Below are 62,448 nucleotides of genomic sequence, written 5' to 3'. Positions count from 1 at the left end.
GGTGTAAGAGCAGACTGGAATGTGAAAAATGTTAATAGTATTCACCAGGGAAGCCTGAGTTGAGAAATACTTGTTGTTCTTCATCTACAAAACGAGGGATTTCCGTGTTGTTTTTTGCTCACCTGTTAAACCTTATGCATGTTAAGTGTAGTAACACAGTACCTTCTCAGCTGCACCATTTAAATTGATACTGTGGAGAGGGATGATCAGAAGTGCTCAAGTGATAATGTGATGTTTCTAGCATTGCCATTCAGGTTCCTTACAAAAGCTGGTGGGGGCATAGTCTGAGATGTTCAGGGTTTGGGATTATGAGATCCTGAACTCTACTGCTAAAGCACCTGATTTTATAAAGGGTGAAGAGCTTCCATCTCTGGACAGTTAAAAGAACAAAATAAGTCTCCTAATGTGTAATACTCTTTCTCTGATAGAAGATTTCTTTTTCCAAAGATTGTAATTCCCACAGGATGCGGAGGAACCTAATGCAGCCAGATTACTTGTGCCATGTCCCTCTAAAGGAAATAACCTCAGCCCTTTTTCTAGTGTTCAAAAAGCTTTGGTATTTGTCCTGTGCCAAGCCTTTCTGTTCTGGCCTTTCACAGCCAGCTCCCTGGACTAGAGTCACACATTAATTCATATAGGTTCTTTGCTCTTCCTCTTGACTGCTGCAGCTGCTGAGTCTTAATTCATGGTGTGATTTATTTTAACTTTTTCCTTCTCTAGTATTCATGGAACAGCTGCAGACTGAGTGGGTCTACATGCAAGGGAATGAGTGCTCCTGCAGGAATGTGCCAGGGAGCCAGCAGCTGTTAAAAAGGCAAGATAACTAACCCTCTTTTCCAAAGCATCCAGGATCTGGGAATACAAATTAGTCTGGCAGGGGCAGTATTCAGAACAAAACACTGAAATAGGCTTGTAGCATGGGGGAAGCCTGAGGTTGGCAGTTGCTGCAGAATACAGAATATTAGTATTCAGCTTCATGTAAGTCACTACCTGTTTGTTTCTTTTCTCTTGCCACCTTCTTTCCATTTGTGGTCTCATCCTTCTTCAAGCCAGTAAGAAAATTAAATTGCAGATGTTTCTCCTCCACTCAAATTTAAGTGGGTAGTAGTCAAATAAGCTCCCAGAATTATTAGTTGGAGGGCTTCCTTACTAAAACTTTATTGAATATTCTGTCACTTAGGCTGATGTTGGGAGTTTCAGGAAGCATGGATTTGTATTAGTTGATGTTTTCTCTGTCATCTAAGTGTAAACTTTTGGCTGTTTTAAACTTACTGGCATGGATGCAGGGATTTGCATGTAATATAGATTATGCTTCTATTTTCTGTTAACCACAGCACTGGAACTGTTAAATCAGATTAAATCAGTGGCTTTAGATAAGCATCTTGTCCATAGGTTTCAGAGGAGTGTCTTAAGAAATAGCCTGGTCAGACAGTGACCTGGATAGTAATTTTTTGAAGTTACTACATGGCTTCTGTCTGAAACATGATACCCAAAGGCTTCACTAGTCTAAGGTGGGAATCCCAGTCACTCCGCTTTTAATTCTCACTTACCTGTCTCCTTGGGAGGCACCTGAAATCCAAAACAAACTCCTGAGTTCTGAGGATAGAGCTCAAACTGGAATATTTTAGTTGTATTTAAATATATTAGAATCATATAATGGTTTGAGTTGGAAGGGACCTTAAAGATCATCCTCTTGCCCTGTAATTCTGTGAAGGTTTTTAATCTTTTTGTTGCTGTATAGACAGAGACTTGTCTGTGCCTTTTTAAGGATCCTTTTTATGCCTTTTTTGTGTCCTTTTAATGAGAAGCAAGAGGAACTAACCACAGGATTTCATAATTATGACTGTGCTATTGACTTGCTTCAAAGCATTTCAGAGTAACATGCTCTCTACGTTGGCTTTTTTTTCAACTATAACTTTAATCTAATAATAAAAAAACCCCCTACCCTAATAGTCTAAAGGACAAGTTTTTCTCCACGAAAAGAAATAAGGTGATAATACTTTCCTATATCTTTCAGTACGTTAAATTCACAGCTAAGTGTGACCCTGCTCTTTTTGGTTTCTCCAGCATAGGCTGTAATTCATCATGTTTGAGTGTTGCTTCAACCTGCCCCTGCCATTACCTCCAGCATCTACATCTTTGATGATGCTGTCATTGCAAAAAAAATGGAACTCTTCCAGTTTATTTCCCAAAGAATCGTAGAATGGTAGGTGTTGGAAGGACCTCTGGAGATCCTTTGGTCCAACCCCCCCTACCAGAGCAGGGCCACCTAGGGCAAGTCACACAAACACATCCAGATGGGTCTTGAAAGTCTCCAGAGAAGGAGACTCCACAACCTCTCTGGGCAGCCTGCTCCAGTGCTCTGTCACTCTTGTCACCCTCACAGTAAAGAAGTTTTTCCTCATGTTGAGGTCAAACTTCCTGTGCTCTAGTTTGCATCCATTGCCCCTTGTCCTGTCGCAGGGTACCACTGAAAAGAGATTGGCCCCTCTTGACATCCACCCTTCAGATATTTGTAAACATTAATAAGATCCCATCTCTGTCTACTCTAGAAGCCTTTCCTCATGGGGCAAGTGTTCCACTCCCTTAATCATCCTCGTAGCCCTCTGTTGGACTCCCTCAAGTAAATCCCTGTTCCCTCTAGGGAACCCAGAACTGGACACAATATTCCAAGTGGGTTCTCACTAGAGCAGAGTAAAGGGGGAGGAGAACCTCCCTCGACCTGCTGGACACACTCTTCTTAAAGCACCCCAGGATACCATTGGCCTTCTTGGCCACAAGGGCACATCGCTGCCCCGTGGCTAACTTATTGTCCACCAGGGCTCCAAGGTCCTCCTCCGTGGAGCTGCTTTCTAGCAGGTCAACCCCTAATGTGTACTGGTGAATGGTGATATTCCTCCCCAGGTGCAGGACTCTGCATTTACTCTTGTTGAACCTCATTAGGTTCCCCTTTGCCTAGCCCTCCAGTCTGTCCAAATCTTGCTGAATGGCTGTGCAGCCTTCAGGTGAATCAGCCAATCCTCCCAGTTTTGTATAATCGGTGAACTTGCTGAGGATACACTCTGTTCCCTCTGAACAAGAGTGGACTGAGAACTGACCCCTAGGGAACACCACTGGCTACAGGCCTCCCAACTTGACTCTGCTCCATTGATGACACCATCACAGAAGTCTATCAGATTAGTCAAGCATGGCTTCCCCTTGGTAAATCCATGCTGGCTACTCCTGATAACCTTATTTTCTTCCATGTGCTTAGAGATGATCTCCAGAATGAGCTGTTCCATCCTCTTTCCAGGGATGGAGGTGAGGCTGACTGGTCTGTAATTTCCTGGATCTTTCTTCTTGCCCTTTTTGAAGATTGCAGTGACATTGGCTTTCCTCCAGTCCTCAGGCACCTCTCCTGTTTGCCATGATATTTTGAAAATAATGGAGCATGGAAAAGCAACAACATCAGCCAGCTCTGTTAAATAAAGTTTGTTAATCTGTTTTCTGCACATTTTGAAACTTCTTTAAGAAATGGGAGTACTGGGGGGATGCAGGGACTACAGAAGCAAATCTTATGCTCTTAGACTGTCAGGAAGGGATACGTGGTAACTCCTGTCCTGAGACTGACAGCACAACCTCCATTTCTTACTGCTGTAGACTCAGCTTTCCAGGAGCTCTGCTTTATAGACCTTTCTGGAGAATGCCTAGCTAAGGATAAACCTCCTTTCATACTGAGGACAGAGCAAACCTTGATGTCATCAGTTCATCCACATTATCTGTGTGGGGTCAGCCTTTATGTTCCATGGGGACAGTTGCTTAATTCTTGTAGCATGCTGCCATCCCAACAGCCTTGGCAGAAGACCTACTCATAGCTGAGCAGTGTTTGAGAGGACCTAGTCTTTACACTTCTTCAGAAGCAGTCACTTTCCATGTGAACCTGCTCTTAGGTGATACTGCAAGCACATAGGCTGCTTCTGTCTTGCATTCCTCTTGAGGTGCTGATACTTCCTATTTCCCCAGTCAATGTGTGACTGCCTGTACTTTGTATTGGCCTGATTCCTATTAAAGATGACAATGAGCAGTGTTCCAAACAGTGTTACCTCTTCTGTGCCTGTTGTGGGTTGTGTATGTGGTTTGAGCTTAGGTCTGCCAGCTGGGAGGTTAGCTCCTGAGCCAGAGCAGGTGAGAGTCTGCCCTGACACATCAAAGCCCTGAGAACAAATTGCCCAGAGCTCCTAGTTTTGTTAGCGGCTCAGAAACTTGTCCACACTTGTCCTTGCAGTTTGATGAGGAGTCTATTTACCTTTTGCACAACACAGTGCCAGTAACCCTGAATCAGCTTTGTAGCTAGGGCTACAAAACACAGACACCAAGCTGATAACCACTGCATTTTGCTTTGTGTCCTTTCCAAGTACAGACCAACTTGCACTGGTGAGATCTGAGGAAATAGTGGGTGGAGAAGCTGACGCTGATCACCTGGGAGACACTGTTCTTAGCTGCTCTGTGAAGAGGGAGCTAACAAAAGGAGCAAGGGAAACACAGGCACACCTTTGGCTTCTGGCTGTGCCAGCAGCAAAGAACAACCACAGGTGTCTCAGCTGCTGGCCTGTAAAGCAGAAAAGCTTTCAGAGCAAAGCTGATAAGAGTTCTTATAGACAGGGGTCTGGTATTGATTGCTGTAAAGTGGGATGTTTTTCATGCTATTTAAGTAGCTTTGGGCTTGGTACAAGGTAGCTCTGTGCACCTGGCTTGCATATGATGAATGCATGAGGCTCAAGATCTTTTACTTCCCTGTTTTCTTGCCAGTTCTTCCTGGTTTACTTGTGAAGTGGTGGAATGGAGCAGTTGCCCCTGCAGTGTGCCCATGCTGCTTGCTTACCTTGGACATGGCAGTAATCCTCACAGCCACAGTTCTCATACAAGTCTGCACTTCGCAGAGGAATGTCACTGGGCTGGTTGTTGCATTGTGTGGAACCGAGGCTGTGTAAACAACCTGCCCATGCATGGGTTTTGCTTGCTGGGCTGCATGGGGCCGGGAGATACTAGTTTCTGTGAGGAATCTGATGAGAATGAGGAGGTGGCATCAGCGAAGGATAGGGCAGCTATTGCTGTAAAGACATTTTTTAACTACTTCTCTACAGATGTTTCACAACAGGTGTCTGCCTCTCTTCCCTCTCCTGGTGCTTTTCAGGGCCTGTGGTTCTGCCTATAAACAATAGAATACTTAATAAAGAGGCTGCAAAAATTGCTCTAAATGGTGTGTAGTCCTAAATTCCCTTTGTGCCAGGCACAGCTCAGCTGATGCAATCCAGGATTGCTCTTTTTATCTGAAATATAAAAGGCTGCTCTGGAGGAACAGGCAGGGTCTTGGGTGGGTCCTCTTCAGGACCAAGTACCTGCAGATCTGCTGTTGTCAGGTTTGTGCAGCATTTTAACAGATCAGGTCCCCTGATTTGTTCATCAAACCTGATCATCCAAAATGCTTCCTGGCACCCACTCATCAACTTACTTGTTCTGTCAAATGAAGCAGTAAAGTTACTATCTCAAAGTAGGAGGCATAGATTTTTTTTATTTTTTTATTTTTTTAATTATTAGTACCTCTATGTCTGCAGCTCTCACCTCCTCTCTCTCCCTGTGGTGGGACTGAGTTAGCAGGGAGGCAGCTCCCTTATGAGCCTGTCCTGAATAGCAGCAAAGGTGGGCCACTGCTTCCCAGGGCTAAGGGTCACTTGCTGCAAGATGAATGCCTGACACGCATCCTGGTGTGTTCATGTGGCACTGAAAGCCAGCCTGGGCAAGGAGAGCACTGTAATGAGGAGCGCTCAGCTTGGGATTGAGCTTTGGCAATGACTGGTCTTGGGGTGGAATTCACTGAAATGAAGACAATCTGACCTGGAGATCACCAGGCAAGTTGTGGACAATGATGTCAGCCTGCAAGGAGCAGTGCTTGGTAAGCATCCATCTGGGTGTGTACCTGGATGCTGTCTCTGAATTACTTTCTGCCTCCAATGTCCTCTGAGGCCTGGCAAGTTAATTGGATGTATTTTTTTTCCTTGGATGCCTGCAGTGTGATTCTCCACTGTACCAGACCAAGGCTGGCCTAGCTGCAATTTACACCAGGACCTCTTCTGCATTATGTTAATCCAAACTATGTAAAAGTGCTGCTATAAAGTGGGTTGGTGAAACTGCATTTAAGTCCCTTTGTGGGCACAATTCCAGACTGAAGGAAGTGAAGTCAAATACAGGTCTCTCAAGTTCTGAAAGGGCATATGTGAGTGGGGTGCAAAACCCATTGCAAATCCCAAAATTGAGTTTAACTTTCTTGAGTATCCCTGAATATCCTACTGCTGTTGTAACAAGCTAAATTTTCTCCCAGAAAAAGCCACAGAGCAAATCTGAGCAAGCCCCAGCTTAGTGCCCTTGGATATGTGTCAGAAGAACAATTTTAGCCTAGAAATGAAGTTGCTGTCTGTGTGCCGCTCTTGTAGCGGCCACATGGATCCTTGTGTTATCTACTCTCCATCTCTTCCCAACTGGGCACATACTGCATCTCCTCAGCCTCTGATGCTCAAGGAATTGCAAATAAAATGCCTCTTTGGCTCCTGCTACCTTTGTGCCAATCTCACCTTGGCTTGTGCTGCAGTGCACTGGGACTTGTACATACTTTCCCACTTGTCCTTGGGGCTTTCCATTGCACTAGTTGCACCCTAGTTTGCCTCCCTGGGATGTCTCTTGGCTTGTGCTCAAGCCCCTCTTGGGCTGCAGATGGAGGATGCACAAAACAACCTGTGGTTTCTCAGTGGGAGCAAACAGCCTTGTCTTGTGGCAGCTGGGAGTCACCAGGCTTCTTCCTGCCAGTAAGAAAATCAGGGACAACTCATTCAAGTGTACTTCTGGAGCAAGTGACCAGGAGAATTAGGACATGGAAGCCACTACTTTTGTTCCTCTGTTAGTGTCTCTGGGTGGACAAACCAGGCTTTGGGTCCCTTTAGTGTTTCACTGGGGATGGAGAGGCAACAGGTCCTTCTGTTTACTCCCCCAAGTCCAGACTGGGGCTTCCCTGCGGCAGTGCTGGCAGGGAGAGCTGAACAGGACCTGCCCTGCTGGCTGGGGACAGCAGGTGGCAGCAAGAAATTCAGGTCCCTTGGCTCTGAGTTTGGTGCCAGGGGCCCTGTGGATTGACTTCTCTCTGGCACTTTGCCTAGGGGCAGGAGTCTGCAGCCCAAGGCTGGCTGCTGAATCTTACACAGTAACATCTTACACAGTAAAATCTTACACAGACTCTCTTAAGTAGGTTTTACACTGCTTTGGGTTTGTGCTCATAGGCTATTTGGGTTCATGGGATGCAGCATCTGTGTTAAGGACATATGAAGCAACATGTGCAAAAGGACTCCCAGCTGCCTGAGTTTGGACTCTTTATCCACCAGGATGGCTGCTTCAGCTTGTGCAGGGCAATTTGCTGAGACATTTGTGAGTGAGGAGAGAGACTGTGTAGAGCATACCGAGAGCAACAATCTCATGTATAAGAGAACACAGCATTCAGAGAGGTCAGTGTGTAAGGTGGTTTCTGCAGAAACATCCTTGCCATGGGAATCCTCTCTGGATTACCCAGAGACATCCAAGTTAGAAAAACGGAATCTCTCCTGTAGTCTTCTTGCCAGTTCTGGGATGTGAGCTGAGACCTCCCTGCAACCCCTCTCCCGAAGAGCAGCATTACAAAAGAGCTCCATTGGATAACCCAGAAACCTGGATTTAATTCCACTAGTGTAAGCAATTTAATCGATCAGGCAATGGAGGATATTTCATCCCTCTTAATTGAGGGAGCCAATGTGCTTCCAAACATGCACAAATGCCCTTGATAGTGTAATAACAATCAATAAATGGCAGCCTAGCTTAGGAAGAAAAGACCTCACAAGACAAACCTGATTGCTTCCACTGAGGACAGAAGGGAAAAGGATCCAACAACCAAAAAGTGTGAGCTGTGCCTACAGTAGCCCGGGACCTCTGGGGAATATTTGTTAAATAAATACAAAGAGGAGCAGTGAGAGGCCTAAGAAAAGTGCCTGTCACAGTGGCACAAGTGGAGCCCAAAAGAGATCAGGGTCACCCATGGGTCCAGATAATCTGCCTCAAAGGGCTCATGAAAGGGACACAGCCTGCAGGTTTACCTGGAGGGGGTGGGACTGGGTCCTGTTCGCTGTCCTCTTGGTTTTCCTCCAGGCTCTGCCTGTCCCACTTGTCACTGTGGGGCACCTGGGAAACAATGAGAGAGGTGGAGTTATATCAGCCTCCCTTCCTCCTGTGCTGGCTTTCGGATTGTCCCGCTCCAGAGCCATGCCCACTGGACTCTGGAGCTCATACCCATGCAGGGACCATCAAGCCCTGCGTGCCTGCCTGATGAACTCTCTGGTGGCTTTTTTCAAGGAGGGAGGAAGTCTATACCATAATAATGGGCTGCAGAAGGAAGACTTGGCTGAGGGAAAAGCATTAACACTGGTGGAGACTGCCTTGGACCAGAGCAGGAGCCTTGGTTAAGGCTTGGTCCCATCAGCTGTGTGCTTTCAAGCTCTGGCTGTTCTCTGAATTCCCTAGCGTTATTTTCACTCCTGTCAAAGAATGTGGCCTGCTTCTAACTTGGAGCCAGAACACTTACACACAAAAAAACCCATTTGTTTTGATACCAGATAAACCATGTTTGTTATTTTGGGGAAATTGCCAAATTTCCGCCTTTTTGTTTTTCCATCCTCATTACACATAACAAAAATGGCTTTAAAGAGAGTTTCAGAACAGGAATGGTGCATCAGTCACACAACAGTTCTATAGTGCAGTGAATATTTGAGCTCTTTGGAAAGCTAATTGTTTTTGTCCTCCCTCCTTGGTTTCAGCTGGGGCTTGCTTCTGTTCTTCTTTCCTTCTGGATTTGCTCTCGTTTGGTTTTCTTTTCGTCTGTGCTCTCTTCTTTTCAGGCCAGGTCATGTGTTTTCTAAGGGTCAGCCCAGAAATAGAGGTCGTAGTCTTTTTGGTGTTTAACTTTGGCCATGGATTTTGTAACTCTCAGAGGAAAAGAACTGACCTCGGACTGACGTTTCTAGCAACTCTCTGCCTCTGGGCTGTGAGAGCCTCTTGCTCTGTGTCTCTTGCACAAGCTGCCCAAGTGCTCCAGGGACACTCACTCTACTGCCCTTGCTGTCAAGCTGGGGACAGGAGTGAACTGAAGTGCAACTCCTCAGGGAGTTGTACCAGACAGTGGTCACATTTGTCCTGCTGGCCAGGGTGAGATGTGGGGCCCAGGGTCTCAACCTTGTCTGTTCCAGGATGCCTCCAATACTTGTGTCTTGCTGAGCACCCCTGCCATGCAGTGTGGCAGGTTGTCCTTAAGGGTTAAAGTGTTGCTGGATCAGCGTGATCAAATGGCAAAAGCAACTGTGAGCTCCTGCCCTTTGAGCAGGGTAGAAACTCCTGCTCACAGCCAGCCAGAAAAACAGCCTGGTAAGCACAGCCACGTGAATATATGGTAAGGGAGCACTTGCACCCAGACACACTCCAGGGGCAAACCCTTTGCCCAGAGCTGTTGATTACCCTGCCAAATGGGGAGCATCCCAAACCCCCAGCCTCCTGTGCTTGCTGCATGACCCCAAGCTACCTCTCTGAGGGCTTTGCTGCCAACGCAGGTTTGCTGGGGAGGCAAAGTGCAAAGGCATCTCTTGCATCACACCAGAGGGGGTGTTGGCTGGGCAGGGTCTGTCCCTGCCAGCGGCAGCACTGCCGGCCCCAGGAGCAGGCTCGGGTGCTGCTGCCTTACCGGCTCCCTTGTGGAAAGCCGGGCTAGCCGTGGCAGCTTCAGCCACAGCGAGTGCACTCCTGTAGCGGTAACTGCATTCAAACTGTGTCCTTGCTTAGCTCGGCTCGTTCAGAAGCTAATTGGAGCTGGAGACCTTGCTGCCCAGCTGGAGTGGAGCTCATGCACCCCAGGAAAGCTGAGCAGCCCCCAGTCCACCCAGTTGCAGCAGCACTACAGGATACCACCCAAGCCTGTGTTGTGCTGCAAAGCTGCACCAGGCATGCATGCAAGCCTTTTAAGATCCAAGGACCAGCTCCAAAGCAATTCCCCATTGCCTGTAAATGATCGAGACTAGCTTTGCAAAATTAAAATATTCCTAGCAAGCTAAAGCTGCTTCCTTCAGCTGAGTTTTGACTCACCCAAAGGGAGAGTAGTTTGCCTTTGAAATAGACAAAATGTTAAAGGCCCAGCTCATCTCTTGGTGAAAGCACTGACAGCTTGTGCCACCGATTTATAAGGCAGCTTTGGAGTTAATTACGTAACCTATTAAAAATACATTAATTCCTCCTTTTATTCTTTTCTCCCCTGCCAAAGAAATCAGAAAGACATGGTTTCAGGTAAGCTCTGATAGCTGGTTGCTGCTGCAGTGTGCAGAAGGGTCAGGCATGGTGGCACCTCACAGATTGAGCATCACTCTCTGCAGCTTGCTGGGCATTGCAGGAGCATCCCTTACCTCATTCCCTACCATCTCCAAGTGCTGGCACATGCAGACCCTAGGCTCAGTGATGCAGCCCCCTGCTCCTTAGAGAGCATCACACCTCTTTAGCCCCCTGGTTAATGCTTAGACTTAATTACATTACAGCAGCTGGCTCCCAGGCCCAGTTGTGGAAAAAGTAATGGATTTTAAACATTGAATTTTCTGATCTTGCCCTTTGAACCCATTTTCACTTTAGCTGTTGGTAAACTGCACTCCTGAGCTCAGGCTGCTGCAAAATGCTCTATGGACTGCTGTATCCCTGAGCAGGTACCTCTTTGTGAGTTGCACAAGAGCAGTGTTTAATGTAAGCTGGCATGTATGGCTGAAGGCAGGGGCTGTTTTCAGCCCTGTTTGATGTAGAATTGTCACCCAATTTTTCATGGCCTCATTAAAGTGCTGGTGGGAAGGGGCCTATGGAGGTCTCTGATCCAGCCAGCCCTTGGAGCAGGACTGTTGCCAGCACCACCGCCATATCTGATGGCCTGCAGAGCTAAGGCTGAAAAGCTTCAGAGGATGGAGATCCCTTCTCCTTGGGTACAAGTCCCAGGGCTCTACCACTCTTCTGGGGAAGTTTTTCCTAATGCCTTACCTGAACTGGCCAGGCTACAACCTCTGCCACTCACTTCATGTTGTGTTGTTTTGACCCACTGGCAAGACTTTGTCTCCATTTTCCCTGTATTTGCCCTCCAAGTCACTTTAGACTTCTGCTAAATTGTACCAGCCTGTTCTTCTTCCCAACTCATCGAACCAGCCATTTCCACCTCTCCCAGTAGGCAGTGTCTCCTGATCTCAACCAGCCTGATGACTCTGCTGGGTCCTCTCCAGCCTCCCAGCAGATTGTGCCCATCCTGCAGGAGCAGTTCACAGCCAACCAGACCTGCTGAAAGCGGATGCTGGTGCAGGCTGAAGTCAAGCTCAAAAACAAGCTCCTTGTTGCATCTGCTAAAATAAGGGTTAAGCTTTTTTCAGTGAAGACCAGTGATAGGACAAGGAGTAATGGATACAAGTTGGAGCATAGGAGGTTTAAGAGGAATATCAGGAAAAATTTTTTTACTGTAAGAGTGACAGAGCACTGGAACAGGCTGCCCAGAGAGGTTGTGGAGTCTCCTTCTCTGGAGACATTCAAAACCCGCCTGGACGCCTTCCTGTGTGATGTACTCTAGGTGACCCTGCTCTGGCAGGGGGGTTGGACTAGATGATCTTTCGAGGTCCCTTCCAACCCCTAGGATTCTATGATTCTATGATTCTAAGGGTTCAGGAGAACCTGGTTTTGATTGATTTCTTAATGAGATGGATCTGAACCAGCTGCCAAGTGCCTAGGAGTAATAAGCATGGCCTTGCCATGCCTGTCTTCTTGCATCATTGCAGCACCCTTCTGACCACTGAGGGATATAGAGCACTCACCTGAACTGTCTTTCCAACCATATGAAGGAGCATCTTCCTGGGAGCAACACATTTTGGATACATCCCCAGCAAAAGCCTGATGTGTCCTAAATCCCAGACTATGGGGTGTGGGGCATTAGACTCTCCCCTCTGTAGAACTGGGATGTTCTGGGCAGCCCATTCCTGCCCAGTGCCACCCAGTCCCCACTGATCACTTCTCTTTAAATTACGGTGTCAGATGCCTGAGGCTGCTCCCTTGAGGTCTGAAAGATTAGACTGGAGGTTTTCTGGGTGGGAGATGTCCCAGGGCTGAGGTCAGGGACAGAAATGTAATGTCTGCCTTGCTCTGTTATACAATCTGCTGTTAAATAATCACTCAGGGTCACTGCGCCTGCCAGGTGGCTGCAGCTGGCAGTGGGGCTGCATGGAAAACAGGCTGTGGTTTGCAGGGTGTCCTCCAGGCAAGAAGAAGGAAAAGCAGTTACATACTTTCAGGCAGTCCCACGCTTGGACCCTTCCCAGCCTTGGGCTTCCTCGTTGCAAGGTACTTTTCTGTGACAGAGGCACCAGCCACACAAGGGCACAAGCTCTTTGTACAACCAGAAGCCCAATGTTGACAGCAGGGAGGTGGCTTTAGCCACAGTGAGAAAAGGCTGGTGTTTATCTGTGGGATACGGTATGCTGTGGCTTGATGGGCACAAGCTGGGATGTCAGGACTCCACTGGGTCTGGGCAATGCTCTTGCCCTGACCCAGTAGAGACCCAGCATCTATCCGTGACAGCTCTGTGTCCACCAGCCTCATGGCTGCTCTCTGTATTTCATAAAGCTGTAGTGTAGCAAAAGCTGGGGCTGAGCCACGGAGCCCCCATACAGCAGCTACCAACATGTAGGAGTCAGACCAGTGCCACAGTCCCTAGGCACTAATTTTGGGTGGTGCTGCCCATCTGGGACTCACACCCATTTAACGTCACCTTATTACTGATTCCAAAGGTGCTGCAGAACAAAGTAGCTGAAACAGGCATGTGGAGGACATCAGGAAACCTGTGAGAATGTCTACCAAAGATCCGTACTGTGTGCAGACGAGAAGTTGCTTGAGGGAGCTGGATGATTTGCCCTAGGAAATCAGGCCAAGTCCAGGAAAAGAAACCATGCTGGCAGGGAAAGCTCCCAAAAGCGAGGCTCGGAAACAGCCATGCTGCCCTCAGAGCCCAAGCCTCACTGGCCTGGGGCTGCCGTCCTCGAGCAAGCATTTATAGCTAGCTAGCCTATTTTTATTGGATTCTTTATTCCTAATAAAGGTTTTTGGCAGGTGGCCATGCTCCCCTGAGGGTGAGGGAGAGCAGTTCAACACAAGAAACAAACTGGTGTGGAGCAGGGTGAGTTCCTGTTGTTTTCAACTCACAGAGTGGATGGGAAATACCAAGGGAAACCTGGGAGATGGCTGGATGTCACTGAGGAAGCTTCAGTTATCCCTCACTTGTGTTTTTCTCCCCAGATGCTGCACTGGCAGAGCAAGGCATCAGTATGGCCCTGTGGCAGGGAGGAAAGATGCTCCAGGCTTCTCAGTTTCGCTCTGTGTCTTCCAGCACAGAGGTCAGAGTACTGCAGGCAGCAGGGCTGTGCCAAGAATCAGCCCAGCAGCCAGAGGCCAGCACCAGTGTGGGAGCACTGGGAGTCTGGGATGATGTGAAGTGTCTTGTGCACCTGCCAAACATCCCTCATCCAGAGTGACAGCCACGACAGCCCTGGCGCTTTCCTCCCAAAATGCTGCTTACAATGCCAGTGGGAGTCATGAGCCAGGACCCCTGAGATCCCTTCTGCTCCATCCCTGAGGCTGCTGCAGAAGAAGCCAGGACCCCAAGCTACCCTTGTGCCATCCCCACATCCCAGCCCTGAATGGGACTGGTGGGACTGGGGTGGGATGCAGGCTCAGGCAGATCACTTGCACACATGCACAGCTCCCCTGCCCCAGACAGCAAGCTCTTCCCATAGTCAGTGGCTCAGCCCCCAAATGCTGCAGAGCTTTGGCATCGAGCATGCTCGCCTGGCTCTGCCGGCTAGCTCTTCAGTGCCTGGCTTCCTGTGATCTGGGGAGGCATTCTAGCCTAATGCAGCTATTTTGTTATTTAATCCTGCTTGATTTTCCTTAACACCTTTCCAAATGTTTTAAGCTATCCTTTGTGGTGCTCATCACTGTTTAATCTGAGATCAAATGATTGTATCTTAATTCCTGGATCTCAAATGAATTCGCCTTTGGTTTGGGCAGCTAACCCTCCAGCCCTCTGCTACAGCCAGGCTGCATTTATCCAGGGCAGGCAGAATAAATAAAGGAATAAAGTGCCTTCCCCCTCTTTTTCTCACACTACTTTTATTTTTCTTGCAAGTTAATGTTACTTGAGCTGCACAAAATAGGTGATACTCCCCTGATTACTGTTTCCTCATCATTTTATGTTTTTCCTTGTGATGAGCCACTGGAGCCTTCTTTTGTCAGACTACCTACATGTGACAAAAGCCAGTGCAATACTGTGCTTTTTGTGGCTGACTGGGTGCGCAGAGCAAACTGACATGGAGCAAGTGTACAAGACAGCACCTGAATCAATAGTAGTGTCTTTCTGGAGGACAAAGCCATGCTCTCAATGAGCTGTCCCCAGCAGCACCTGGCACTGTGCTTTTCCCAAAGGACATATACTTGGGTGGCATTGGAGTGGCTGCCTTTATGTTGATTCACTCCTGCTGCCTACAGGTGTGCATTTCTCAGCTCAGCAAGGGGACACCTGCAGTTGCTGAAACTCACCCGGAGCCAGCAGAGCAGGAAAGCTCTCCGCAGTTCCTGAGAATACTGAGATGAACGTGGGGACCCCACTGACACAAGCCCTCCTGCCTCTCAAGCAAGACCTGGACCAGGGCTGGGGCCAGCAGGTACCAGCCTCCACGACCATTCCTTCTCCACATTTCGCTCTGCCTTCCCGTGTTACACAGAGAGACTTTGGGGCAGGAGAATCTCTGAATCAGACTGGCACAAATCCAAAGATGACAGGGTGCTGATCTCAGCCCCATCCTCTGAGTGCTGCTAAGACTTGGCTTCTTGTTTTGTTTCGATTGCCCATGGCTATGCTGTGGGACCTCTGCTCAAGGTGCATACAAAGAGGCTTGGAGAAAGGTTAAATGCCATTTTTCTACAGCATGTTCTAGATTTCATTGAGTAGATTAAATCTAATTAAATTCACATGTTAATCCAGACAGATTAAATGGCACATTCTGCTTTGTGTCCTTAGCTTGACCCAGAGGCCAGACTGAACCTGGAAACACAGACAGCAGAACTGGTCCGGTCTTCCATGTCTAGACTCAGCCCCAGGCTTTGGTTCAGTGCCAGAGATTGGATACAGACAGTTTCATCAACATGTTAAGGACCATGCTGCAGATCCAGGCCTGGTTCTGAGCAGACAGTAGCAGTCATCCCAGCCCTCGAGGGTGCTGCTGCCCCAGGTGCCCTCTCATAAAACCACAGTGGTGGTGGGAGAAGCTCAGGTTCCCATCTGACCTGGGGTTTGCTGTGGGTGCTACCACCCCTGGGTCTGGCAGCAGCTCCTGCTGACAGCTGCCATGTCTTTGTGGTACCTGAGTCTTTGGCAAGGCAGCCCATGCTAGTTCAAAACTTCTCCTACGCTGGATGGGGTGGTCTGTGACCCTGTGGCCAAATTGCATCCAAACCTGTCCTGATGGAGTGATGGACTGATGCAGCCTCAACCAGGGGTGTGGTTGAAGGGGGTTTGCCTTCCAGGACAGTACAATGAGAGCTGCAACTCAGCTCCTTTAGTGCTGTGGGCATTCACAGTAGAATCCCCCTTTTAAGCACAGCTCATGTCTATGCAGCTAGTCTGGACTTGCATGGGAATAAACCACCTGCTTCCTTGTGAGGACCTGTAAATCACACCCAGCAGAGCCAGAGTCATGTAGCTACAAAGGATGGAAATAAACTCTGTTGTGTAATTAGCACCCTTTGTATGCCAGGGCAATCACACCAAAACCACATGCAACCAGGAGCCAGGTCTGCCTGTACAGGGCTTCATGCAAAATACCATCCCCAGGTGTGTAAACCTGCACCACTTCACTCAAATCCGTGCCACACAATGATACTTTGCCCCACAGAGGAGGAGCTGGCTTGCAGTAAGAAAGGTCACTTAAGCTGCAAGGACAAATATCCTCTTCTGAAATCCAAAGCCAGTGCTATAGGAGTGTTTCCTAGCAAATACCCATGGTGGAATTCTTTCTTTCATCCCAATTTGTCTCTGCTAACCTGATCTTTGCATACTGCATCATGCAGAAAAAGCACTAGCAGTGTGGACTGAAGCATTGTACCACTGATTGTGTAGGCAGCACTGGGGACTCCTTCCTTGAGCCAAGTGCCTTGCTGTTTGTTCCAGCAAAGCAGACACAGCTCTGTGCGTTGGAGGGAGGCTGTACAGGTTCAGGGGCTGGTGTGATTATCTCTGCAAGACATTTGATGGGCATGGCAGTGACAGCTGGAGAGATTCCTCTTTTTCTAGGACAAGAGGTTTGGGAGTTAGAGTCTATGAGTGTGTAAAAGTTCTTTCTCTGTAGTGGCCTCAGTAGCCTAAGGAGCCATTGGGAAATGCTACCAAGGGGATGCAAACCCCAGAGATGCTTCAAGATGCTCACGTCAGGTGAGAAAAAGCAACTTAAAGCCTGTGTAGAAATGGATTTCACCACACTGGCCTTTAATGTGTGCACATATACTCCCTAGTAGCGGAGCTGTTCTCAGTTTTAGAGAAGCAGGTAAAAAATGACCACACAGCCAGCAGCTGGTAGGCAAATGTCCTCCAGGTGAGGCTGGAAGCAGCATGCTGGCTGTAGACAGAGCAGTCCCTTCAGTGGGGCAGTTGTGGAATTTGCAGATGTACTGGCACTCTAAGCAGCACTGCAGCCCCCACAGGAGTCAGTATCTAGCCCAGGGTTTAAAAGCAGACTCATCTTGTTGTGCTCTTGCATAACAGTGAGATGGAAATCGTACTGTGTTTATACAGACCCAAATGATAGAAGCCTGCTTGAGCAGATGCTTGCACATGAAAGCTTCAGCTGGCTACAGAGCTTGATTTCCAGGAGCAAAAGAAAACCACTTTGCCATTTAATCCTTTGAAGAGTTCAATCACCCTGATACAGGAAGGCAGGGCAAAGTGAGGGAGCAGGCTCCCATTTGCACCTGTAAGACTGCCACTTCCACAGGCAGTCTGCATACCACTCCCCCAGAGAGCCCCTCTAACACAAGTGTGGATCCAGATTCTGCCCACTGCCCTTTCCCCTGCTGTGCCACAGCCCGTGGATTTAAACCCTTAATCCCGGGAGATTGTGCAATAGCTCCTTCAGGTTGAGAAGATTATGCCCGTTTCAAAGGCTGCACTGGGAGAGGCCAGTAAACCAGCCCAACCCCTCCAGCAAATGCACCTGTGGGTGATTCCTGCAGCTGGAGCCTAGCAACATGCTCCGAGCTGCTCTGACGACAGCTAAAATTCAACGTTATTTCATCGTTCCTCCCCAGAGGAGCGGCTCGTGAGTCATGTGAGGGGCTGCTCTCTATCTGGTGAGCACGTGTGCTGCTGCTAGCTAAAAAGGCGTCTACTCTCAGCATATGAGGCGGCTGCAGGTTCAGGACATCTGGTAAATTGTTTTCCCTTCCCCCTGCCCCTCCCTCCTAACTTGCTTTTTGCTCCCAACAACCTCTCCGCTTCTCTGAAGCCCTTTGCAGGAAACTTGCAGGAGGACTAGGTTTGGATTCATGCTGAGTCCCATCCTGGCTTTGCTTGGATCAGCCCCCCAGGTCACACAAGCAAACAGGTAACTACAAGTTTGAGGCTGCACTGGGCACTCTCGAGTGACACATGGCATGACAGAAGGAGGCACTGCTGAATCTGAGGGATATGCTCTTAGAGAATGGTGAACGTCAGAAAAAAGTGCATAGGAAACAAAGCTTGTCTGTTTATGGGACTGAGGTACTCACAGAGGTGATGGGACAAACACCAGCAAGCCCAGGCAGGACCAAGCAGTGCTTTCAGCTTGTGGGCAGGGCTCAGAGGTTGGTGATGGGAAGAGAGAGTCAACCAACAGGAGGATCCAGCTGCAGAGAGGGCAGGGGCTGGCTGCGTAGTGTAGCCTCCAATGCCTGCTGGCACTGAGCAGAAGGAAGGAGGGCTCCAGCTGGAAAAGGTGGGAAGCTGTGAGTAGATGAAGCTCATGAGTAGGAAGGGCTGTGGTGCTGCAGCCTGAGCGCTTCTCGTAGAAAGCTAGATGAGGTGCCTTGCAGGGATTTTCCAAACTCTGGAAGAGCACATGCTTGCCCCTGGGAGTAATCCTGAGATGTAGGTGGATTTCACAGTGGAAACTGTTAGGAAATCTCAGTCTTGCCTGAGCAATGCATTGCCCTTGGTGGCATCTGGTGGGAGGGCAGCTGACCACTGTCTGCCCTGGCTGTTCCCAGTGCTCGTGCTGCTTCACTGTTGCAGGACTGACCCCCTCCTTGCCTTCTTAGTCTTTGCCCTTGTGAAGCCCTGGGGGGTCCTACGTACTGCAGCCAAGGGGCAAGAGGTGCCTTATTGCTGTGGATATTGGGAGCTGCCAGAAGAATGACCTTTATCTCATGGCTGTCTGTCCTCAGCTCCCGGCTGCCTGCGGCACTGTGTAGCCTGGAGAGAAGACTGAGACTTTGGGCACTACAGCCTGAAGCAGATGAAGAAAGACGTTGGTAAGTGCAGTCCCACCGAAAAAGACCGCTCCAGCTCATCCCAGGACCCTCGGTACTTCAGGATGGAAGACTGCTCTTTTCCCCAGCCCAGGAGTGGTGTTCAGCATACTTCAGGTGGGTGTTTGTGTTATGAATTTCTCATCATGCAGGTCATCTTAAACCCAGCAGCATTGCATGGGTCAGCTGACAGGGACAGAGAAGCATTTTATACAGAAAGGCAAAAAAAACCCTGAGTCTGATCTGGCCTTTTCCAGTGTGCAGTAGGTGCCTCTGTGGGTCAGGAACTGTCCTGTCTCCTGCCATGTCACACTGTCTGAAGTCCAGCAGACACTGTGGTGGATCCATTTCCTTTCCAGCTGTGGGAGGGGACAGCAGTCCTAGCAGAGTGGCTGAGGAGTCCCTGCCTTAAGCAGAGCTGGTTCATTGCACTGATGACACTGGTTGTGTTGATTGGCCCAAAGTGGGTTTGGAACAAGCTTGGGACTGCATGGCCAAATCCAGAAGGTGCTGCCTGTAGTGCAAAACTGTGCCTTTGCTGGCTGAGGGGACTACTGGCCCAACCTGCACTTGCAGGTTAGACATGTCCTCCTACTCCCACAGTCCCTTCCCACTACAGCCTTCCAGTGGTTTGTGTTACTGCTCCCAAACTCCTTTCAGGCCAAATCCACAAATAGCTTAAGCAGTTTCGGTGGTGACTTCTTGCATGGCCAGGCTCAGAGGAACATGGCACACAGCTAGGAGTGTGGTGGAGATGGGGACCTTTGCAGCCAGGAGAAAAGTTTACAGCAAAATCCTCAGCTCAGAAAACATCTTCAATCCTGCAAACATAAAAGGACAGAATTAAGGTTGAGCTTTCTGACCTCCAAGTTTTTTACTTCTGTTCTTGCATTACAGCAGCAGCAAATCCTGCTGCATGGAGCAGAAAACTGTCTATATATGCTGTATTTCAAATTCTTCTCCGTGTAAACTGTTCCAGACTTGATCAGAACCAAGGCTGTTTACTAACAACAGAACTGGGAAGCTTCTTTCATATTGTGGGTTTTTCCCTTAGTTTCTTTAGTGTTCTTACTGACCTACTGAAACTTAAGTCTGTCAGTTAACATAGTTTCTAGCTTTCAATGTTTTTTACTTGGAGGTATTTCCTTTGCTTGATTTACTGAGTATCTCTGAAATACCTCTGTATGAAGAATGTGTTCTACCTTATTTCTGATATTAAAAAAAGTTTTCCTCTTGACTTGGGACAAGGTTAGACGGCCAGGCAATGGCACACTCGTTTTCCCCAAAATAAGTTCAGGGTATAAAACCGCAAAAAGCCAATGGCAATGTTTTTTCCTAGCATTCAAACTAACACTTTTGTACAAAGGGGTTAAATCCTGCTTCCATTTACACTGATGTAAATCTAGAATAATGAAGTTCTTGAGTTTTATAGCATTACGTATTTTTACAAGTGGCATAACTAGAATTGAATATACTGTATTAGTTTCATTACAGCAGTTCTCCCTTGCTGTGATTACAGTATCTTTTAGACATTTTAATGTATTTTAAATATGTTTTAGACATTAAACTCTCCGAGGAAAGGACTGCCACTATAAGCCCAGTATGATGGAACCCTATGCTAGAATGATCCTTATGTGCTGCCTCATAGTGAAGGACCAAAAGCAGGGTTTGGAAGGGATTTGGAAAACACTTCCAAGTGCCATGACAGCCTGTTGTTTTTTGCTTTGAAGTTTCCTTCTGAGTTGTGCCTACACCTCCATTTAGGCAGAACTAAACTCTGCTTGTTTTTTGGATTGCTGTCACTCAAACGTTGCATCTCCAGGACCAAGTAAGTTAGCATAGCTCAAGACTTTGAGAAAAATGGTTTCTACAGAGAGCATGACAGTGGTGAGGAGGGTTTTTGCAAAGCTGTTGCTCACTTCACATGCTGGTCTATTGGACAAGTGTGTTGTAACAAGTGTCAAGGTCACACTAACCAATTTGATTGTGAAGGTTTACATGACCTTTAGCAATAGGATATCTCATAAGACGTTTGTGTAGTTAAGGCAGATGGCTGTAACAGCTGGCCTTCTAAAAGGACGCAGTTAGGTCAGTTTGGGTTTAGAGGAGCAAGACTCTGACAAGACCCAGAAACATGAAGAATGTTTGGTCCCCTGGGACCCTGTGTGGCTTGTTCTGGTTGAGAGCTGTCGTTTTTGTGTCCCCCAGCCCAACTACAGCAGCAGTGCTAGAGCCAGCGAGAACTCCCTCGTGAGGAGCTGGTGTCACTGCCAGAAACGCAGCGCGCTTGGGTTGCTTTCCTGGCTCTCCCCAGGGCCCAACGCAGGTAGAGAAGGGAAGGCCCAGCAGGGCAGTGGCACAGGGCTGGATGCCGCCAGGCAGCCTGAAGGGATGGGCCTGGGCCGCGCTGGGAGCAGCAGCCGGACGAGGAGCGAGGGATCCCCGAGGGACGCTCCCCCTGAGGTACTTCAGGCGGCCCTGGCGCCTCCCCACCCGCCGCGCCACCTCCATCCCCTCGCTCCAAAACACCCTGCTGCTCTCCAGGCCCTTCTCACCCGACGCACCGGAGCCCTGCGTGCTCCACGTCAGGCCGCCGCGGGGGTGCGGGGCGGGGGGCACCGCACCCTTCAGCCCGGGGGCCGCGCCGGGCCGCGCTCGGCTGTGTGGGTGGGAACGCGCTTCCCCCGTAGCAGCGGGAGTCACCACACCCCGTGGGGCTTCGCCTCCCCCACCTGGGGCGGAGGGAAGGCGTCCTGACCCGTCCCGTCCCGCCCCGTCCCGGCGGGACGTTCCCGCTCCTCTCCCCGCAGCCCCCTCCGGCGGGGCCGCCGCGGGGGAGCGGCCGCGCATGCGCCACTGGGCAGGCGGGCTGGGCAGGCGGGCAGGCTGCGCATGCGCCGCCCCTCCCCGGGCGGGCGGGGGCACCAGGGCCCGCCCCGCGCGCGCCGCCGCCGCCGCCGGCGGGCGATAAAAGGCCTGGCGGCGGATCTCTGACGTCACGGCGAGTTAATTTTAAACCCGGACAAGATGGCGGAAAGGGACGCGGCGCGGCGCGCGGGGCCGGCCCGCCAACGGCCCGACCCGGCAGGTAACGCGCCCCCCGGGGCGGGCGGGCGGGCGGCGGGGCTGCCCGCGGCGGGGCTGAGCTCGGCTCGGCTCGGCTCGGCTGCCCTCGGCTCGGCGGGGCTGCCCTCGGCGGGGCTGCCCTCGGCGCCCCCGCGGCGGGCAAGCGGCTGGGCGGTGGGACTTGGCGGCGGGCGGCGCCGGGGGAGGCCCCGGTGTCTTCCCCCCCCCCCCCAAAATGGCGGGGGCGGCCGCCGACCCCGACGCCCGCCCTCGTGGTTCGGCGGCGGAGACGCGGCGGCGGCCCCTCCGCTCGCCCCTGCGCCGGGTCACCCCGCGCTCCCTGCGCGGCCCGGGCTTCCCTCCCGCCGTGCGTGGGGCGGCTCGGGCCGGGGCCCGGTGACCTTCCGGAGCGGTGCGGTGCGGTGCGGCGCGGCCGAGCCGCCCGTGTGCACCGCGCGGGGGATGCGGGCCGGAATGCGGCTGGTGCTGCCCGGCCAGGCCCCCGGCTCGCCTGGCGCGCTCCCGGGGCCTTGATCCACACGCATCGCCTGCTTCCTGGAAGCCGCGTCCGCCTGCGAAGGCGGCGGCAGCAGCACCGGGCAGCTCGGCGAAAAGGAGCTGGCTGAGCCGTGTCGGCCCGTCCCCCGTGTGGAGCCGGTGCGCTCCGCCGTCGGTGCTGTTCTTTGCTCGCAATATATCCTGTGGTGGTGATGGGACACGTCTCTGGCTTGGTGTTTAGACTCGGGAGTCTGCGCAGTGTGTTGTTTTTTTTTTTTTAATTACGGTTATTTCTCAAGGATAGCTTAAAAGCTGGGAACTTGTAACCCTCTCTCTGCCACACTGTTCAGGAGGGGACCTGGCACTGTGCTGACTTGAACCATATGTTGAATCACCTGAGCCTTTTAGCACTGTACTAGTACATGGAACTATTTTAAATTCTTTGTTGTATAACTCACTTAATTTGGAAGCAGAATGACTGAAGTGGGCAAGATTAAATAAAACCTTGCAGATGCCATGTGCCACTACTGGTTTCAGTTGCTTCATTTGCAAGCCAAGTAGACGGAGACTGGGAAATCCAGCTGCACTTTGAACCAGCGGGTATGGAATGGCTACTCTAGTACTAGACTTTTTTTTTTTATAGTGAGGAGAAGGCAATGCTTCTGAGTATTTAGAAATGTTTGTGTTTAGCAGCATTGTGATTGCAGTAATTTAAGAGTCCAGATATTGAAGCGGAGGATATGATACTGCTTTACTGATTAGATACTGGTTTCTATCCCCAGCACTCCTGAATTTTCTTTTATGGTTCTCTGTGTTTTCAGCACTGTGTTTTATAATCTCAAAGCATTAGGTTATTGCATAACTTTCTTAGCTATAAAAGTGCCAGCACACCTGTAATAAATGGCCTCCAAAGTAGCTGTATCATCACTAGTGGTGGAAATGTGTGTGTCATGGTTAAGTTGCTTGCGTACTTTAGACATGGAACAACTTAATTTGATAGGGTTGGCATGTACAGCTATGGGTGATCTGTGCCTGTAGAAGAGCTTTCTGTACAATGAAATAAACTGCAGTGCTAGATTGAAATAGTGACAAGAAGAGAATTGTAACAGGAGAGGCCTGTAATTCTCCTGTACCATTACTAAGTGTTGCTTAACAGCTGTTATGTTCTGGCTTATGCTAAAGTCACTATGAAGTTACAGTTCCTCTTCAAATAATAGCAATAGCTCTGTGGCATTTCCACTAGAATTCCTTTGAAAGCAAGTACTGGAGTTGGGGAAGGCTGTATTCTTTCTTTTTACATCTTCACCACCTGTCTGCAACTTAAAGACATTTCTGAAATAGTTTTAGCACAGAACAGTTTTACTTGAATTATGATAAAAGCATTCCTTAAAATATGACAGTTTCTCCTAGTCTAGGAGGCCAGGCAGCTCTTGTTCATGTTGGATGGACAGGAATGCTTGAGCCAGGTTTTGCAGGAGTGCTGATACCTCTCAGGTAACCTTGAGCCAACTGCAGTCCATGTGTTTTGGTTAAATATAAATGACTAATGCTTGCTTACAGACTATACTAATAAAGGACCACTGATACTATGATAGACAAGGGATTGCTTTCTCTTTTTGTTCTAATAAGAATAGGGATGCTACCCCAAGCTGACTACACTGGATAGGAGTGGGTCTGTTGGAAGGGTGGGTTTGGGGCTGGGGATTTTCCTTCAGTGTAGAAGAGCACTTATCTCCTGATGGTAGTATCACAGTATTTCTCTCCGAGTCTGAATTTTGTCCAACTACAATAGTGGATGCAATAAGCAGATGGATAGGTAGATAAATTCCGTGTTTGTTTTGGTAGTGAGCCACAGTGCTGTCAGTTTCCAGTTCAAGCAGTAGAATAAAACTAGTTTTAACTTCGTGCCTGTTTTTAGTAGACTGTTGTATGTCTTAGCACATTCTGTAAAAGTTTCTAACTGTTCCAAGGACATTCATAAGGAAAACTGCCAAGTTTCACTGAAATCCAACTTTTCTATGTAAGGTGAAGTTTGGAGTTGCTTTTATTACTGCACTGCAGTCGTGAACAGGCCCTGTCCTCGGGATGATTTTTTTTATATCCTGGCATGGCAGTCTTTGGATGGAATTTTGATACTTTAAAATCAGACTGAATTGTTTTTGTGCTTACTGTTGCTGCATGCTGTGCCTATGATGGGATCTGCAAGCTGCAAGTTTGAGTGCAACTTTACAGCTTTTTGCTAAATCCTGCACTAACTTTTCAAACTTAAAATACTGATGATTGGTGTAAGTATGGTTTTTGTCTTTAAACTCAGCTAAGGTGAAAAGGGCACAAAAAATATTTTCAAAGCTTCTGCATAGATAGACCTGCTGTATTGGTCATTTGTAAACAACTTGGAAGATTTCAGAAGTACTTGTGTACACTGGTTCTTAATACTTCCCTCTAACTGGACAATGACTGGATCTCTCTCTAAAAATGTTTTCAGCAACCTGAACTTCTTGATGTCCTGGAGGATATATGGAAGTAGCTTTCCTTGTTTTTGGGAGATTGTTCTTGACGTGAAGAATGTTGTCTTGTCCTATAACTGATTTTGGGGTCACAGTGCTGTGTAAGGAGTTGATTTACATGAATCTATTTGTGAGGTTGGGGTTTGTATCTGAAACACCAGAACAAACTGATGAGAAAATTTGAAATTCCTGTGAAAACATTGCTTAGATTGATGTCTCCTATTTTCGTTAGCTGCAAAGAAATGATGTGACATGAAGTGAGTGATGTCTGTTAGGACAAGAATTATTATCAAGTTGTTTCTAGCAGCAAATTAATATGTAATAGGGACTAGTGTTCTGACAACATTGATAGCTAATTTGTCTAACCTTTAACTTTAACTTCTGTTTATTTCTGAAATGTAGTGTTCATTTCCAGGAAAGCAAGTTTTTGTGCTTGCTAAGCATTCTTTTTGAAATGCGTTTAGAATAAAAGTTACAGGAACTCAGAAGGCATTTGAATTCAGAAGTTGATCCTCTTCCCTCTTAAGAAACCTGGAATTAAATCCGAGGAATTTGAGCATATCTTTATTTCCTACTGTTAATTCTCATTTGTCTGAACATATCTCCTAAGACTTGAAGGTAACACCCATTGTGTTCGGTGGCTGTGCAAATGAGTTACTGGGATAGGATATAAATTAATAGCATGCAAGTAACTAACTACCTGTTGGTGTTTTACTGGAGTTCTCACTCTGCAGTGAAGCAAGTATATGTATACCATTACAGTGCCATAGCTCGTAAATTCACTTAATGAATTAACCTCCATGGTAGCTTGTTCATGTGTTTACATATCCTAAAGCTATCTAGTTAGTTTGCCTGGACTCCATCACTGAAAATTCCAGCTGCTCCATGGAGAGGCTGCTCCTTGAGGTTGCAAGTCTAGTTTATAACTCATCCTAGTGTGAGAATGGTAGAGCTTTGTGCTCAGTATGATCTGTAAAGCTAAGCAAGTCTCTTCTCCATTTCCCATTAACTAAACAGAAAAAATAGCTATGCTGATTTTAAAATGATTAGTACCTGGCTCCTCTTTAAGGTTGGAAGAACTTAAAGCAAAATATTTGACACCAAAGATGGCATTACTTAGCCATATAGCATCCAAGGCAGTGTGGCAAAAGTTACTGGAGTGAACACAGGTGGCTTTTGGAATTCCTGTTTGATGCTAGCTTGATGAACACATGGGCAGGACCAATAGCATATAAAATACAATGTGAAAGAGAACTCTGTTTGGGCCTCTGCAGAAATGATTTATGAAAGACCATCTTCTTTTAAAAGACTCGTCCTGCTCTTCTGTATCCTGGAGGATTAGATGAGAGAACTGTCAAAGCTTGCAAAACTTCACGAAGTGCCTTTTGGGAAAGTGCTCAGCTTACAGCTTGGTTACTGGACCTCTATTTATGGCTTGTGTATGATATGAGGGATATTCTGATACGCTTTTGCAAGAAGGGGAAATGTCTCTGATAATATTTTTTTTATTGTTCTAGATGTATTTACAGCTTTATTTTTAGTGCAGACAATGAGCAAATTACTGATTGCATTTACAGCCTTACTTACCAGTGATTTTTTGCATGGTGAGGTGAGGTTTCTGTGTTATTGTAAGTCTTGTCAGGTTTCTCTTCAAAGGTTGGAGTAGAAGTCTAAACCTGGAAGGCAGTGCAGTTGAAAACTTCAGCTAATAAAATGTACAGATTATAGACATGGAGTATAGAATGTAGCTTCCAGAAAATTTGGTTTTTGAGAGTAGTACTTGGCTCTTACGCAGTTGTTGTTCACTTAAGATCAGAACCAGGTTTCAGTCTGTAGTTAGTGTCAAATTTTACTACATTTTTTTCATCATTGCCTTAGTCATGTTGAATTTAAGAGTTCTTATTGGTCTCAGTAAAATATTTTAAGTGTAGTGTCTTTTGAGCAATGTGCTGGATGATTCCAGGACAGCAAGGCTTTTTTTTTTTTTTTTTTAACTTGGATTGTATATTACAGAAACCTGTTGGAGAGCATGTGTCAACTGCTTGTACTGACGTGTTAGGTATTTTCTGTATGTTGTGAGTACTTGGAAAAGTTGCTTTCACCTCTTATCTTCTCAAAGAGAGTGGTACTGCTGAGTGGAAGAGTAAGTGCAGTTATTTTAACTGTCTGTGTAAGTCAAATCCTATGATACTACTGCCTGCAAACTTGCATGCTGTGTTTCATTCCTCTCTGCAACACCTTCTGCAGCATTTTCAGCTCCTCGGGTAAAATATAAGAAGGGGTCTTCTGGCTTTTACTTGTGGCTGTTCATTTCTTTTGGTCTGTGTAGTGTATTGTATTTGGGGAACCTTAAACAACTGGGAAATGAAAGGTACTATCATCAATCAATCCATTGCTTAATACAGAAATCATCACAGTACTGTTTTCAGGAGAGGAGAAGTCACTTGAAGTACATTAACTGCTAGACATGGAGGCAGCAGCTTTACTTCCTTTACTGCTCTATGTCTAAACAATATATTAATGAACATAACTTCTGTAGAAAATTAGGTTAAGGTTCTTGATATAACCAAATCACTTTCCTAAAACAAGAAGTAATCTTGCTTTTAAGATAAATAATTTAATAAATACTTTGTAATTCTGCACTAAAACTGAATAATTGTTCTTGTTAATGACAGAAGTATGAATCTAACGTGGCCTTAAAGCTGCCCTCAAGGCAGTTATCACCTTTCAAGCAACAAAGTCTTAAACTTGTCATGGGGATAAGGGAGGGAATGCAATACAAAGTACTTAAAAGGAAATCTTTCTAAATGTTAGTGTGTCAGACTTCTTAATACATACATTGTTTAGAATAGTGCAGTAAGTAATGCTTTTGGGGGTTGGGACACGGAACGGGTTTTTTTTTTTCTAGAGCTGATAGTACTGTAGAAGTAAGTAGCTACTGAAAACCATGTTATGTTTTGAGATTTAAAAGGCAAAAAAAAAAATCTTTCAAAATAAAATAGTGGCAGCAGCAGCATTAAGAAATGTAACTTCTGGTATTAATCTTAGTTTTTTCAATGAAAAAAACCAAACCAAAACAAAAAATGAATTCACTGAACATTTAGATAGCAGATGTGATTAAATACTCGTGGAATCTTCAGATGGTGCTAGGAATCCTGCTTGTTTGAGAAGACCCTTAAAATGCAATCTGGTGCTTTTAAAGAATTTGGAAGTTGGCTCGTGATAGACTGAATGTTATTCTTAGAGTCTCAGTCTAAGTACTTTGAGTTGCAAATGTATCACTGTTTTATTAATCAAATATCAAACTGAGCTGTTCTGTAGTCTAAACTGTTGTTGACATCTGATTTCTGTAGTGCATTAGAACTGACTATATTAAGCTTTTGTGAGCTTTAAGGACAGCACACTGCTATCTCTTCTGACTTCATGTTTTAAACCTAAATGTGTCTCCCCAGTGTTTGTCCTCTGTATATACACTGTAAGGAAGAATTTAATGGAACCACAAATTAAGGTCAATAAATATGATGCACAAAGACTTAAACTGTCAGTTGAAGTGGTGGTGTTAAACTTACAGTCTTCAGACTTGTATTTCCTGCTTCCTCCTTCAGCCAAGTGGAAATTGTTTATTAAACCATTTGTAGTCTCAACATATGGTATAGTGTGCTGTCCTGTAGAAATGCAGTGAGATTGGCTAGATATATTCAGACTAGTGTGAGAACTTTCTGTAAAGAGAATTAGTAACCAGCTCCCCTTCTGTGTTTGTTCCTTTCAGGAGGATGGTGTGATTTGCCTTACCTCTGGGATTACTGTTCTTTTTCCCCTCAATGCTATACTTGCCACAAGGCTTGACTGGCCAGCAGCTGTTAGTGTACACATAACAGTGGCATTTGCTGTCCCAGGAAAATGCTGTTTAGAAACAAAAAATGCTCCTGTTGTTAGGACTCTTGTTTTGCTACCAGTGGCTGAGGTTTCTCTTGTAGTAAGTGTTATGAATGATGTTAAAGAAGCTTAGGTAAGTAGGTGAATCTTCAGCTCTTTGAACTGATACAAAGGTGTGTTTTGCTTGGAACCGAACTACTACTGTCAGCTTAAATGGTGATTTTGAAATAAACTTTCTTCTCTAATCTACGCTTTAGTAATGACAACTTTTAATACGTACAGTATATTCAGTAGTAATGTTCACAGAAATGCTCCTCTAGTGCAGGAAGGACTATGCCAAGCTTAAGGTCTTCCCACCAGTAAACATGGTAGCCTGTGATTTTGACAAAACTGAAACTAGTGTTAACCTCTATTTGCAAAGGAAGGAAGCCTTTTTAAGTGACGGTTAACAAATGTATTGGCTAGCTCAGCCTAAATGTGAATTATTTTTCAGATCTAGACAAATCCTTGGCAATGTGCAGTCTGATCTAGTTACAGCCCAGTTGTCTACCCATCTTTGCAGTGTTATCACATATCACTAAGTCAGTCTCCACATGAACATGCTTCTTAACTGTACTTAGAAGTTCTGAGGGTCTGGAGAAGTTTTCCAGCTTGACTAAGTTGTAGTCACAAAACTGAACTTTTCTTTTGGCACCAGTGCTTAGTCAAGCAGCTTGTGCCTCCCCCTCAGTTGTGCTAGTGCAGCTGTTTCAGAGGCTGTAAAGCACACAGAACATCACCTCATGTTCTTCCAAGATAAGTTGGTGCATGGACCTAGGACAGTGGTGCCAACACAGAGGACAGCAGTCCTGTACTGTTCAGCAGCACAGCTGAACTGACGCTGTGCCCTGCAGATCACAGAATCACGGAATTGTCACAGCTGGAAGAGACCTCTAAGATCACTATGTCCAACTGTCAAACCCCTCTGCCCTGCCCCCCTCAAAAAAACCCAACACAAAACCAAACAAACAAAAAAAGCAGCCCACTAGAGCATGTCCTGAAGTGCCTCATTTACACATTTTTAAAATACCTTCAGGGATGGTGACTCCCATCACCTTCCTGGGCAAACTGCTTCAGTGCCTTACCACTCTTTTGATAAATATTTTTTTCCTAATGCTTAGACTAAACCTCCACTGCTGTGACTTCAGGCCATTTCTTCTAGTTGGATCATTATTTCCTTGAGAAAAGAGACCAGCCCCCACCTCACTTCAACCTCCTTTCAGGTAGCTGTAGAGAGCAATAAGGTCTCTCCTCAGCTGCCTCTAAACTAAATAAGCCAAATTCTGTCAGCCTCTTCTCATAGGACTTGTTCTCCAGCCTCTTCACCAGCTTCGTTGCCCTTCTCTGAACTTGCTCCAACAACTCAACATCCTTCTTGTAGTGAGGGACCTAGAACTGAGCATAGTACTCTAGGTATCGACTCACCAGTGCTGAGTACAGGGCACTATCACTTCCCTGCTCTTGCTGGCCACATTATTTCTGATACAAGCCAGGATGCTGTTGGCCTTCTTGGTCACCTGAGCATACTACTGGCTCATACTTAGCCAGGTGTCAGCCAACACCCCCAAGTCCTTTTCCACCAGGCAGTTTTCTAGCCACTCTTCCCCAGCCATGTAGCATTGCCTGAGGTGGTTGTGATTGAAATTCAGGACCCTGCATTTGGCCTTGTTAAACCTCATGCAATTGGTCTCAGCCATGTAGCTTTGCTTTTTGTTTGTCTCCAGCCCTAGCACTCATTGGACTCCTATTGAGGTGAGAGAGTTTGTAGAAAACTGTTTGTGTTGGATCGTTTTTTCTGCTGGTTTGGTTTGTTTAGCTGACAAGACTCTCAGTAGTGTTAGGTTTGTGGCAAAATTAGCAGGGAAGGCAATGTGGTACTGCATGGTGCTGGAAATGGGAAAGAGTGGGAGCATCCTTCTCTGAGTTGGTGGTTTAAGACTCAGCTGTGCTTCTGAAATGGACTTGAAGGGGCAACAGTGGAGGGAGAAGGTGGTGGTTACTGGCACTGTCCTGTTGGCAGAAAAAATGTACTTTGAGCTGTTGCCTTAGCAGGGGACCTTTGTGCTGCATCAGCAACAGTGCCTGGCAAAGACTCAGGAATCCGGGAGAGTAGGTGCGGGGATCTGAAGTATATGGACAGTGTTAGGTGCTGAATCAATTATTATGGGTTAATTGCAGGAAAGTGATATGGCAGCCCAGGCTCTTTCTCTATGTGCGTAGCAGCAGGGACTGTGATGAAAACTACAAACTACTTTTGTCATAGCTGTGTGAGAAAAATCTCTTCCTTCAGTGGAGATAAAGTGAACGTATGCAAAATGTGATTTGTTTTTCAATTTCAGTTCTCCCTAAATGTGACTTATGTGAGACTTTTTTCATGTTTCAATGCACATTGTTGATATGGGCGTAAGTTGTGTTGGCAGATGTTTCCGCCTCACGCTTCTCTTTCATCTGGTGGGTTTGTTACTGAAGCTACCAGGTTAAGAACAGTTGAGAAGGGAGAGAGAGGAGGTATTTAAATACTCTCTGAAGGTATCTGAAGGTAGTTACTGTATCAGTTTTCCTCTAGCTATGTGATCTAGAGAAGGCAGTTTCTTAAGGTAAACTCAGTCTCTCCCCTTGCTGCCCTTTATTCTTTCAAATGAGATGAAGAAGTTTTTATTAAAAACAATTATGGAGTTCAGTGGTGGAAAAACTGGATGGGAGGCTTGCTTAGCTGCAGGAACTTAAAGCGGGGGTGGGAAGCTGAGTGTAAACTGGGGGCTGGGTTAAAAAGATCACTTTTGCTTAGAAGCTTCAGATCATTAGAAGCATGGTGTGATAAAAAAGCCTCTTTGGCTTGCCCTGTTTACTTAAACCTGTTGGTGTTCCTGACCGACAGCTTGTTTTTCCTGGAAATTAATATGAAAACTCACCCTTCCGCATACCTCCCTGGGCAGCAAAAGCGAGCACTTGCTTTGCTTGCTGCTGAGCTCCTCTGTGGAGGAGCTCTGTGGTACAGATGCAGCTGGCTGACTAAACCTATTCAGGCTGCTAATCTAAGGATCAAACACGGGATAATTGCAGCCAGCATTTTTCACCTTATTCTCTTCCCTATACTCTTCTCCCTCAAAATCTTGGTTTGAGTTAGCTGATTGTTGTTTAAATTATCAGCTGCTGACATGAGGAATACATACAAGGTACATAAAATGTATTTGTGATCTAAACCACTTAGAAAATGCTGACTGAAACTTCTTGGGTGAGCAAAAACCTTAAATAAAATCACTCTGAAATACAAGTAGAAGTCTGTCTATTTTAAATGTGTGTGATCTGCAAGGATTCAGTTAGCCTGCAGTATTCACAAAGCACTTTTTCACTTGCTATTTCCAGAGTCCATGGTGAACTAGAGGATTGTGTATCCTCACTGCCATCCTCAAGAAGCTGGAGGATGAATAAGGAGGGGGAGAAAAGATAAGGAAGAGGCCTTTTTAGTGCTTTAGTGCTTTCCTCTGCCTCAGTCTTAGTATTCTAAAGCAGCATTCTTTGAGGGGGCTGGAAAAGTACTGGTAAACCTTACTGTGGGTAGAGATCCTGTTAGGTCCTTCAGTGAGTGTGCTAATAATAGCTGTGAGTTTTAGGCAGAGTGGAAGAAGGATGATAAGCATGTTTTGTCACTATACCTATCCTCCAAGTTTTTCCTTTTACGTCTTACTTACTAAGTTCATTATGTGCTTTCAGAAAAGTATTCCTTTTATATTCCTTTTTTTTTCCTACTTCCTAGGTTGTGTCAGGTTTTGCACTGCTGCTTTGTCTGAATCTCTCCTTATTCGTATTCTTATTTGTATGTATTTGCTGAAAATAGCTGAATTTGAGGGTTGACTTTTTTGCTGCACCTCTTAATCATAATGAAGTCTCCCTCTAGCTTTTCTGTCCCCTTAAATGGAGAATGCAGAATATCAGCATGTCAGTATTTTGCATAGCTATGGGAGAGCTGTCTGTTCCTGCATGCATGCAGACCATTGACAGAGAAGCAATTTAAAGCACTTAAACAGCAGGCCTGTCTACTCCTGGCTAGTTATGATGCTTCATAGGTATCTAGGTCATCAGAAAATTTTCTTTTTCTTCTTTCCTCGCAGAATTGTAGCTTTAGGTACTTCTTGCTTCTGCTTGCAGTTTATGTAACAGTTCTATATCTGTCCCTTAGCATCCCATTGCCCTGAAGGAACAGAGAGAGTTAAATGCATATTCTCCCCTCCGCCCTTACTCCTCTGTCAGTCTTATTGGATATCCAGACAAGTCTTTGGAACTTCGCTCATCAGTCCTATTTATAGCTGAAATATTCAAAACATTTAATTATTTCTGGCCTTAAAATGAGCTACTTGGCAGTATTTGCTTGTCAGCAATAGAAAAGCAGTGATGCATTAAGGTCTGTGGCAGCCCCATAGCTTTTATGTGGATCTTGCATGAAGCAGAACTTCTGGAGAAAAGGGAGGACAATTTTGTGACTTAAATCTAGTGATTTTTTTTTTTTTTTTTCCTCCAGTAGAGGGGCCAGATTTTTTACCTTGTCCAAATAAGGTTTGAAGGTTAACCTTTTTTTTTTTTTTTTCTTTCCTACACTCTGGAACTCAGTTCACACATGCCTACACTTTCCTCACTTCACTATATACTAAAACAAGAAACATTTAAACATTTTGTCTCCTTTTTTCTAAGGAAAATTTCCTAGGTGAAGCTCGATGAGAATGTGTTACATTTAAACATGGTGCAGCAATTTCCTCATCATAACTTACTTTAAGCCTTTGATTAAAACTCTGCACTCCCTTCACACCATGGAGGTAGAACAAGATTTCGAGCCAGATGGTATGAAGTTTGGGTAGCCCACGTCAGCTTGCTTTACCATTCATGTGTGAGTGGGAAGTTATCATACATCTGTATTGAACAATGAGGGGGAGACTTAGATTGCTTTTGTATGGGCTCAAAAGTGGTGTCTCTAGAGCACCAGGAAGAAGAGTTCAGGCATGCTGAGAGCTGTTGTAGGGGGACTGGAAGTTTTGATTTCAAGTTGGACTTACAGCAAAGTGCAGATATTTAGATAACACTATATAGTACTATTATTATAAGATATTAAGACTACTATCTTGAGGACGTGGAGTTAAGTCTGTAAGGCCTTGTGATAGGGCAAGTGAAAGCAGTATTGATAAGAGCCATCTACACTAATGAAAGTGACTTTAGACTTTGTTAATAATCCAAATAATAAGTCACTAAAAAGCAAATGGGATTTAAATTTATTTTAATGTTGTGCTGCATTTGTGTGCAGTTGTCCAACCCACTGTCTGGAGAAGCAATTACTAGTAGTTATTCAGTGCTTGTTGATCAAAAAACTATGCTGTATCTAAACCCAACTGAATTTAGAAATTATTGTGTGTTTTTTGTCATGAAAGCATGTGAATGGTGTATATAATGAGCTTAAGATGTGTACTTGGGTTGAAACTTAAAGGCAGCTATGTTGGTACTTTGCCATTAATGTGCTTAAATGGAGGAACTTGCATTTAAAGCAGGATGTCTTCTGTTTTCATAGCATGCGGGTTGAGCTTGCTGTTCTCAGTCCCTTGTTCTTACACTGCAGGACAAATAGGTCATGAGCCGCTAGCTGTGTACTTAGGGGAAGCAGGAATTAGCTTTTCATTTTAACTCCTACTTTAAGAAATGGGTTATTTAGTTGAGTTAGTTCAGTTGAAATATTGTCTGTATATACACAAGAAGCTACTGTTCTCAAAATTTGACTTAGCACTTCAACAAATGGTGCTTGTTCTGGAGACTTAGCTGGTGAGTGTCATTAGTAGTCTTGCTGGAGTTTTTGGTGAGTGAAGAGCTTATAGGGAAACTGGGTGGTACTATCTTGTCTTGGCTATATTTGCTTCCATTCAAGTCTATCTTCTTCTGTATCTTGCTGTACATTATTGCTTCTCTTGCATCTCCCAGGCTGTTTGACCTGGGTTAGGCAGTGATTATGCACAGCCAGAACTGTGCGTTAGCTCACATACTCCAATGGAATGATTCAGGTTGGAAGAAGCCAAAATGGAGTAGGGAGTGATTAGCAGATAGCTGTAGTAACAGGCCTGAATGCACGCTAGACATAAGGGGCAAGTGTGGTTGATCTTTTTGCATCAGCTCCAGTAAGAGTGATATGATAGACTGTAGTCTGGAGTACAGTAGTACTGTAGTTCACTAGTAGCTTCAAAGGTCAGATGCACATCTTGAAAGACGAAGAATGTAGCTGTGGCTTTCTGGGTTTGCAACACTGTACTACAAGCTGCAGGGCCCTATGCTTTGACAGGTAAGAGCTTTTCTGTATGTACTAGAAGCCTTAAGTCCAGTCTTCTGAGCATATGGGGATTTCTGGTAGCATTGAGACAAACTGCGTGAGTGAGTTGGATGAATCTACCAGCCTGTCTTTAGTACTCTGGCAGGAGGTGGCATTGCCTGGCTGTTCTGCTTGTAATGCAAGGAGCTGTCAGCCATGCCTCTGAAACAACTACTCTGTCAGTGTATGGAATGGATGTGCTGGGTACATAACGCCATTACTGGGATGGAGCTGGACTTCAAAGTGTTCAGAGACAGTACAGAAAATGAACAACACTAAAAACCCCTGAAAGTAACAAAAGTCTGTTGCTTTGGTTGCCTCTATAGCAGTACTGAATGTGTGGTATGGAGATCAATATAGGGAGGTTGCCATGCTCTTTGCAAGACCAAATTACTGTCTGTTTGGCTAAAAAAACTTCAGTGTAGAGGTGGTCATTCTGTGAATGCCACCTCTTCTAAGGTTAGCTCTTGTCTCTTCCTACACTTGATCTGCTGGGACTGGACTATTACAAGAACCTAGAGCAGTTTGTGGTCCTTGTATGGGGCTTTAGGACAAATCCATTTACATTCCGAGTTTCAGGTAGAATGTGACCATGCTGGGGCAGTTATTAACTGACTTAACAGTGCTATCAGCATGCTTATTTTATGGACTACTTACAGAACTTAACTGCAGTGCTTCTGTAACTTTTGCAGAAAACTGGACTGTGAAGTGGGACTTCTTGTCCTTACCATTGTTTTGAGAGACTGCTCCCAAAGTAGTTCTGGCAAGTGGATTGTGATCTTTTGCCCAGAATGCCAAAGTCTTCTAGAAAGGCTTCCAAAGTCCTCTGGTGCTGCCTGGGATAGGGACTGGCTGGAGCAACAATGTAAGCAGCCAGAAGGTAGCATAAAGGACCAAACAGGTTGCAACATCTTCCTAGGAGCATGTGATAGGTTAGGGTATGCTCATTATGCTGCTGGGACCAGCACTTGTTGACATGCTTAACTTGTGCAATGTCTGCTCTAATAATTGCAGACTGGTTCAAAATCTTTTGGAGAAGGGTGTTCTCTGTAACTCAAGTATGAAGTTATCAAACCAGCTCTTCTGGATAGGTCAAGTTTCCTTCACAGCTGTCAACACTAGTTCTCCATCTTCTAAAGTGTTTGATTAATGGCAATGATGGTCTTTTCCTTAGGTAGGATGGGAGCTTTCAGTTATTAGGCTGGCAACCCAAAAAAACCCCAACCAAAACTCAACAAAGCAACTTGACCCAAAACAAAAAAAAACCCACCCAACTTGATGCTCTGGACTTGAACTTCCAGTTTCTGCTGGTAAGTGAAATCTAATAGGAATTGAATAGGTCTAAAGATTAATATTTTCTCCTTTAGCCTCTGAGCTAAGTGAGCTCCAGGGGTGCAGATATTAGCAAGATATTGTGAGCTTTTAACGGGCATATTGTGTATAAGCTCTTGATAGTACTATCAACTTGTCATAGGGAGAACTGCTTGTTTAGAAATAACTAATGGTAAAAGACCACTCTACTTGTTTGTTTGGAAAGCTTCTTAGCTTGAAGAGGCTTTGGGTGGCTATGCTTTGTGCTGGTGGAAGGATGCTATTACAACTCGTGCTTTGAGGTTTGCTAAGGTTCTGATGCCTTCCAGGTAGGAAAAGATGGTTAATGTCAGGCTCCAAGTGAATGAGGAGGAGTTGCTGATGTTGCTTTGGACTATTTTACAGTCTACGTTTGTTTACAAAACTGATAGCTTATTGCAGCTGAAGTGAAGAATGTATTTAAATAAAAGAATATGAGACCGTTTTAAGTAATCAAAACTTACTGCCTGGGGAACATGTAGAATCAAATATATTTTGCTAAAACACATATATCTCTTCTCGGAGAGATCTAATATTAGTGCTTTTATCAATAGAATTATTCCCTTTATGTTTCTAGGCTGCGATGCTAAAGACTTTCTTTCTGCCTGTCAAAATCTTCATACCTTACCTGGGCTATCCTCCCAAGTTTTCTGGCCTACAAAGGATGCTACCCATGTGGGGCAAAATCTGTTGTGTAAACTCTTTCAAAAAAGAGGGCTTGTTTAATTTCTAGGAATACAAAAGCTTTAGGCCAAAGGTGTGAGTTTTTCTTCTGAAGTGGTGACCAATATTTTGTTAATGTATAGTTCAGTGTCCTCCTGACAGCTTTTCTTTTTAAAGTTACTCTTTTCAGGTATCAGGCTTGTTAGTGCAATTGAGTTTTTTGGGTGGTTTTGCACACCCACTTGGGTATCATTTAGTTCTAGGACTTAAGCATTCAAGTTTACTTCTTGTTCAAGTACTAGACTAATATATTAAAACAATTTTTTTACGATTTAGTGCCACTGACCTTTAAGGCAGTGCAAATTTGATGCTTGGAAATGGTAGTGTCCTCTCTAATCTGCAATGAAGTGAAATGCTGTCAGAACAGGCTAAAGAGGCAGCCACTGGAAAAACTCCAGAATCACTGTGTGACCAGTTTTTCAAGTTTATGGTAATGATTCCAATGTCTTATTATATTCACTAAACAGAATACGTTGGAGCGCTGTACGTAAGTCTTCTGCTGAGGCTGGATGGTATCTGGCATGCAAAGTCTGGCAGGAATGACTTTGTGGGTCCTGTGGGTATTAGCAGGGTCTCTGCCATGAGTGAATTAAACTGTGGTGTGTTCCACGGTGCCTAACGACACTTCCTGCAAGAGAACATTACTTCTGGGCTGCTTCCACTGGAAGCATGGGGGCCACCTAATGTACCTGCATGCGGTGCATCAAGTAGCTGGAAATGGATGCTGCTTTATCTTTGTTAAAGCAATGCTTGGAAATGCAGGCATGACTAGCAGTCCAATGTACTTAAGTTCATACAGTGATGTACCCAGATAAGAACTGGTAGGAAGGTGCCTCAGTCAGGTTTGTGCACATGGGTTGCTGATAGAATATGGCAAAATGTAAATTTGGAGATGGAGGAAATTCTGTAAGCACAAAACCTCTTTCAGATGCTTGATAGGAAAATTGGAATCAGGCCAGTGGTAGAGTTTGTTTCTGGTGTGGGACAAACTTCAATCTTACGGTACTTGAACAAGAGAGGAGACTTCATCTTGTTAGTTTGTTTGGTTTTCTTTACTACTTCCTGAATTTTTTAAGTTGGGAAAACAGTACCTAGTAGATGTTATTGTGCTGTATTGTCTGATGGGCTGTGCTACCTTAATTTATCATTAATTAGAAACTTAAATCTCATCTGAGTTAGTTTTTTCAGCTACTGGTTGATCCTGAAAAGCTATTGATTCTTAATTTGTGTATAAAATATTCTCTTAACTTTTTTGAAAGGAGTTGGTACCTACTGTTATTAATTCTTGCTTAATAAAGTGTCATAGAAAGAGTTGGAAGCCAGAAACTTCTTCAGTGTTCTTTGTTCTTCTATCCAGGAGTTGTTAGGCCTTGCACATGCTCAGAAGTTTATCCTCTTGCAAGCAGTGAATAGGCACTCTGAAGTCCGTGCTGTATTGAGAGTTGAAACAGGTGTAATGTGTTGGAATTGGAGAGGAATTTAGTAATCTGCTGATGTATGTAATCCTGAGGTTGCACACTAGATGAGTGGTATTGCTTTTGCATGTTGGCAAGCAAAACTGGCAGAAAGTATTTTTTTCCTTACAACAGTGTAAGAAGGCGGTGGTCTAAAAATTGTTGGTTTTTTGTCCTCTTTGGAGCCTATTTTAAACTAATTATTTTTTCCAGATAAGAGAGAAAAGGTCCCTGATTTTTAAAGGAAGTTATACTTAAAAAACCTTCAACAGGGGTTTTGATGCTGAAAATCAGTTTTCTTTTGTAATTTCTTAAAACATAGAGAATTCTGAAGATCTGAAATGCAAATTGATGAAAATGGTGAGGGAACTGCTGTTGATTTCATTGTCTGCACATACTTCCAAGAGCATTGCTTAGCTCAAGGTTTTACTTCAAAGAAATGTCTAGTGCCCTAAGCTCTGACTTACTAATGTATTGTAACCTGTCAATTTGCAGGTAAGCGTTACGAGGAAGAAGAGGAGGATGCCCTTCCTGACTCAGATGCCATGCCAGACTCAGATGATGAGGTGGATTTGGATAAGCCGCGCCCCATACAGATTGTTCTTGCTCATGAAGATGACCATAACTTTGAATTAGATGAAGAAGCATTGGAAAAAATCTTGCTTCAGGAACACATCAAAGATCTTAATATAGTAGTTGTATCTGTAGCAGGAGCTTTCCGCAAAGGAAAATCTTTTCTGCTGGACTTCATGCTTAGATATATGTATAACAGGGTGAGTAACTTGAATTTTCCCTGCAAGAGAAAAGTAGTTTGATATTTTAGTAATTTCTATATATATTTTTATTTTTACCTTGATCGTAAATATAGCAGGTCAATTTTTTCTTATTTACTAGGGGATGGGGAAGCTAGCTACTCTGTTCCTACTCTCTGAATAAGTGTATTTAAATGACAGTTTTTCTGTACAAATTTTCCTGCAGTTATCAAAGGAATTTATTGGTGTCTGATGTAAGCGGCCGTGAGAAAAACTTGAATGAGGAAGTGTGGTGGCCTTCTAGTTGAGCTCTTCCAAGTGGTGGCTTAGAGGAATCTTGCTTTGACTTAATCTTTTGAAGTCATATTGTGGCAGCAGCATTGTTGCAAAAAAAAAAAACCACCACAAAACAAAAAAACAAACCCAAAAATATTGGGTACCTGTTGAAGGACTAAACCTGCTAAAATCTGAGGTATGGCAAAAAGGGGGAAAGTCTCCTGCTTGGGCTTAGAATGTGTGTCTGAGCATAATCCAGGAATGTTTAAAATCCTTTCAAGTAATTGGTTAGTGAAGGTCTGATCCAAAATTCAGTGTTTTGTTGCCTTTTGAAGTTCTTAAAAAACCAGAACCTATTCCTTTTTTGGTCACTGTTTTGCGAAGCTGGAGTTAACGGTAGCAGAAACTTAAGCGTGACTTGCATCACTTCTCACCTTTGTGCTAGCTGGCTTGAGGAGAAACCAAGATGAGCCCTGCAGTTACAGGAGATACAGGAATATTACAAAGAAGTTGTTGGTAGTTGGCGGATGAAGACTTCCTTTCACTCCCAGTAGTGCCTGCTATTGGAATTCCTCTCACTGGTTTGCCAAGAGTTCTGTAAGAAAGACACTGAGGATGTGGTAGGAGGAATACAGAGTAGCAAGCTGGTGCTCCCAGCTTCTTAAGACTCTTTTAACCTAGGGAGGAATAAGTGTTTAATTGATACAGCTGCTCAGGGGAAGGCCTTTTGTGTGTGTATATAAACCCTTTCAAATGTCCTTTGTATATTAAAACAAAACCACAAACTAAAACCACAAACAACCCAAACTGCCAAGAGCTGCAATCTGAGCTAGATGGTGGCTGGATAGAGGAAGTGCATGTTCCTTCCAAAAATAGAAGGGGTGGGCTTTAAGCAAACATTCTGACTTTCAGATTGTGAAATAAAAGTTCATGGTGCAAAATGGATTGAAACACTGTTTCAACCTTATGTAATACCATGCCTCTCTGTTCCCTCTATTGTGCAGTCACTTCTTTGGTTTTCTGTAGGTGTCTTTCAGAATACCATTTGTTTCATTTAAGCTGAAGATAAGGTGAATTAGCCATCTACTGTAACAACTATTTCTTACCAAAAGCACAGAAGTCTTGTTCTCCACGGGCTTTTGCAGTCCGAAGCTGTAATGCTTGCAGGCCCTTAGCTGAGCTGATCCAACTCAATGTTGCATCAGGACATGCTGCACTTTGCCAAATTGTTTTCCTGCCAGTTCAGTGGTTTAAACTGGCTTAGGAAAAGAGTTCTACAAGAATAAGAATTTCTGCAAACTGGTTGATGGCAGTTGTGGATGAGAGGAGTGCAGTGCCTTCTCTTTTGCACTGTGGAATTGTATTATGTCAAATGGTATCCTCTGCATTTATGCAAATTCCAGTACCACAGGGAGGGCTTTTGTATAGTTTTATAGTACTCTTTAGTCTGATTGCTCTACCTTCAGTCTGGCTTAATTACAAGCCTCTGTTTTCTGTGAACTAAATACTGTATGGATCTTGTATGAAATACTGAATCTGCATTCAGATCATACACTAATCAAGTAATTTTGGGATATCCTCCCCTGTGGATATTAATATGTGTGGTGAAAAACTTGCCAAGGTACTTCAGAAGCCAAATTTCTTGTCTTAAACCAAGAGCTGAAGGTCATATGAAAAATTACCACTCTAAAAGTCTCACTTGTGCCAGTTGAAGTCACAGGTAGGATTTTGGCATGGCTGAGATTGGTCACTATCTTCATGGAGGTAGGCATCTCATTTGAAGCACTAATACTTAGTGTTATGGTTGCTCATTTGAAATGGAACAGAATAATCTGCCACAAAACAGCAGCAGTGTAAACTCAGCAAGCTGCTGCAGGGAGTCTGTATTCTTTGTTGCAGTTTAAACCTTATTAAGAGTTGGGTGCAGGAACACTAGTATATTTAGATTTAAAAGTTCTTTTTGAGATATGAACTTCTTAGCTTGTATTAATCTGCAAGGCACTCTATGTACTAATGGCACTAGGCAAATAAAGTTGCCTTGGTCCTTTTCTTTTGTGTAATATATTTAGAGAGGTTGTCTTTTAGGTGACTGATACAAAATTGTAGTGTAACTTCTAGCTTGTTTTTCAGTAAGAAGAAAGTCTTTTTCCTCCTCCATCTCTTGAATGTCTTTCAAGCCAACTTTTGATGGATGGACACTGTTAAAATACTGAGTTTTAACGAAGGAAAGAGAGAGGTAACAAGCTAGGAGTGCTTCAGACTGATGCAAAGGTCAGTCAGACAGGCTTAAGTGCATAATTCTCAGGATAAGCAGCTTCAGCTGAAGTTGTGCCTGTTAAGACACCGAAGTCTCCTGTGACATGAATCACATGAAATCAAATGCGGTCATACCTAGTGGTCATTAAGAAACTTGTAAAAAGATTTGTATACTTTCTATCTGAATTGCTACAAATAAGGATAATTTCTGGAAAAACAAACTGGGAAAAAGAATTAATGTATAAATGACAAATGGAACATATTGTTGAAAACATAACAGATACTTTTAAAAAAGTGAAAAGCTACAATCCATTGCCACATACCTATGAAATATGATTCAACTTTTCAAAACAGTGTCCTGGAATGTACTCAAGTCCAAAGTAGGCCTTGAGCTTTGATTTCTAGAGCAGCCAGTGGATGCATAAGCATCTTCTGGGACAAGAAACTCCAGGGAAAAGCTGTTCAGGTTTTGCTTAGTCTCTCTGATAGAAGTGTATGTGCATGACAAATCAAAATAAAACAAAAAACAAACCAACCAACAGAAAACCCTACAACTAACAACCTACCTGCTAAGAGCTTCACTTGAATGCCTGTGTTAATTTTCTGAATTTCTATCTGCTCATGTAATTTTTTTTTGCCATGTCTGATCCAGATAGCAGAGCTGAATGGTGTGCACTTAGCATTTGGGAGAATGCTGGTTCAGAACTTTGCTTCTTAGTTTGATTTGCTCTGCATTCTGCTAGGTATGAAGAAAGTATGCTTTTTTTTTTTTTTCTGGTCCCCTTTAGAAACAAGCAGTTTCATTTATTTGTAGTAGTATTCCTATGCTGTACAGCCTGTGGGTGCTCACGCTGTTTTCTGAAATGTGAAGAGAATTCTTGAGTTCTCTTCTGAAAACTGCCAGTGCAGAGTCACCATGGAAGATAGAGACCATAGCTTAGTGAATTGAGAAGTCTCCCCTTTGACCTTCTTAAAGAGAACACTTTCCTGGCTGGTAACTTTCTCTGGACAGTCAGAAGCAAATTCATTAAATGTCAGTCTCTTTCTGTTCTACCAGCATGCTGTGTTCTAGCCTGTGAAATAAAGGTTTTTCACTAAGTCCTCTCATCAGTATAACTCTTGTCTGCCTGCAACTTCTCTCTTGCAGGATTGAAGTGTATATAAATGTATGGCAGTGAAACTTCCTCAGGGTGCCTGTTCAGACTCCTAGATTGCTCAGTACATACTACATTTCTGGGTTAAATGTGCTTACATAAAGGCTGTATGCTTCTGTGTGAGCCACTGCTCTGTGTGCTGCCTGTCCTCAAGGACCTTGTTACAGTACCATCAGCCAGAAATATTAGGTGCAGTCTATACTTGCTTCTCTAATAGCCTTTCCCAAAGTGGGCAATGTGCCAATAAAATTTCAATATGGATAGGTTGATTGACATGTATCAAACTTTCAACGTGACCTTTTCTCTTGAATCCTAATCACTTAGGAAAAAGTATTTTGTAACTGTGACAAGTATAGATTGTAGATCTACTTGTCTTTGCCTGTTCTTTGGCTTTTGCAAGTTGGCATTGGGAGTTTTATTCTGGCCTCTATTAGTGCAGGGTTTTAGATACTTACCTAGTTTCAGCAGTTGACTTATTTGTGAGTGGGAAGGGAGAGGATTAAGTCAAATCAGGTGTTCTATTCCTTACAGAGGTTTAGCTCAGTCCTCGTAGTTAAATTATGTGCTATTTGCAACTGTGTTTGAGTTGAGAGAAGTATGAGAGTGGAGAGAGTATGAGGGCAAAGAGGATTTGACAGACAAAACTGAGCTGTTCTCATTAGCTCTGAGTACTTAAGACTTGAAAGCTCTGCACATAAACTCTTCAGTGACTGTAGAGTAGTGCAGCTGCAGAAATACAGTAGACTTGGAGCAACATTATTTTGTGGATGATCCTTGAAACACTGTAGAGTAGCATTCTGTTATAATATTTTTGTGTAGCATTGTCAGTCAGCTCTGAGGAAAATGAGAGAACAATGTGGAAATTTGTTAAAATGTAGTATGTTGAAAAAACAAACCACCTCCTTGGTTTTAAATAAGTTTCTCCTCTTATTTTGTAGACTTCTCCTTGCTGGATAGGTGGCAATACTGAGCCATTGACTGGGTTTACATGGAGAGGTGGCTGTGAACGTGAAACCACTGGCATTCAGATTTGGAGTGAAGTGTTTGTAATTGATAAACCAAATGGAACAAAGGTGAGTGCTTGATTTAAATAGGTGTATGTAAGGATTTTTGCCGCTGTGCCTGTACCTTTGATGCCATGGGTTTCATGGAGGCAATTAAAATATCAGTTGCTTTCCTTAGCATTCTGTAGCTGCATAACATTTTGAAACCTTATCAGTGCAAGTATGAGTTTTCCTACTGGGTTTTAAGATTCGATCTTCAACTATAGTCCTGTTCTGGGTGTACTTTGTTTTGGCAAAGTCTAATCTGTCCAGGCTAATGGGTGGGTTATCCTGTGGATGTTGTAAAACTGTAATAGTTATAAATACCATATATATACAAATGCTGTGTTAAGAACAGCTCCATAACAAATGCTTTTTTGAGTGGTGAGAATGTGTTCTAGCTTGTAGCTGTGTTCTAGTGAAAGGTAGTGTGTGGCTATAAGTATTGGAAACAACTTCTGTATCTGTAAGCTGGTCCTTCCATATAGTTTAACAGGTAGTTTGTAAAAAAAGGATTAAGTCTAACAGTGGGATAAAAGGCATTAACTCTATTCTAATCAAAGCTGGTGTGTCTTCTAAAACTGTTAGTTTAACTACAAAGTTTGTTTGTAGGTGTTTATCTTCATGCTGAAGCAAAGTGTTAATGTTATTATTTATTATTTAACTTTCATAACCTTTGCATTAGTGGAGGAAATATCTGATGGCTGATTTTCTTAAATTTTATAGCTAGCCAAACAGTTAAGTTTGTGCTCAGTGGACAAATCACTCACTTGTGCTTGCTTGTCAGTTATCTCCAATTGAAAGAGAAGGGAACTGTAGTAGATTCCGAAGATGGGAATTGAACAGATTAACTTGTATCATTAAGATCACTTAATTTCATGTCATTCCAGCAGACAGTCAGTATTATCTTGTTTTCTTATAAAAATTATTATTTTAATATGATTACTTTAAAAAATGTATCTATCCCCTTGTTAACTGTAATGAACTATGCTGGATTGTCAGCTGAGACTGAAGTTTTTCCAGTGATTAAGAGCCGTCTGTTACACTGCACTGTACCCCAATAGTCTGAGGGAGGCTCTGTGGGAAAGGGTAACTAGTGTGTAGCAAGGTCAAGGACATAAGGCTGATGACATGGCCCTCTAGTTATTGCTTACTCAGCTGTAGGTCTGTATAGGCATGTGTACAGGGAGCTTGACTGAGGTTTAGCAAGTAGGTGTAGAGGTAGAGACATGCTCTACTTGAAACAGAATTTATCCCAGTGGCCTGGAGTTTGAAAGTGTTAACAATTTGGTTAACTATTGCTACTCTCTAAAACTCTCTAGGTTGCTGTGCTACTCATGGATACCCAAGGTGCCTTTGATAGCCAATCCACTATCAAAGACTGTGCAACGGTTTTTGCTCTGAGCACCATGACAAGTTCTGTCCAGGTGAGAATACCTGTGCTGGCAAATAATGGCAGCTACAGGAATCCTCTGTACTGAACATGCAAGGAAGATCTCTCCAGCCATGCTTTGAAATTCACCTGTGTATCTTCCTCCAACTACTATTTAAGCTTTCATACTTGCTATCTTATTTTCAGCGTAGTATTCTTAGAAAAATTTTCAGTGGAACCAAGGTTATCCAAAGCCAATCTCAGTTAAATTGCTGACTGAACTGGGGAATCCCAAAAAAAAGGTGTCAAAGTAGCAACTGCTTCTGTACAGATGTGTTATAGAGTCCTTTTTAAGACTTTAGATATAGTTTGGGATGAAATTACACGGTGATCAGCTAAACTTGCTGCTACTGTTAAATTTCTGACAATTCTCTTTTGCTGGGTTGGAAACTACTTATAAGCTTGTGCCTTAAACATGCAAAAAGTGAACAGGTTTTTGTGGGGATAACAAGTGACCTTCTTCAGGCATTCTACAACATAAAAATAACAGGAGTATGTAGACCATTACTTCTGCCCTGTGGGGTTGCTTTTGATGGGTTTTTGGTTGGCTTTTTTGTTTTGTTCCTGTAGTTAGGATAAATTGTGGGTTATTGATGCATCTGTGGGTTTACTGCTGTTCAGTATTTGTACTATTGAAACAGTCATGTGTTCTCTAGATAAAATCAGGTTTCTTTAGGAAGATTTGAAAGGAAAAAAATCTGGTGAACTAACTACCCAGTTACTTCTGTGTCAGGGATGCAGCTGCTGGATCACTGAATCCTAGATCACTTGGACTTGAGGATGGCAAACACATGCCATTCTCAATCCTCCTGTCTCACACCTGTGTGATGATTTTAAGCATTTGACAGTCTTCTCCAGTTCCTTTATGGCTTGTTTCCTTGGAAGGAAGCTGTTCTAAGAAAGATTAGGGTAGTCAGCAGTGGTTTTGTCCCTAGCACTTTGTGTAAGGAAGTGACTTTTGAGGTGCCTTTTGTCACACCTTTCTAGTTGCAGATTTTTGGGTAGTTAGACTTTTTGGAAAAGGGCAAAATGCTTTCATGTTATACTGTAATTCTTTTACTTTATATTGCAGGTATACAACTTGTCCCAGAATATTCAGGAAGATGACCTTCAACATTTGCAGGTAAGAATATGCTGAATTTATATTAAGCTGCTTCTGAACTGATACTCTTGACATTGTTCTTGAGGTTACTACTAATGTAACTGTGATTTGGGAGCTGCCTGCGACTTCATATTAAAACACTGAAGCTGACCTGCTGCTAAAACTAGTGCTGCCTATAACAACATTATTTACATCAACTCCATGATGCTGTGATGCACTTGCTGTGTCAACGCAGAGATAAAATTACAGGCTTTAATCTGGCTAAATCTTATCTTTCTAAAGTCTGATTTCTATATGGTAAGTTTTGAAATTCCTGAAAGGTTGAGAAAGGAAAATGATCCATGAAAGTAATTAATGAGAGCATTCTAATGTTTCTCCTGTTTCCCTAAAATAGGAAAATGGATGGAATTTCATAACCAGTTTCTTAAGAAATGTGGGAGCTTGGGTCAGGGCAAAAAGAGGATATTCTACCCAGAAGCATTCTGTAGTTTTTCAGCTGAGAAACTGACAGTTTTTTTTCTGCTTAGAAACAAAATCAGGAAAGAGTTGTTCTCTCTTTGCCCTGGGATTTTGATCCTCTAATGGTACATTGTGGTCAAAGGCCATTGAATTCTGGCTTTATGTGAATGGTTCAAGAACCTTATCTCCTTAACTTAAAACCTGTAGCTTTAAAGGCTAGCTTGTGTATTAACAAATGTCTGCCTGTGCTCAGGCCATGACCTTGTCACAGCTTAAAACCATTTTACATGTCTTCTGATTGAAAGGACTTCTGTCTTGATCAGTGCTGCAAAAGTCTGGCTGCCAGTAGTGGAAGTCTAAGAGCACTAACTAAACATAGTCTTGTGATGCTGTTCTCAGTTAACAGAGTTGTATCACTGGGCCAGCACTTCCCCACACCCCACAAAAAAAACCCCAATCAAGCACTGCAAACAAAAAAGTCCTTAGCTAATTATTTGAAAGCCAGGCTTTCCTCATGACCTTGGTCCTTTGGCAGCCTCAGTCCAATCTGAACGAATCAATCCCTTTCTGTTATACTGGAGGGTGTGATTTGAGGGACGAAAGGGCAGAGAAGGGTGATAAATATAAGCAGTGGGTAGGGGACACCCTGGCCCTTAGAGCTGAGGCAAGGAATTGTGAACTGAGTGAAGGAAGTTACGAATTTCTGTTATAACAGGATTTTCTGTTCTGAAATACTGTTAGTCTCTGGCTGCCTTTTCCATGTATCAGGTAAGTGAATGGGGTAGGAATTTAGGACCAAGGGAGCCAGTCTCATGTGGGTGCTTTGTCACTTCACAGCTTCTTTTGCTCAGGATGACTAGAGTTTGGAGGTTGATTTGTGTTAAATTAGTCATAAGACTAATTTGACTAATAATTTCTTGGATGCCCTTGTGATCAACACAAGGGGAATTGCCCTTTTAGTCATTAAATTTATCTGAGATATTCCAGGAGTTAGTTTTAATGCACAACAGCAGTTGCCTGCTACTAGAGGATACTGGTGTGCTTTCTTCATCTTCACCTCTAAGATCCATAAGGGGGTTAGCATGGATCAACAACTGAAAGTATTTACCTCTGCTGAAACAGCCAGCACAGTCCAAGATTTGTGTTCTTGTGGGTTGTCTGGCCAGCTCAGTTCAGTGAAGAATGTTGCTGCTGGTATTAATGATCAAAGCCGTGAGAGGAAGACAGCTGACACTTACCTTTATACTGGAAGGAAAAAACAATTAGCAGTTAAGGTCATGAGCTAAACTAGAGATCTGGGAGGCTGCTGAACTTGACTTGTATTTAAATGTCTGATACATTAGCTCTAGCAAAGTTCCTTGAGATTTTCAGGAATAAATAATTTGTGGGAAGTAAGGGGCAAACGTTACGAACTTACCTCCTTAGCCTAGAAAACAAGTGCTTGAAACTGGCTGGCAGAGAGATGCAGTCAGCTTTCCTCTTGAGTATATCCCACATGAAAGCAGTGAAAATGGTGGAAATTGTGCCTCCTCCCTGAATTTTACTGCGGGTTAGTATACTTGTTCTTGAGATTTATTGGCTATTCTCAACCCATAACAGGATTTAAGATGGAATGCTTTATTTACAGTAGAAAAATGTATTTTATATGTGGCATCCTTACACTCTTTTTTTTCTATCAGTTGTTTACAGAATATGGAAGACTAGCTATGGAAGAAATTTACCAAAAACCGTTCCAGGTAACTAAATATGTTAAATGGATCTTAAGCATTTGAATGTGTAGAAAGTGAGCTCAGGATAATTAATGAAGAGAAATCAGTTGGACTGAAGCTAGCCTGTTCTTTACAAGACTGGTTTTCTTTCCCTGACACCACATTTCTCAGCAAAAACACAAAGGAAAAATGCTGAAGAGGATCACAATTTAGGCAAGTATAGCTTTGTGCCTGAGTTTTAAGGCATAAAAGGAACTAAAGTGTTGAGTGATGTGCAGACATTATGGAAAAAAGTTTTGCACTGCCTTCATACTCTGAAATATGGTTGGTCGTTGCTGGTGGTGAGTAAAGGTTCTGAGTAAAGGTCATGTAGCCTCTAAGCAATAGCATTGAGGAGAGCCATGTTGCATTTGATTTTTTTGATGTGTTCCCGACTCTTTGCTAGGCCAGAAAAGGGTTTGAGGCTGCTTCTCTTAAGTGGAGTCAAAGACGGATCTTTTCTGTCCTCAGATATCCTCCTTAGCCTCCTTAACAGTCGGCTGCTGTTAGTGTGGAGTTCTAAGACTTGTGTTGGTAGAATGTTGAGCCTTCAAGTATGAAGCCCTGATGTTCCTGTGATTGGCCCAGGCAAAATGCATTCTTTGTAAAGCACCTTGTTTGATACAAGAGTAATGTCAAGTTTTGTTTCTGTCTTCAGCTGATGGGAGAGAGGACAGTATAATTCCTGTGGCATAGTGAAAGACAAACCCAGGGAACAGGGAAGCTATGTTTTTGAGACACTTGGGTACTTCCTTCCATATAAGGAGCAAGTTAGATTTGTGTTTACTGTGTTGGCTTGATTGTGGGGTTTTGTTGTTGTTGTTTTCTTCTTTAAACAAGCAAGCATTTGTACCACAAAACTACAAGGTTACTGCATTTAAAGCAGCCAAGCCTAGAAATTCTTTGACTTAAAATGAGCATGTGATAGTTTTTGACCTTGGGAATTATACAAGCCATTCACTACTGTTGTTCTTCCTGTTACAGACGCTAATGTTCTTAATTAGAGATTGGAGTTATCCTTATGAACATGCATATGGCTTGGAAGGAGGAAAAAAGTTTCTAGAGAAAAGATTGCAGGTGAGTTACCTCCAGTAGTGCTAGTGTGGTCTTCTGACTTAAGTGACAATTTACTGTCAAAATAATGACGCGTGATGAGCTAACTTTTTGTGCTAATAGAACATCTCTGTTTCCACTTGTGTGCAGAATTCTGGGGTTTAGAACATGACATTTTTGTGTTCAAGAATGAAAGCTTAAACACATGTTTGTGCTGTTAACTGCTTTTAAGCTGATACTTAATCTTAATTGCAACACTGGAAAACTCTTAGCAGTTCTTACTGTCTTTTTTCTTCAGGTAAAGCAAAACCAACATGAAGAGCTACAGAATGTAAGGAAGCATATTCACTCCTGTTTCAGTAATCTTGGCTGTTTCCTGTTGCCCCACCCGGGTCTTAAAGTTGCAACAAATCCAAATTTTGATGGGAGGTTGAATGGTAGGAAGCTTTCCATTGTGTGTTTCTTGATTCAGATCACCAAGTTTGTTATCTTATATGTGAAGTTGAACACTGATATGGTTGGCTATGGAAATGCTTGATTGGAAAAATGTAGGGCTACAAGATGAAACTACACAATCTAGAAATGTGCATTGTGTGTTCTTTTCAGTGATTTGGAGAGTCAGGCGAGTAGAGGAAATGGATGTCTTTGTCTGGTTGTTGATTGTAATCTGCTAACTGGAGACATACTTAAAGGGCATTTGATAAGAATTCCAGAGAGGAGAATTGACAAAATTAAGGACTTGACTTAAAATTGAAAGTCTTTCCTTTAAGAAAACTTGATAAACCAATGATCAGAACTTGAATGACTTAAAAGCTGCAGGCTTCTACTACTGCAGAAAGAGGGAGAGTCAGGATTCTTCCAATTACTGCTTGTACCTCAGTAGAGGGAATGTATCAGAACGGCAAAGGCTAAAAAAGTGGATTTGTGATAGTAGGATGCCAGCCTTTTCTGTGCTGAGGGCACAGATTATTGTGCAAGATGTTGGTATAGTTGGGGAGATGCACTTTAAATATTACAAGGACAATGGGACCTTGTTCTTTTCATCTAAAGCTAAGATTAAAGATTGGGGAGAATTTACTAAAGCTATACTATGTATATAAGCCTTTAAATATCTTACAAATGCAGTCAAGAGTTTTGACGGTATGGATTTTGAAGGGTCATGGGTCATCAGTGTTCCTTTAGGAAGGGTAAGATTGAAAAGAAAACTAACCACTTTTTTCCCTGAAACTGATTGAATTTTACTAGATATAGATGAGGATTTTAAGAATGAACTGCGGAATTTGATACCATTACTGCTTGCCCCTGAAAACTTGGTAGAAAAAGAGATCAGTGGATCCAAGGTGACCTGTAGAGATCTTGTAGAATACTTCAAGGTAAGCAAACTCATACTAATTATTTCAGTTAATGGCTTAAAATAAAGTATTCTAATTTTAGGGCATGTTGTTCCCAGAGAAGATATCTTATCTAGGCTGACACTCACTGATCAGCTCACTTCTATTTGCATTTCAGTACTCTGACTTTCCAGAACTGGCACACACATTTCTAACAGTATAGCTCTTAGCAAGCTACTGTTGGCAAAATTGTTTAATTTGTTGTTTTTATTTGAACCTATTTTCTTTGGAAATAGGCTGAATTACTTCAAGCAGTATAACAGATTTTTTTCATACTTTTTCATACTTTGAAATCCTAGTTTATCTGGATATGTTGCCTTTTTTTTCAGAGGATCTTATGTAGATTGTACAGATTAAAAAAAACCCAGCTCTTAAACTACTAGGTATGCAGTCAAAATTTCAGACATTCCTCTCAGGATTTTTAACATGCAAAGAAGATGCTAAACACTTGCATGTCCAGCACCCCTGTACATCTGAAATATTTGTGTATGATACTTGGCAGCTGTTAGACTCTTGAGCTGTTTTGGCATTGTGGTGACACCAGCAGAAATGTGATAACATAATTCCTGTATCACCAGGAATTGGTCTGGTGTATGTAACCTTTTTTGGATTGGAATGACTTAGGGAGTTGGCTTGGTAGGAGAAAGTGGCACACATTCCTAAAGACGTGAATTTTGCGTTACTACTTTTGAGCATACATGTTAAAGGTAGAAGAGTTGGGCTGATGTTAGGAAAGAAGCTAGAAAATGGAGAAATCTAGGACTCAGAACACTTGTTAAGTGATGTAACTTTTTATAAAGGAAAAACATTATATGGGACACAGAAATCATGGCTGTTCTGATATCATCAACACTGTGGAACTCATATGTTCCCTTTCTGTATTGACATGGTTGCTCTCTGCTTTTTGCTCTGCTTTTTCTCAAACTTGATCCTGTACAGTGTGGAGAGTCTGTATTCAACAGCCTTTGAGAAAGGACTGCTCCCTGAAAACTGAGTGTAAAACCTCCTCTATTGAAAAGCTACCTGATTCCTGTCCTGTATCCAGTCTGGGAGCAGCCACACAGGGTGCTGCAGAAACAATGTGGTTACATAACTAAAGAGGACTCCTCCCTCGGGATGGAGAATCTAAAGCTGAGATCATGAAGTCTGAGTGGGAAACTTTTGAGAGGGCTTTTACTTGGAGGAAATAGCTACAGAAGCAAAGGGGGTGTCAAGGGAACAGAGTCCTGTATAACTCTCTACATTTTCATAGACTGTCTTACAACCTAGAGCATTGGGTGTATAGGGACCCTGATAACCTTAATCCTTCCTCCTTTACAGAGAAGAAAATCTCAGGGCAGAGGCTTGTAAACAAGCCAGTGGGAGAGCAGTAGTAGCATGAAGAAAAATTACTACCTAGCCTCTGAGGAATTGAGAGTGGTCTTGTTGGTCTGCTTTTAACAACTTGTCCAGAGCACTGAAGTGCTGCCTGCTATTCTTCCTTTACTAATCTGTCAAAGAATTGTGCCATAGACCATCACATAGGCTGGAGAAGACATGAAGGACATGTTCTCTTCCAGGCTTCTGAACCCCAGTGAAAGAAAGAATGCCTGAAGATTGGTGGGTGGGGCATAGTGGGATAGGCTGTCTGGTTGGCTTTCAGAAGTATTTTGGCAGCTCAGCTCCGTTTGCATTAGTGCTTTGGTCTGTTTTTTTCTTCCCACACTTCAAAGGAGCAAGGCATATGAGGAAATACAAGTACTGGTTCTCCCAGCACTGGTGTGTGTTTGGATAGACCTCTTGCCAGAAGGGCCATATGAGATAAGTCATACTCACTCTTGTTTTGAGTGAAGATTCCCCGCCTAGTGTATCTGAGCGTGCAAAACTATGCTGTCAAGCCTGTCACTTCTTGAGATAGTGGCTGTGTCTCCTGAAGGTGCTGTACACCCTCCTAGTCCCCAGCCTCAAATGCACAGGAGAGTAAAGGGATTAAGGCACTAGAGTTAATTGAGAATGTCAGACTTCTGTTAAGAAGTGTACTAAATTGAATATTTAACATTATTACAAAGCAATAATCTAGGAGTTCTATCTTTATATCATTCCTGTTCTCTCCTTCTCAATCATAGATATTTATGAAAAATAAACCTTTGGTTTTTCTTTCTCCCTTTTAGGCTTATATTAAAATCTATCAAGGAGAGGAGCTACCTCATCCAAAATCTATGCTGCAGGTATTTTATTTTTCTTTCAAATAATCTGATAGATTATGTGTACTTTGTAAGGTTTTTGCAGTTGAAGTTTCATGACTGCTGGAGGTCTGAAGCTCCTGCACACAGAACTGTAGTTCTTGAAGGAGCTGTGTACTTTGAAAACCATCTGAACTGTGTTGCTTGGGTACATATTTGTGTTTTTCCTCAGCTCCATCTACCAAATGGAGTGGAGGTACATGTGGTTGGTTGGGTTTTTTTAGCTCCTTCAGTAGTTTCTAAGCTTGTGTTTCCTGTAACTTGCTATTTTGTCAGTATCTTTTGATTATTCAGAGATCTTTTGGCATCAGATGCAGCAGATAAAATGGAGAAGGCTTATAGTAATGCAGCTATTGCTACTGTCTTTCAGTGTTGGGCTGCTCTATGTGGGTTTGTTAGATTGAAGTTTCTTTTCTGGGTTGATCCAAAGAGGATGTAATCAGCTTTAAAAGGATCTGAACACAAACTGATTGTGTAAAGCTGTGTGGTGAACCCTTGAGTTGTTTGGGATGAAGAGTTTTCACCAAAGTGTGCTGGCTTTAGGGGTCAATTTTAACCATTTTGTCTTTGTAGGACTTTTTTTTTTAAGCTTTCTGTATCACTTCATTAAGACAAGGCTGTTCTGGATGTTTTCTTGTCCTTCAAGGAGCCAAATCTTTAGACTTTTGAGGGAGTTCAGAAAACTCATGACAGTGAAACAAAGGCTGCTATCATTTGCTCTACTTAGCATGCTTTGAGTTTGTCTGCAGCTGTACTGTAAAGCTGAAGGAACATTCTCCTAGTTAGTAATCTGTTTTAATGTATACTGCTAGCCTTCATTTGTCTTTTGTGGGGCATTTTCCTGGCAATCTGAAGCTTTGGGGACTATGGGGGTATGTTGGGGAGTATAAATACATGTATTTAACTAGCTAGAAATGCTGTGGTGATACATGGTGCCTGATGTTTTCTAGGCAACAGCTGAGGCGAACAATCTTGCTGCTGTGGCAGGAGCAAAAGACTTGTACAGTAAAGGCATGGAGCAGGTATGGTGACACAACTTTTTCTAACTGCATACATGAAAATACAGGCATCCAGTTTTAATGTTGTGCTTGGTGTTGGTTGTGAGCATGTTAATGGAGAAAAGTAGCTTCGGGCCAGTACTTCGAGGTTAGATGTCTGATGCAGCAAAATCAGGGGATGTAAGGAAGAGTGTCCCAGCAGGTTGACAGAGGTCATTCTCCCCCTCTGCTCTGTCCTGGTGAGGCCACAGCTGGAATACTGCATCCAGTTCTGTGTTCCCCAGTTGAAGAGAGACAGGGAAATACTAGAGAGAGTCCAGCAGAGGACAACAAAGATGATTGGGAGATTGGAGCATCTGCCTTATGAGGAAGGGCTGAGAGAGCTGGGACTCTTTAGCCTGGAGAAGAGAAGGCCCGTAAGTATCTAAAGGGTGGGTGCAAGGGGGATGGAGCCAGACTTTCTTCAGTAGTTTGCAGTGACAGGACAAGGGCAACAGGCACATGTTAGCTAATGTGTAATGAGTAATGTGCTCTAGGGGGATCTTGCTTTAGCAGGGGGGTTGGACTAGATGATCCCTAGAGGTCCCTTCCAACTCTGACAATCCATGATTCTTTGAGACAGAAGTTGCTGGGGAGGCATGGGAATGGGTGTGTTTGTAAGACACCACCTGTTAGTTCCCCCTGCTGCTCTTGACAGACATCTTAAAATCCAGTGACATGAAATGGGCAAACAGGTGAGGAGGCGTGGTGGGCCAGGGTTGCACAGGGATAGAGTTCTTGTATTATAGTCTCGTACTTCTCAGCTGAGGTCATTCATTAGCTGTAAAATGCAAGTATTAGAATTATTCTAAAGTTTTTTAAAAAAACCTTGAAATACAAGAGTTATCTTATCTGAAAAATCTGTATATGTAATTGCCTACTTGCTGCTTCTCTTGAAGATAGTGACTCCAAGCTGAATGCCTGCATGGACTTTATATTCCAATGTAGTGTTGTGCAATATGCTATGTTTTATCAGCAAATTCTGAAAAGAATTACATGTCTCATAAAGCTTAAAATGACTTACTGTGAAACTCTGCAACTCTGTAACAAGTAGGTGTGATAACATGCTACAAATGTAGCTCCCCATTAACTAGGCTAATTCCAGTCTTAATAGCTGAAATACCTTTCCATTTTGAAATTAGAGTAAGACCTAATGCTGGTGGCAGACTAGCCAGTTCCAGTTGTTAGCAGGCTGTTTTGAGAATGGTGTGCTGGGGTAGAGGGACTCCTTTGTTTCCATTTTGGAAAACCTCTTCAAACAGTAAATGAGCTGTTTATAAAAAATGCCTAATCTGCTTTCCTGCCTTGAATCTTCAGTGGCTGAGTTGTAAGGTTTCTTACTTGGGGCAAGGAATGAGCAAAACCAGATATTACCTTAAATGGACTTTATTTCCATACTAATGTTGCTCAGGACTTATATATTTATATTGCTGTAGAAATGCACACAAATGTCTTGGAATTGTTTTTATGCAGATGTGTCAGATGATGTGAATGTGACTCAGCTCTGAAATTTCTGGTTTTTAGGGACAGAAGTGGGAACTTTTTATACATAAGCCAGTCTTAAACACAAATATAGTTGTTGCTGTCGCTTCTGAGTTCTCCTCATGAACCAAACCCCTCCTTTGCTGAGTGTGCAGAACCAAAATACTGTCCCCTTAATGACCTTAAATGTAAGGACCAACAGTTGCAGTCACACAGAGTTCAAGGAACAGTAGCAGTTATTTGTGTCTTGATGCATCAGCAGCTCCTAGTGTTTAACATTCTTTGAGCAATGTGAAAAGACCATTTTGGAGGACGAGACTGGTAGCCATTTTCCTGGGAGTTTTGTCAGGTGTGGAGGACTTCAGTATGAAAAAAGCAGGAAGGTGGTTTTTAAACTTGAGCAGGGAGTAGAGTGGGAATGTTAAGTTTGTGACAGCAAGGTTTACTTTGAAGAGGCTAGCCAGTGGAGCCACGCATCTTGTGAGGCAGAAAGGGGATGCTGTACTTTGAGAAAGTGAACTTCTGTGTGTCCTGCTGAAAGGGCAGCAGGAGGAGAAAGTTAGTTATTGCTGCACTCCAGAAATGAGGTGACAAGCACTGCTGTAAGACTACCTTGAGGCAGGACGGGGAAGGCTGTTTCATATCATATGGAAAGAATCTTCAGTTTTTACACATAGTCAGACACTGAGGGTCTGGAGGAGCTGATCTGCCATATATAATTTCTCATCACCTAGGTAAGGTCTAATCATAGTCCTCAAGAGATCAGAATTCTGTCTTGCAAAGCACGAGACCTTGGTGTCTAACCATTTTCGTACCTGTGAGAGAGTGAGATGGTGGGTGTTCACATCATTGGTATCCACCATCGTCTTTTCCCTTCAGCAGAAACATACTCTCAAGTTCATTAGAATCAAATCTAGAGGACAGGCTAGGGGAGAATAGGCTAAAGGTGTCAGAAATTAGTTCTTTTCATATCACCTGGTAAGTTTCATCAAGCCTGCTAGTGGCAGCAATAAACAGGAATAAACTTGTTGAGTGGGAAAATCTGCACTGTTTTGTCTTAAGTTCTACACTGATCCTCTCACTGGGGTGCGTGGTGGGGAGTAAAAAGCTGAGGGGAGGCCTTACAGCCTTCAGAGTTCTCTTTAACCTTCCTTAAGCAAGCTCTCTCTGCCTCCTGATGTTCCTTTATTTCACCTTTCCATAAAAGGAATACATGTGTGACTGATATCTTGTCCTTCTGGGCATGCCCAAAGGTAACAGTAGAGGTAACTGAATTCAGTCATGTGCTAAAGCTCTGTGTGTGATTAGACAGGTAAGGCTCTTGCTGTGCCATGATGCAAAGTACCTTTAGCTGCTTGTCTTGAGTCAGGACTCTGGAGCTTACAAAGTCAAGAAAGCTGCAGGAGGTAGTCTGCTGCTGGCTGGAGAGGTGGGCAGTGAGGAGCAGTGTTGCTTTCTGTACAGCAGAAGCTACTTGGGGTGTGATGATCTCCTCTTTGATTGCTCTAACAGATTTGTGGGGGAGATAAGCCTTACATTGCCCCATCGGACCTTGAGCGGAAGCACCAGGATTTCAGAGAGTCGGCTGTGGGGCAGTTCCGCTCGGTGAAGAAGATGGGAGGGGAGGAGTTCTGTCGGCGCTACCAGGAACAGCTTGAAGTGGAAATCGACGAGATCTATGCAAACTTTGTGAAGCACAATGATGGCAAAAACATCTTTTATGCTGCTCGTACCCCTGCCACTCTATTTGCAGTCATGTTTGCCATGTATATAATCTCAGGACTGACTGGGTTCCTTGGTATGAACTCCATAGCTACCCTGTGTAATCTCGTGCTGGGGTTGGCTCTTATATCGTTTTGTACTTGGGCATACGTTAAATACTCTGGGGAATTCAGAGAAGTTGGAACAGCCATTGATCAGATCGCCGAAGCTATATGGGAACAGGTTGGTACCCGTTGTTTTTTTTTAATGCAAACCCTTCCTTGCTTGAGCAGATGTAATGTTTTTTTGTTCAGTGCTGTGAATGAAAAGCTTGTCTAGACCTAACGGAGAATTATAGCACTGCCAAAGGGAAAGTCAGCTCAGGAGTGTGACTGCTCCCTTCAGTAAGAGGTGCTGCACACCAGAAGTATTAAACAAGCTTAGAATATTATCAAAAAAGTGTTGTCTGAGGGCCTTACTAGGTGCTTGGATGATAAAGAGTGAAGGGACTCTTAAAAAATCTTGTTATATTTTTCAGAGCAAGGAATTCTGCTTTTAAAGGTAGCTTGCCCTTATGTGGTGGATAAAATGTCTCAGTTGCTGCAAGAAAAGGGAAAAGTGAAACACTGCTGCCTTCCCTCACCTCACCTAATAGTGTGACACTGGAGGGCTAACTAGACCTCAAAAAGAACTGGCTGGTGACTTGCAGCATCTGCTAGAAGAGGATGTTCAGCAGGTTTCTTCCTTCAGGAAGACTTGTGTTGTCTGTGACAACTTCCATTGGTACAACTGCTGTTGCAAGAAATACTTGCCAGGCAAATTCCTGAAAGAAAAGATGACTTGAGTGTAAAAGCATGAAAGCTGGAGGAGAAAGCTTTCTGTACAGAGATTTTCCTGCCTGAATCCAGTTGACAAGAGCTGTGTCAGTAAAATCAATGTAGAGAACTCCTAACCAATGCTAACAAGTATTGTTTAGAGCATTCTGAATAGCTATGCCCAGTGCCAGCAGAAGGGAAACACTTTGGTGCTGCTGTTACTAGAAATAAAGGTCTCACTGAAATTACCTGGGATGACATTAAAATGGATCCAACTAGGCACAAGCAGATAACTAATGGGAGCCTTTTTATACAGAGGCTGTCTTCTACATTTGAAAGATGACTCAGTTCAAGGCTCATCATAGGCAGTGGTACACTAGACCTATGTGAGTAACCAGGTAAAGTTGATAGACTAGGGCAGAAAAAGTGGATTCCAGTTAATGATTAGGAAAATTTGCATAAGGGTGCTAAATGTTGAGCTACACCCTTAACTAGTGATTAAAATTGAGGCTCTTCTCATCCTATCTGTGTAGCTTCTTGTTTTGAAGCTCGGGGCTGAAGAGCACTGCTAGGAAGGTGGAAGGTGTCAGTTCCATGTGTAGTAGTCACTGAGTGCAGCAGCTGCTGTAGGATACCTGTAGCACATAAGGCTTGATTTGCCTGCTGACCTTCTCTGGAAAGGGAAGGACTTGGCTTATGTTAGCAGGAGCTTGCCTTTTGTGGGCCAGGGGAAAGCAGTCTCCAAAGGAGCTTGCTGGTGAGGTTGGTGCAGTTGTATGTCACCAATGATTTGCAAGGCACCTACAGGTCCTGTCTGAGCCACTCTGAATATATACCATGTTCTTGCTATGCATTTTCCTGAATTTGTGTTTCTTTTCCTTCCTTGCTTCAGAGGAATCCCAGGAAGGTGAGAAGTTACTGGCATTCAGTTACTTTTTTTACAAACTTAACTTGTTTGGCTTTTTCTGCTGCCTTCTAAGAGCCGTTTTTTCTAACAGCTAAATTCATGTTTTAGGTGTTTTCCAAACTCTTTGAAGTCCTTAGACACCGAGCGATTCGCCGTGCGCTTACATCAGTGCCACGACAGCGACTCTCATCCAACAATAACAAGAAGAAAAACTAGCCAGTATTTTTAACTTTCTTTCTGTATCTGAAGTGTTCACACTTACACATGTAGGACAATAAGCTGGACCGTCTGGGCCGGTCTGCATAAATGCTGTAACCATACCAGACTGATGCTGCATATAGGGTATGGAATTGCACATCCATCTTCTAGGAACTGTAAAGTGGTTTGAATTCAGTGAAATACTGCTGTATAGGAGGGACATCACTTGTGATCATAGCATGTGACTGATTTAATCTCATTACTATAGCAGTGAAATTCATTTCTCTTTCAGTTCATTCCAGTTCACATCAGACTTCATCATTCTAAGCTTTTTCATTATTTCAAGTCTCATCTCTTTGTATGTTTTTATATTTTATTTTCCTTGGTTACCTCATTTTTTTGTTTCTTTTGCACGTTTCTCATTCCACAGGTGTTGAAGCCCATGAGTGATAATTTGATGGAGGATCACATGAGGCAGTCTGTAAAAAACTCTATCAAAGCAGGCCTGACCGAGCAGGTGTCTCACCATGCCAGACTAAAGACAGACTGACAATTCATCTTCTCCTCAACTCTGCCCTCTTATCCTAGACATGCTTGCTGTACCATGAGAACTCAGTAATAATAAAAAAATAAAAATAAACCAAAGTTTACAATCAACTGTAGAAGTAGTTTAGTGTGACTGGCTTCACAGATTGCTGCCATCACCTGGGAAGAGTTAAGTTTGTCAGTGCTCTGCTCTTAAGACAAGCTGGTGCCATGGAGAGCACTGGGGCTGGGAGGGCGTGCGTCTGTTTTAAAGTAAAAAGTGTAAAGTCCTGGTGAACTGTGCACATGGGGGAGCAGGGGGTGTTTTAAGGGGAAGTATCTTCCCCCAGCATTAGAGTCCATGCAGTCTCTGGCTTACAGCAGGAATCTGTCCTCTGCAGGCAGTAATTTCAGGGAAGTATAATGATCAGATCCATGTGATGTGTACCCAGCTCCACAACAACCCCTCGCCACCTCTGACAAGTGTTTCTGTGTGTCAAGTTGGTGAAGCCATTAGAGCCACTACATTACAATATGTATCTTGCTTTATTGCCTTTTATACCAGTGTTACACAAATGCATGTATTGGTTCCTCACAGCGCCGCCAGCAGAACTGACTTGTGAGGGAGGCAGTGGGTCAGAGCCTATGGTGTCTTGCCTTCAACTTGCAGACCTGGTCCCGAGGGAGGTGCATATCAGAACTGAGCTGTCTTGTTTCTGCAGTTTAGCCTTCATGTATATAATATTGCCATTAATTCTACTGGGGGAGAAATTCCATCCAAAAATGTTGCCTACAGCTACCAAGCAATGAGTTAGGATTGTCTGTACAGTGTGTTTAGTTTTTATTTTTTAAGAAATCACAGATAGGGCATGTATATGAAATATAAATATATAAATACAATTTTGTATCAAAGTTTTGTAGTTTATGGCAAAACCTGGTTCTGTGGTAGCTAAGTGCAGTCCCTGTAAAGGAATGTTTGTGGCTCATGTAAATGTGTGAATGCATCAACAACTTAAAAGGTTTTTTTGATATATTTGTGATATTTACCGGCCTTGAGCACTGCAATCTCTCACCCCCTTGGGAAAATCAATGGGAATGTTTGTTGTGAAACTCTTGTCTTCTGTTGCATTTTAAAGTTATTTCCTGTAATTTATTTTCAGTACATGATTAAAATCAGTTGTGTATATATGAAATGAAATTTGTGTTTATTTTAAAAAGATGTTCGAGTATGTATTCTACTACATAAACTATGTCAAATACTTATCCTGGCAATTCTATGAACAAATTGTCTCTTGTACTTCATAGCTTTCTATTGAAGCCAATATTCCTCTCACACTTGTCTCTAAAGGATGACACCTGTCTAGCTCAAAATCCCCTCCCTGTACAGAAGAACTTCCTGGTATTCTGAAGCACGCTTCTTACTTGGTGGAGTTGCTTGTTGGCCTCTGCCCTACACTGGCTGTCATTCTGAAAGCTCATTACAGACTGTTTTCACTCATGACTAAATCAGCATCAATTAATGCATTCACAGGTGTGTGGAGTGTAAAGGCAGCTAAATAATTTAACTGCAGCTGGAAATGACTGTGTGCAATAGCTGGTTTTGTATTCCTAATTGGTAATGAAGTCCATCAACGTTTGAGCTTCATGAGTCTCCCTTCTCTTTGAGTGAGAGAAATCATTTGTCTAAAGCGATTGCACTGTGACTTTTGTACCATAAAGAACTGAGGGGGAGAGGTGGTTACCTGCCCTCTGGAGGTGAGGGCTCAGCTTCAGGTGAATGATGCTGAAGATGAGGTAGGAATGTTGCATTTTATGATACTTTCTCTCAAACTGTATAGATTAAATACTGTTATTTAAACAATCTCATGCTTTGGTGATGAATCTCTTTATCAGTCAATGACTTGGTGTCATATAGGGAGCTTGGAGGAACATTTTTGCCTTTGTTTCTTGCATTCTCTGGGCCAGGTATGAGTCAGTTTTGAAGATGTGGCATGCCCAGCTTGCCCTGCAGTGATGTTGAGAGCAGAACTCTGTCCAGGATGTGGACAGTGAAGCTGGAAGGCTTTATACAGACCCTTGCTAGTAGAGGACTGAAACAGGGTGCACAGGGAGGAGAGTTCCTAAACACTCTTGTCAAGAAGTTGCAGAATTAATGCAAAAAACCCCCCAACTTCATAGGAGAGATGAAAGGTAGGAAAAGGGAGAGGCCAAGGTGATTTTTTGGGAGGAGCAAAGTGGGAAACATGATTAAAGGGATAAAAGGGGCTGGTTATGTGGTATCAGGTTGCTGGTGAGTGTTCTCTGGTCATGTCCTGTTTTCTCTATTAACTCCATTTCTTACCCTCTTTATGGGAGGGGACTCCATTCTGTGTTCCCCATTCAACT

General features: G+C 43.6%; 1 protein-coding gene across 3 annotated transcripts; it reads left to right on the top strand.

Annotated features, from left to right (window-relative positions):
* Nucleotides 1–21,641: 21,641 nt before the first annotated feature.
* On the top strand, nt 21,642–61,261 carry ATL2 (atlastin GTPase 2). Of its 3 annotated transcripts, XM_051616206.1 has the most exons (14): nt 21,642–21,745; nt 39,006–39,283; nt 43,887–44,021; nt 45,314–45,418; nt 46,496–46,546; nt 48,664–48,720; nt 49,717–49,809; nt 50,084–50,222; nt 51,031–51,158; nt 53,327–53,383; nt 54,349–54,420; nt 57,430–57,861; nt 59,326–59,340; nt 59,449–61,261. In XM_051616206.1, exons 1-14 carry the CDS (start codon nt 21,685–21,687, stop codon nt 59,554–59,556), a joined length of 1,731 nt encoding a protein of 576 aa, XP_051472166.1. In that variant the 5' UTR covers nt 21,642–21,684; the 3' UTR covers nt 59,557–61,261. The 3 variants fall into 3 exon arrangements, with proteins under 3 accessions (XP_051472166.1, XP_051472167.1, XP_051472168.1); XM_051616207.1 differs by lacking the exon at nt 59,326–59,340 and having other exon boundaries at nt 59,969–61,261; XM_051616208.1 differs by lacking the exon at nt 59,326–59,340.
* The last annotated feature ends 1,187 nt before the right edge of the window (nt 61,262–62,448 follow it).

The sequence above is a fragment of the Apus apus genome, chromosome 3 (assembly GCF_020740795.1).
Source record: "Apus apus isolate bApuApu2 chromosome 3, bApuApu2.pri.cur, whole genome shotgun sequence".
Classification (NCBI taxonomy): Eukaryota; Metazoa; Chordata; class Aves; order Apodiformes; family Apodidae; genus Apus; species Apus apus.
This window is presented reverse-complemented; position numbering and strand designations above follow the sequence as displayed.

Excerpts from the sequence above, each read along its gene's own strand:
- ATL2 (XM_051616206.1), top strand. The coding sequence starts at position 21,685 with ATGGCGGAAAGGGACGCGGCGCGGCGCGCGGGGCCGGCCCGCCAACGG. Across the intron at positions 48,721-49,716 it reads TTTACCAAAAACCGTTCCAG|ACGCTAATGTTCTTAATTAG; the intron begins GTAACTAAATAT and ends TTCCTGTTACAG. Across the intron at positions 51,159-53,326 it reads ATCTTGTAGAATACTTCAAG|GCTTATATTAAAATCTATCA; the intron begins GTAAGCAAACTC and ends TCTCCCTTTTAG.